The 72089-nt window shown below is 47.3% G+C and overlaps 2 protein-coding genes across 2 annotated transcripts in view; both read right to left on the bottom strand.

The window, feature by feature from the left end:
- LOC144889863 (uncharacterized) overlaps positions 1-9706 on the bottom strand; it is a 21003-nt gene extending 11297 nt beyond the window's left edge. The window contains exon 1 of the mRNA XM_078771069.1: positions 9597-9706. The gene's annotated coding sequence lies outside the window, so the exon portion shown is untranslated. The remainder of the gene's footprint in view (positions 1-9596) is intronic.
- Positions 9707-18282: 8576 nt separating this feature from the next.
- On the bottom strand, positions 18283-60379 carry LOC137414377 (uncharacterized). The gene is made up of 4 exons (XM_078771068.1): positions 60314-60379; positions 44351-44783; positions 19993-20133; positions 18283-19861 (listed from the first exon to the last, which is right to left on the bottom strand). Exons 2-4 carry the CDS (start codon positions 44769-44771, stop codon positions 18801-18803), a joined length of 1623 nt encoding a protein of 540 aa, XP_078627194.1. The 5' UTR covers positions 44772-44783; positions 60314-60379; the 3' UTR covers positions 18283-18800.
- Between the last annotated feature and the right edge of the window lie 11710 nt (positions 60380-72089).

Raw genomic sequence — 72089 nt, 5'->3', positions numbered from 1 at the left:
TCGAGGCCGCCCACCAGCGGTCGGACCCCCGGCACCCCCAGCAGCAGCTCTGCCTCCGCGTTGAGGCCGCCCCCCGGGCGCCGGTCAGCCGGCGCCCCTCAGCCCCGCCGGCCCGCTGCCCCCCAGCCCTGCACCCATCGCCAGGGGGCATTTCGGCCGGGTCATCCGGCTTCCCCGCAAACTCACCCTTCAGGTGCGCAGGAATTCTGGGGGGGCGCGTGTGGCGGACACAAGCAAGGTACACAAATTCAGCGCACCAGCATGTGGCATGAACGTCCAGGCGGGGAACTGGAAGGCATGCCCCGCCTATCGACCGATCGGCCACGCCCGGGGACGAGGCGTGGCCTCGGCACATATATGCGGGCTCTAAGCTCGGCCCGCTCAGTGCTACAGTTTGAGCTTTCCTAATAAAGACTCTTTTGGTATTCCAACGCGTTGTGGCCTACCTTTTCGGAAAGCAAGTTGTGTGCGTAGCACCCCACTTCAATGCACTTATTTTGTCTATACCCTTCATTTATCTCAAACATCTGTCATATTCCATCACAACTGCCTCCTTTCTCATGTATAAATCCGTCTCCTTCAGGCGTTCCTTGTAGTTGAGTCCAGCTCGGCCCGGAATCAATCTAGTAGGCCTGTGCTTAACCCTCACCATAGTAGCTATGTCTTTCCAGACTTTTGTGGTGACCAAAACGGCAAACAATATTCTAGATGAGGCCTCACTAAGTGTTCAAGTACATACTTAAATTTTCATAAAATAATGACATGAAAGATCATGAAAAAATGCAGAAGTTTGACGCGAATGAAGCAGTCTTATCCATCACCAGTAGGCCTTGTATATTGTAACAAGCCGACGTTGAGCCACAGTTTAGAAGATGGATGTTTTGTTGATCAACATCAAACACAGTGTTAATCGACCTTGTTCTTTATATTGCCATATTATCAGTCTTCTTCACCCCAATCCTGTCGCTCTTACATGCCAGGTCCTCTAATGGTAACTATCGATATAAATCATGGTTCTTGAAAGTATTATGAAGGCAATTTGTGACATGCAATATTCAAGTATATAATTCAATTTAAATGAAGGTTTAAATAGGTTTAAATGTGTAAAGTAAAAAAAGTTCCAGGTTTTACCACCATTTTATCCAGTGGCCATTGCACCACCTTATCATTCTAACATGTTACAAGAGGGGAATTATTCAGAAAAAACGCCAGGGGTATGGAATAGACCCCCATTATGTAGTATGTACCATGTGGCAAAGTATAGAAAGAAGGGGCATTCCATAGCTTGTAGAAAATGCCAAACAATAGAAAAGAAGGGACATTCAAAAAAATATTGTGTGCATGTTGGACTACCCTTGTGTTCTTAGGAAGAACCAAGTTATGCTCCAGAAAAGTTCATAAAAAGCGGCGCCCTGCATCTGGCAAATAAAATACATTTACTTCTTCATGCATCTGTGTGAATTAAATTGGCATTTTCCCCAAGAATGTCCCTTCTTTTCTATAGTTTGCCACGTGGCGTTCCCAAGTACCGCAAAAACGGCTGAAACGATGCAACGATATTTTGGGTGGGTAATCCTGGGACCCCCTGGAGTAAAATAGGCTATATTGTTTTTCCAATTTCAGCTTTGGTCTTCAGCAATTTCAGGTTTGGACACCCACTTAACGTTATTTTCCCACACCTCTGGATATGCTTCCTTTTCTTTCGACCTTACTGGTTGACTTGAAACGCAAATCGGTGGATAACTCATGTCACCCAGGAACATATCGTGCTTGCAGACTTCGTACACATCACTTCAGGGTACACTTGACATTTTACCTCTCGGTACACTGACACTATATCGTAAGCCTTATTCATATCCACGAAAGGCCTTCACATTACCTCAGCGTAATTCAAACCGTGAACACAGCGAATAAAAGGGGAATCCATTGATGGTGTTCAAGGAATGACACGATATCGTAAGCCTTATTCATATCATATCATATATTCATTATAATAGAGCAAACGTATATGGTTATATAGATATGTCATTATGAATGTTTGTTTCCATGCGCCGCAACTGTCTTCTTCTTCTTCAAATAAAATTAACACTCTCTTAATTAACCAGATTAATTACGTTTAGACTGCTGAAACCACTCAGACCTTTGATGACCCTTTAATTACCCCAAGACCCTGAAGACCATCAAGACCCCTGATGACCCAAAATACTCTTGAAGGCCCAGACTCTCAAAAAGACCCTCAAAACCCAAATGGCCCCAAATACCCAAAAGACCCAAAAGACCCGGAAGACCCAAAAAACCCAGGAGACCCAAAAAACCCAGAAGACCCCAAAAAAAACCAGAAGACCCAAAACACCCTGAAGACTACAAAGACCCTTCAAGACCCTGAAGACCCAAAAGACCCAAAAGACCCAAAAGACTCCAAAGACTCCAAAGACCCAAAAGACCCCGAATAAACAAAACACCGCGAATACCCAAAACACCCCGAATACCCAAAACACCCCGAATACCCAAAACACCCCGAATACCCAAAACACCCCGAATACCCAAAACACCCCGAATACCCAAAACACCCCGAATACCCAAAACACCCCGAATACCCAAAACACCCCCAATACCCAAAACACCCCGAATACCCAAAACACCCCGAATACCCAAAACACCCCGAATACCCAAAACACCCCGAATACCCAAAACACCCCGAATACCCAAAACACCCCGAATACCCAAAACACCCCGAATACCCAAAACACCCCGAATACCCAAAACACCCCGAATACCCAAAACACCCCGAATACCCAAAACACCCCGAATACCCAAAACACCCCGAATACCCAAAACACCCCGAATACCCAAAACACCCCGAATACCCAAAACACCCCGAATACCCAAAACACCCCGAATACCCAAAACACCCCGAATACCCAAAACACCCCGAATACCCAAAACACCCCGAATACCCAAAACACCCCGAATACCCAAAACACCCCGAATACCCAAAACACCCCGAATACCCAAAACACCCCGAATACCCAAAACACCCCGAATACCCAAAACACCCCGAATACCCAAAACACCCCGAATACCCAAAACACCCCGAATACCCAAAACACCCCGAATACCCAAAACACCCCGAATACCCAAAACACCCCGAATACCCAAAACACCCTGAATACCCAAAACACCCCAAAGACCCAAAACACCCCAAAGACCCAAAACATCTCAAAAACCCAAAACACCCCAAAGACCCAAAATACCCTGAAAGGCCCAGAGGATCCAAAAGACTCTGAAGACCCAAATGGCCCTGAAGACCCAAAACACCATGAAGACCCAAAAGACACCGGAATGGTCAAATATGCCTATTCCTCTGAAAGGACGTGTGGTAAGGCATGCGGAGCACGCCGTCACACTAGTGCCATATAAAAGGGGCCTTTTCTATAGTTTGCCACAAAAAAATAAATAATAATAATCGCTGGATAGTGCCGAAGCCTTTTTAAATTAAAGACAGTTATATACAAGTACACATTCACATAAATAAATACAAAACAATTATCAGACATTTGAATACAAATAAATCAAACAATTTCGGAAGTGTACAAATTTGGTGGTACGGCTTCTTCTTCTTCCTGATCGGCAACACACTTAACTCAGAAACATGAGCCACATTCACTCAGAAATGTGAGCCACATTCATTCTGAAATGTGAGCCGCTCCCCTTCCTTTCCTCCCTTCCTTTCCTGCCTTCCTTCCTTTCCTGCCTTCCTTTCCTGCCTTCCTTTCCTCCTCCCGTCCCCTCCCCCCCCCACTCTCCTCCCCCCTCCCCTCCCCTCCACTCCACTCCACTTCCCCCACTCCCCTCCATCCTCCTTCCTCCCCCTTTCCCCCCTTGCCCCCTCCCCGCCTGGCAACGCCGGGTACTTCTGCTAGTTTTACATATATTTGGTACATTAGTGTATAAACTGTTGTTGTGGTCATACAAGCTTGACATTTGGCACATAATTAAAGACCCCTAACTATAGGGTTATGATATATTTGTCCTGTGACAACAATGTTTTTAAAATGGCCGCCATTTATATGGTATATTATGGTATATGGTATATGGTATTGTGGCGGACACAAAAGCCCACTGGCGTGGTGACATCATTCCGTGCACCAAGTGGGCGGTGGCCACGCCCGAGGGGTAGGCGTGGCCTCATGATATACACCGGGCGCCCAGCCCGGAGTGGTACAGTGTTACAGTGAGCTCTTACAATAAAGACGTTTATATGTTACCGCTTGTCCGCTTCCTCCTTGCTCACAATCAGCGCGCGTAACGCCGCGCTTTACTGGTGACCCTCGACGTTGGATCTGCCGGAGCGATCCTTCCACACGCGACGCCATCGCCATGGCCGACTTTGTCAAACTTCCGGAATTTTGGGAGGCTCAGGCCGAAGTCTGGTTCGTCCAGGCCGAAGCCCAATTTCAGCTTCGGCGCCTCACCGGCGATGACACGCGCTATTGCCACGTCGTCGCCTCCCTCGGGCCCGGCACGGCCGCTCGAGTTGTGTCCATCCTTCGCCACCCACCGAAAGGCCACAAGTACGAGGCACTCAAGCGGCTACTCCTAGACACGTTCGGCCTCACGGACGACGCACGGGCCGACCGCCTCCTGGATCTCCCCGAGCTCGGTGAGACGCGCCCGTCGGTCCGAATGGACCATATGCTGTCACTGTTGGGCGACGAAGCCCCCGGTTCGCTATTCCGGGCGCTTTTCCGGCACCAACTTCCAGCGCAGGTTCGCCTCGCGTTGGCCGGGACCGAGCTAACGGAACCCCGAGCATTGGCAGCCAGGGCAGACAGGTACTTCGCCGCTTCGGACACGTGGGCGAGCGTCGGCGTGGCCATCACGGCCCTCGAGGCTGATGTTCAGCAGCATGTTCCACAGCATCAGCTTCTACAGCATACGCAGCATGCTGATACGCACCTCGTGAACGCCGCCACGCCCCGCCCACCGCCGTGGCGAAAACCACCACCGCGGGGAAACCCGCCAACTCCACCGGCCTGGCGGAGCCAGCCGCGCTCCTCCAGCTCCACCACCTGGTGCTGGTTCCACACCAAGTTCGGCCACGAAGCTCGGCGGTGTCATCCGCCGTGCTCCTTCAACGGGTCGGGAAACGCCCGGGCCGGTGCTCAATAGTGGCGATGAGCGCCGGCCGTTCGAGCAGCCTGCTGTTCATAACGGACACCTTCTCCGGGCGCCGTTACCTGTGCGACACGGGAGCGCAGGTGAGTGTCATTCCCGCCGGCACGTCAGACAAACACGCCGCGGGTGGGGGCCCTGCGCTGCTTGCCGCGAACGGGACGCCCATCCATACGTATGGAAAACGCTGCCTCTCTCTGCGGTTTGGAGGGCAGGTTTTCCGATGGACGTTCGTCACCGCCGACGTGCCCATGGCACTGCTTGGCGCGGACTTCCTGTGTGCTAATGGGCTACTGGTCGACGTCAAGCGCAGACGTCTTGTCCAGGCCGAGACGTTCAGCTCGCTCGCTTGTGCGTTGCCCAGCTCAACGAGCGGCTTGCCAAGCGGCTTGCCGAACGATTCGGTTCCGGCCACGTTGGTCTGTACGCTTCCGGCAGCGGACGCATTCACCCGCCTCCTCGCCGGCTTCCCGGCCCTCACGCGGCCCACCTTCTCGGCGGGGGCCATCAAGCATGGGGTGGCCCATCACATCCCCACCGTCGGGCCACCGGTCTACGCCCGGGCACGCCGCCTCGAGCCGACGAAGCTGGCGGTGGCAAAAGTGGAGTTCGCTACCCTGGAGCGACTGGGCATCGTTCGGCGCTCAGAGAGTGCTTGGGCGTCGCCGCTGCACATCGTGCCGAAGCCTGGCGGGGGATGGCGACCGTGCGGGGACTATCGCCATCTCAATGACGCCACTACTCCCGACCGCTACCCCGTCCCCCACATTCAGGACTTTTCCGCCCGTTTGGCGGGCAGGTCCTTCTTCTCGAAGGTGGACCTCATACGCGGCTACCATCAGGTCCCCGTCAGGCCGGAGGACGTCCCGAAGACGGCGGTCATCACGCCATTCGGACTCTTTGAGTTCCTGCGCATGCCCTTCGGTCTGAAGAATGCGGCTCAGGCGTTCCAACGACTGATGGACAGCGTCCTGCGCGACTTGGATTTTGTCTACGTCTACCTGGACGATATCCTCGTCGCCAGCGCGTCCCGCGAAGAGCACCTACGCCACCTCCGCACGCTCTTCGAACGCCTGGGCCAGCATGGCCTGATTGTGTACCCCGCAAAGTGCCGGTTCGGCACCGCCACAATCGATTTTCTGGGGCACCGTGTCACCAGGCACGGAGCCGTCCCCCTGCCGGCCAAGGTGGAGGCGGTGAAGGGGTTTCCGCGCCCCCGCACGATCAGAGGGCTGCAGGAGTTCCTGGGCATGGTGAACTTTTACCATCGGTTCCTGCCCCATATCGCCCAGCTCCTGCGCCCCCTGCACGAAGCTCTCCGAGGTAAGCCGGGCAAAGGCGACGTTACCTGGACCGAGCAGATGGACACGGCGTTCACGGGCGCGAAGCTCGCCTTGGCTAACGCCACCATGCTCGCGCACCCGGCGCCCGATGCACCGATCGCCCTCACCACCGATGCCTCGGACTACGCGGTGGGCGCGGTGCACGAGCAATGGGTGCGTGGAGCTTGGCAACCGCTGGCGTTCTTTAGCCGGCAGCTTTGCCCGCCCGAACGCCGTTACAGTACCTTCGACCGCGAGTTGCTCGGACTTCACTTGGCGGTCAGGCACTTCCGCCATCTGCTCGAGGGCCGTGCGTTCACTGCCTTCGTCGACCACAAGCCGCTGATCTTCGCGATGGGCAAGGTCACCGAGCCATGGTCGGCCCGGCAGCAGCGTCACCTCTCGGCCGTGTCCGAGTACACGACGGACATCCAGCACGTCGCGGGGAAGGACAACCCGGTGGCGGATTGCCTTTCCCGGGCCGTCGCCCACGCAGTCCACCTCGGCATCGACTATGCCCGGATGGCAGCGGACCAGGCCGCGGACCCCGACGTCCAGGCCTTGCGGACCGCCGTCACGGGCCTCCGCGTCACCGAGGTGCCGTTCGACGGCGCGGGCGCGGCCCTCTTGTGTGACGTCTCCCTCGGGCGTCCTCGCCCCATCGTGCCCGCGGGCTGGCAGCGCCAGGTGTTTGACGCCATCCACGGCCTGGCCCACCCGGGCGCGAGGGCCTCCCAAAGGCTGATCGCCGACAAGTTCGTCTGGCATGGCCTCTGGAAGGCCGTCCGCGGCTGGGCCAGGACGTGCCTCGCGTGCCAGCGCGCCAAGGTGCACCGGCACACCCAGGCCCCGTTGGCCCCGTTCACCGTGCCGGAACGCCGGTTTGACCACGTCCACGTGGACCTGGTGGGACCTCTGCCCCCCTCGCGGGGTTTCACCTACGTCCTCACCATGGTGGACCGCACCACCCGGTGGCCGGAGGCCGTGCCCTTGGCGTCAACAACGGCGGCCGATGTCGCGCAGGCTTTCATCGCCACCTGGGTCGCCCGGTTCGGCGCCCCCTCAGACATCTCATCCGACCGCGGCCACCAGTTCACCTCGGAGCTCTGGGGGGCGGTTGCGCAGGGGCTCGGGGTCCGGCTGCACCGAACCACGGCCTACCACCCCCAGGCTAACGGCCTGTGTGAGCGATTTCACCGCTCATTGAAGGCCGCGCTCCGGGCCACCCTCCGCGATGGTGGCTGGGTCGACAGGCTCCCCTGGGTCCTGCTGGGCCTCCGGACGGCGCCCAAGGAGGACCTGCGCGCATCCGCGGCGGAGTTGGTCTTCGGGCAACCGCTGCGGGTGCCGGGCGAGTTCCTCCCCGACTCCACGGCACCATGGTCCGCGGCACAGCAGCGCTCCGCTCTGCAAGAGACCGCCCAGAGGTTCGCCCCGGTGCCAATGGCATGCCACGGGGACCCACCGACACACGTCGCCCCGGAGCTTCGCACGGCGGAGTACGTCTTCGTCCGCCACGATGCCCATCGGACACCACTGCGCCCCCCGTACGACGGGCCTTTCCGCGTGCTGGAGACCGGGGCGAAGCACTTCACCCTGGACATCGGCGGTACTCCTGACCGCGTGTCGGTAGACCGCCTCAAGCCGGCCCACCTCGATGTGGACCATCCACCGCCAGTGGCCCGACCCCCACGTCGGGGCCGCCCTCCTGCGGGCGGACCCCCGGCACCGCCCCGCCCCGCCGCCACGCCGCCCCCCGGTCCTGCACCCATCCCAGGGGCAGCCAGGGGCATCCCACCTGGCATCCCTGCACCCCGGACGCCGCCGATCGCCAGGGGGCGCTTCGGCCGGGTCATTCGTCTGCCCCGCAAACTGGCCCTCCAGGTGCGCGGGAATTCTGGGGGGGCGCGTGTGGCGGACACAAAAGCCCACTGGCGTGGTGACATCATTCCGCGCACCAAGTGGGCGGTGGCCACGCCCGAGGGGTAGGCGTGGCCTCATGATATACACCGGGCGCCCAGCCCGGAGCGGTAGTGTTACAGTGAGCTCTTACAATAAAGACGTTTATATGTTACCGCTTGTCCGCTTCCTCCTTGCTCACAAGCAGCGCGCGTATCGTCACGCTTTAGTATATTAATTTGTATAAACTGTTGTTTGAATCATTCAAGCATAGTATTTGGTACACAGTTAAATATTCTGACTATTAGAGTCATCACAGATGTGTCCAATAAAAATGGCGCCCAATTTTTAGTACGGCAGATATGTGAAATATTTGGGAGAAATGTGCCTTTGCTGATACAAGCACGAGAGTTGGCACACAGTTAGAGTATGCCCTAAGGAAGATATTTGGTTCTCGGGCCATCGCAGATTTGGCCTGTGACAACAATGGCGGCCTTTTTTCAAAAAAGTACAAATCTGCGATGGGCCCATAGCCAAATATCTTTCTTAGGATATACTCTGTTTGCCAAATGCCATGCTTGTATCATCAAAGGCACAATTCCTGCACCTATCTGCCATACTATGTTGAAAATTGATGATTTATGTCACCAAGACCCAAGACCTATTCCCCTCAAAAAAAAAAAACACTTCCAGTTTCGCGCACCGCTAATGCAGTGCCCCCTGTTTCCGGGAGGCTGGTACTCATTTTGCCGATTTCAAAAGGACGACGCGCCGAGTCAAACCACCTGGTGTTATTTTAACGGCGCGACCCTAACATCTTAAACTAAAGCAGCCACATTAAACATGAAGCCAACACCAGGATTAGTTTCACAAGTAAGGAAGTATAACGTCACTCGGTATCGCACAAACCTCCACCAGGATAAACAGGAAACGTTTTGTATCCACTGATAGATCGGATCTGGATTCGGACCTGAACCGACATCGAATCAGCTTCTTTTTCTTCTTCTTCTTCTCTCACCGCCCCATCTCATCCCCAAAGCTTCGTCATAATCCATCCACATCTCTTTGTCTTATCGTGCAGTGTATATTCATAATGTTCGCCCGATCTCGCTATTAATATTGTGAAGAATCACTTCAAATTATCGTGTTACAGAATATCTTTCTCAGTATTAATAATAAAATGAGAAACTCTGAACAAACCTTTTCCTCAGAACACGTGACACGATCACTGATTCAGCCGCTTGTGGAAAAGGACACGGAGCCGATGTCAGTTCAAGCAAGACATGGTCCACGTGCAGCCCGGAAGTGACGCCGGAAGTACAACCCACCGTATTACCATGCATGCCAAAATTACCGACTAGGCGGTGTATGTGTAATGTAACACGTTAACATCCGTAACAACGTCCGTGACGTGTGTACTTGCATTGTACATTTGTATAATACATTGTATATTTGCATTTTAACACAAATTTCATCGAATCCAATAATCTAGTGATTCACTGTGAAATGATCAATGTAAAATCATATCCAACATTATGTGACGTCGCACTCAATTTGACGTGGCCGAGACATGCTGAGATAATGAATTGATATTTCCCCCTTTTATAAATAAAATAATTAATTGATATTCCCTGTTTTTTTATAATTTATTGATATAAAATAATATGTCACTCCCCAGGATGCCCACTTGTACCTGCATTCGTGTGATGTTAAAAAGGATTCCTAAAACTTCTTACTTTTTACCAGGTAACAAGCTCGTTTTTAGCTCACCTGGACCTTATTCCGGTAAATTTATCGATCGAGCAGTGTCTATTCGTCGGTGAGTGAAGGTGTGTGTGTGTGTGTGTGTGTGTGTGTGTGTGTGTGTGTGTGTGTGTGTGTGTGTGTGTGTGTGTGTGTGTGTGTGTGTGTGTGTGTGTGTGTGTGTGTGTGTGTGAGAGTGAGTCAGTCAGTGTGAATTGAGTGAGTCAGTGAGTGAGTGGGTGTGAGACAGTCAGAGTGAGTCAGTCAGTCATTGAGGGAGTCAGTCAGTGAGTGAGTGTGTCAGTGAGTGAGCGAGTCAGTGAGGCAGACAGTGAGTGCATTGTGTGAGTCAGTCATTGAGTTGAGTGAGTCAGTGTGAGCCAATGAGTATTATGTGAGCGAGTGAGTGGGTGTAAGTGAGACAGTCAGAGAGTATGTGATTGTCAGTCAGTGAGTATGAGTCGTTGTGTGAGTGAGTGTGTCACTTAGTCAGTAAGTGAGTGAGTGATTCAGAGTGAGTGAGTGAGTGTATATGTGAGTGAGTGATTCACAGTGAGTGAGTGAGTGAGTGAGTGATTCACAGTGAGTGAGTGAGTGTTTATATGTGAGTGAGTCAGTCAGTCAGGCAGAGGTGGATTAACATTTTTTGGGGCCTTGGGCACAATTCACCGATCTTTACGAAACCTCACCAAATCATAGAGTTGGCCATAAGGAAAAACAAACCTATTAATTTTGATGTCAAAACGTCAGGATAGGCCAAAAGTCAACAATTTTGGCAGATTTATAAAAATCCTCAATTTTCATCCGATTCACTTGAAGTTTAAAGAAGATTTGCATATCAGGACAATGAATTCAGCCACCTATTATTTTTGACGTCAACATAAGCCAAAAGGTCAACATTGGCCAAAGGACAAAAACCTATTTTAGGGATTTCGCATGTATCACTCTATGCACGACAGATTACATCTTTGTCTGTTTTTATATCAATTGCCCACAAGTTACAATTCCAACCTTATCGTCATGAAACTTTACCAGGTTGTAGGTGCAGTCACAACTGAGAAGCCCATTGATTTTTTTTTAGGTCAAAGGTCATCTTGAGGTCAACTTTCTAAAATAGTCAATTTTCATCCGATTGCCATGAACGTTGAACAGCATTTGCATGTTGAATCAACGAATTGGGGAATGAACTATTTTTTAAGATTAAACGGTCAAATGTCAACTGTAGGTCCAACTTCTAAAATCATCAATTTGTCTAAAAAAGCATCAATTTTCATCTGATTAACCTGAACATTAAAGAGCAAATGCAAAGTGCCTCACTGAATTGGGAAACCAACTATTTTAACGTCAAAAGGTTAAAGGTCAAACTTTCAAAATCATCAATTTTCATCTGAAATTCAATCAGCTATGATTAAGATTGTCAACTTTAATCTCAATGAAATGGACAATTTGATGTCTCAATGGAAACTTTTTTGGGGAGGGTTTGGGGGTGGATTTTATCAAGTATTGTGCTCTGCACGACGTCTTTCTTGTTTATTATTTGTTTTTGGATACAAAGACGAGGCTTGTGGAAGAACAAAAAGTTTATTGGAACCATGAAATGGAACTGCTGGAATGAGCTGCTGGAACTGTGAAATGCTCTTCTCATGGGAAGAACTCCAGATTCTAAAATGTTCTTGAAAAACATTAGAAAGTACAACAGCTGTTTTCAGATGACATCTTTTGGAACAAATCAAATCAGAGAGGATGGTTACATGCCCACTTTTAGAATTCAAGGCCAGATTAATCATAAAATTGGTTCTCTTTTACCATTATGAGATGAACCGACTAAATTTATTTCATGGGTAATGAAGAAGAAGAGGCCAAACAAAGAACACATTTACAAATTCCTAACTTGATTCAAACATTTTTCATGCTCTTCAAGATATGCTTCACCAATATAATCCTTATGTATCCAATATAAAGTCTGCAATGGAAAAGATGAATTCAAATCACTAAAATAATGATCCATGCTGATAAAACCCCAGCTGGACAACAGGAAAGGAGATATAATGCTCCTATTACAGATGAAGTAGCGATATTATTGGTTCGTCAGGAGCATCGCACAAGAGATATAGTCATCGAGCAAAGAGACAGCCGACTGAAAAGAATCAACGAAACACATAGAGCCTTTGACTCACTTCAATATACTTTGCTGTTTTGGAATGGGGAAGATGGCTAACACTTTCAGTATTTCCAGATAAATCCACAAACTGGAACTCAAACTTCATGGAAGGTTTTGGCTATGAATTTTTATTCATATAGATTAATGGAAAGAGAACATGAATTCAACACAATACGAAGATCCACGTCTCTTTTCTACCAATTTGCAGTTGATATTTGGGTTAAAATTAAATCGGAAAGATTATTATTTGTTCGGACCCATCAAGCTCAGTTACGAGCAACTGATTACCAAAATCTAAGTGATACATTTAGAAATGCCAGAAATCCGACAACAGGAAAATTAGTAATTCTTCCCTCTAACTGTATTGGTGGACCAAGGTACTTGAGTGAAAAAATACAAGATGCAATGTGTTATGTGAGGAATTATGGAAAACCTGATTTATTCATGACATACACTTGCAATTCTCAGTGGCCAGAGATTAAAAGAGCACTCATGGTAAATCCAAAGCCAGATGAGCGTCATGATGTAATAGCAAGAGTTTAGACCAAAAATCATTGCTTTTTATAGATTTGCTCAAGAAAAAACACGTATTTGGAAAAGTAAAATACCACATGACATTTGAATGGCAAAAGAGAGGATTGCCACATGCCCATATATTGATTTGGCTACAGGAGAAGATAAGGCCCAATGAAATTGATGCTGTAATTTGTGCAGACTTCCCCAATAAAGATGAAGATCCATTACTCCATAAAATTATATTGACCAAAATGGTTCATGGACCATGTGGACATTTTAAAAGAAAGTCCCCTTGCATGAGAGCTGGAAAATGCACCAAGAACTACCCTAAAGATTTTCGATTGGAAACCCAATCGGATAGAGATGGATATCCTTTGTACCGGAGGAGAAAGGTTGCTGATGGTGGCATTGAGGTGCTAATGGCTAAACATGTTGTAGACAATCGGTGGATTATACCATACAATCCATATCTCTCCAGAATGTGCAATGCCGACATCAATGCAGAATTTTACAACTCTGTTAAATCGATTAAGTATGTTTGTAAAAATGTAATAAAGGTCAAGATATGGCTGTATTTTCATTGGGCAGAGATGGACAAGACCACTATGATGAGACCTATGCATATCAGAATGCTCGATATGGAAGCACCAATGAAGCACTCTGGAGAATCTTTGGCTTTCCCATCCATGAGCATCATCCAACCATTCAGAAAGTTCAAGTTCATCGAGAAAATGGTCAGAGGATTTATTATATCTACATCATTGCAGCACAAAAAGCGCAAGAGGCCCACATTATAACTCTTACAGCTTATTTCCTGCTTTGGAGAGAAGATAATTTTGCTCAGACACTCATTTACAATGAGGTTCCAAAATATTTTACCTGGGCTGCTGGTGGCAGAATGTGGAAAAGGAGAGTTCAACGCAATCCTGCAGAAGGTTATCCAGGGGTAAAGACTAAAGATGCCCTTGGAAGGGTGCACACAATACATCCAAATATGAGTGAAGTCTTCTATGTGAGGCTGCTACTTCATACTGTTCATGGTCCAAAGTCTTTGAGGATTTGAAGACACACGAGGATAGGATTTGTGGAACCTTCAAGGAGGCCTGTTCATTCCAAGGCTTACTGGAAGATGTACACTGGAAACAAACTCCAGAAAAAGCTGCGATTAGTCGCTCTCCGCGACGACTGCTACATTTATTTGCCATTCTCATAACGCAGTGTGCCCTAACTGAACCCCAACAACTACGGAATTTTCATGAAGAGAACCTGTCAGAGGATATCTTACACAGAATTCAAGGAGAATCTCATGATTTAGAAACGACTTACCGTAATGAAATTTTCAATGAAGCTCTCATGATTGAAGACAAAGTTATGGATTTCTGAGGACATGATCTGAATCATTATGGATTTCAAAGACCACATAGAACAACATGTGAATTAACGAGAGAAATGTTAAAGGAGATACATTATGACAAAGAAGAACTTGCACAGTTTGTTCAGGAGAATGAAAGAAAGCATTTGCATAGCCAAGCAGCCATGAATAGGAAAATCATGGAGGTTATTGATGGTAATGAAAGATGACTGTTTTTCATAGATGCACCTGGTAGTACAGATAAAACTTTCATTTTAACGTTAATCCTAGTAAAGGTAAGGTCACAGGCACATATTGCACTGGCAGTTGCATCTTCAGGAATTGCATCTCCTCTTTCCTGGTGGTAGGACAGCTCATTCCACATTCAAACTATCACTCAACACTCAAAATGAGGAGACACCAACGTGCAATATTGACGAAGGCTCTGCAAAGGGCAATGTCTTGAGAGATCCAATGTTATCATCTTGGACGAGTGCACTATGTCACACACACAAAAAAAGTCTTGAGGCATTAGATAATACACTCCAATACTTAAAGGAAAGTAGTCATGTTATGGGAGGAACTTCACTGATTATTTCTGGGGATTTCTGACAAATTCGCCCCGTTATACCAAAATGAAGCAGATGAAAATCAAGCAAGTCGGTAAAAATCAAGGGGTAAAGTTGTGTCATTTACATTGACAATGAATATGAGAGTTCATCTTTAAGAGAATGAGGGAGTTGGCAATTTTGCCAAATTACTCCTTGATATTGGAGCTGGCAATATTCCATTAGCTCCCAATTCCAACCAAATTACAATCCCAAATGGATGTGGAATTATTGTAAAAGATGAAGAAGAACCTAACAGTAATGTCTTCCCAACTACGAAGCAATATTACAAGATATTGATTGGCTTTGTGGAAGGGTAATCTTAGGTCCTAATAATTCTGATGTAGAAAAGATAAATATACAATTGATAAAATAAATTCCATGAAAAGAGGTGTCACATAAATCAATTGACACTGTACCAAATGATGATGATGCCACACAATATCCTGTGGAGTTTATCAAGTCTTTGACACCACCAGGAATACAACAACAACAACAACAACAACATGCATTTTAAGGCCATTTTCCCTGCAAGAGCAGGGGTTAGCCTTGCGGTCCCCATCACAATCTTCTCCATTTTGCCCTATTTTCTGCATCTCCCCTTGTTAACCCCCTTGCCCGCATTTCTTCTTCCACCATTTTTAGCCAAGGCTTTCTCGGTCTTCCCCATCCTCTACTTCCTTCAACATTCACTTCCATCACTCTTCTCAACCAGTCACTTTCATCCTTCCTCAACACATGACCAAACCTTCTCAACCTGTTCCTCTTCACAGCATCAATCACAGGCTCTATTCCCATCATCTTTCACAATTCATCATTTGTCTTCCTCTCTCTCAACGATACTCTGCACATCCACCGAACCATTCGCATTTCCACCCTTTCCAGCCTTCGTTGTGCTCTACGTTCATTACCAATGTCTCGTTCCCATAAATCATAACACTTCTCACACATGCAGCATACACCTTTCCCTTCAGCTTCAACGACACTCCCCTCCTCATCAGCACGCCAATCAGTTCCCGAAACTTCTTCCATGCACATCTCACTCTCGCAACCATTGCCGAGTCTGATCCACTTCTCCATCCAGCATGTCTCCGAGGTAACAAAATGTTTTCACACCTTCCAGCTTCATGCCATCTCCAAGATCCAACTCAACATTTCCTCCATCTGCAGCTCCCTCTGTGCACACCTTACATTTGAATATGGCTGCCACACTGGTTAATGACCCTCTCAGACCACTGCATTTTTGATGGACCCACTCAGCGCACATTGTACATTGAATGGAATTCACTCCGACACCCTTCCTGCACACAGCACATGGCCACTTCCCAGTTCTTTCCACCTCACCACATGGTTTACCACTTGCCATCACCTTCGTCTTTCCGATATTCATGTCCAGACCTTTTGTCTCCATACATTCCTTCCACTTGTTCATCTTTTCCTTTAGTCCATCCATACTTTCCGCAATCAACACCAGATCATCTGCATACAACAACTCCCATGGTAAACCCTCCTTTACGTTCTGAGCTAGCACCTCCATCACAGCTACAAATAGTAGTGGACTTAGTACCGACCCCTGATGCACTCCCACCTTCACCTCAAACTCACCACTGTTCCCGTCCTTCGTCCTTACAGCTGTGCATGCTCTTTTGTACATTGCCATCACTACTCTGATCAACCATTCCTCCACTCCTAACTTCGTCAATGCCCATGTCAATACTTCGTGTGGAACCCAATGGAATGCTTTCACCAGATCAACAAACCCAAGAAAACAACTTCTTCCTCTTCTCCATGTACTTCTCCTGCAACTGCCTCACAATAAAGAGCATGTCTGTCGTTCCTCTTCCTGGCAAAAATCCAAACTGCATTTCGTTGATCTTCACCTTCTTCGTTGTCCTCCTCTGCGTATCCTCCTCCACTGTATCCTCCTCCTTACCACCAGGAATGCCACACCATATTTTATTCTTGAAAGTTGGTATTCCAATCATTCCATTGAAAAATCTCGATGCACCAAGATGATGCAATGGGAAAAGATTGGTAATAAAGAAGATGCTGCCACATGTCTTAAAGGTCACAATAACAACAGGGAAATAAAAGGGTGAAGAAGTATTCATACCAATAATTCCAATGATCCCTTCAGATTATCGATTTCTGTTTAAGAGATTGCAATTTCCAATAACAGTTTGTTTTTCAATCTCTATAAATAAAGCACAAGGACAGACCCTTACAGTTGCAGGCCTCCATCTGAAGTTATCCTGCTTTTCACATGGTCAGGTGCATGTTGCATGTTCGAGAGTGAGATCGCCAAGAGATTTCTATATTTTGCCCCAAGAAGGTTGAACAACTACCAACATAGTCTACAAAAAAACAATCTCAACACCAACAAAAAAAATGCTTGAGCTTATGTAAAATTATTGTAGCTACCAGTAACGTGGATGAAATAAAGTTATTTTAAGATAATTTACATGGCAGATATTGTGATGTTGACAACATGAGTTTTACTTCAATTATGGTGTCGAATAAAGTCACTTGAAAACAATGTGCATGTCAGATATTGTTTTAAATAAGCTGGTGATGTGCAGATAGATATATGTCATCTTGATTTAATTCTAATCTCTCATCCGCTAGACACAGGACTGGTAACTCAGATGTGAAAAAGAACTCTTCATTTAACCCCTTAACATAATTGCTAAAGGAGTCACGTGACCTCTCAATTGCGCTGATCATTCAAAAACCAAAATAGTACAAACACAACCAATACATCGATTTAAAAGTAATTTTGGTGCTCATCTAACAACATCACTCTCAAGGGTAAAAAAAAGTTGTTTGTAGAAAAAAGTTGACCACTTAGCTAACTTTACAAAACATTCACCTTCAAATATACACACAAAATACATCATCATGAACGAGGGTAGATCCTCATATACAATGCCCGCCACAAACCCACGTGCCACCGTCTACAAGCCACCACATGCCAATGGGTAAACCTCCAACATCTACCTCACTCACAATCAGGTGAGTTTTTCTGTTTGTTTGTGACCTTACTGCTTTGAGCTCCCAAGGTTAATCACAACGAAACCTTCCACAATGAGACTTTTTACAACAATGCACCTGAATAGGGGTTTTAAACAGTCATGAGGACGTCATTTCGCCCATTATTTCCATGGTGCACTCCCGAGTTAATCTATTTACGAACCCGACGTAATTTCTTGACTTCACCTTCACTCTTTTAAACCCTTTCCACCCCTTAGACCCCCTACACCCCTCAAGCAGTACTTCGGAGGTACAACAAGCACGGATTGGAAATCTTCACTGATGGAATGGAATGAGGTTGTCGAGGTTACCAGCTCCACCAATTGCGACATATGCTCACGGAATATTTACATTGAATTCTTGTTTCTACCAATACACACTCCAAAGTTAATTTCTCACTTCAGGTCAGGCATCTACGAAGCCCCTTCATTGATGGGTATCTTCCCTAGAATTCCCAATAACACAGACAGTGCATTTGTGCTTTTGGGGCATCTCTTTATTGCGAAACCCTTCACAAATTTAAACTTCATGAAAAACATAGGCAGGAGACTTCTTCTGATTAACAATTTTACAACAAGGGTGTTCTCCCCACATCACACATGTCAATCAAACATGGACTACAGCAAAGATAGAGCAACAATTGATGTCCAAACTGCCATGGAAAGATGCCATCTGGCCATAACCAAAAAGGGACAAGAAAAACAACCAAATCAGACAGAAAACAAAATTCCTAAACACTCGTCACAATCAAAAACCTCAAATGGAACTTGGCTGGATACATGGCAAGTACAGAAACAAGAATTACAAACTGGCAACCTGAGGAAAACCCTGAAAGAAGCACAATGAGATCCAATATCAGATTGAGAGATTAAGTTCTGTTACCATTTGGGGTTATGGCATCATTTTTTCAATAATTCTCTATTATGGGAATATGGAGAACCAGATTAATCAATTTAATATTTTTTTAAGCTGTCATTTTTAAAAGCCTCTTTACCTCATTTTCCATATCCTGGTATTTCAGATTTCAGCTTTCCTGTATGGATCTTCACATGTGATCTCAAAATGCCTTTTTGAGAGAAACCTTTATCACATATCGAGCATTTGTGCGGTCGCTCTCCTGTATGGATCCTCATATGTGATTTCAAATTGCTGCTTTGAGAAAAACCATTATCACATATCGAGCATTTGTGAGGTCGCTCTCCTGTATGGACCCTCATATGTAATTTCAAATTGCTGCTTTGAGAAAAACCATTATCACATATCGAGCATTTGTGAGGACGCTCTCCTGTATGGACCATCATATGTAATTTCAAACTGTTGCTAAAAGAGAAACCATTATCACATATCGAGCATTTATGAGGTCGCTCTCCTGTATGAACCCTCATATGTAATTTCAAACTGTGGCTGCGAGAGAAACCTTTATCACATATCGAGCATTTGTGAGGTTGCTCTCCTGTATGGATCCTCATATGTTCTTTCAAATTACCTTTTCGAGAGAAACCTTTATCACATATCGAGCATTTCTGAGGGCGCTCTCCTTTATGGATCCTCAAATGTAATTTCAAATTGCTGTTATGAGAGAAACCTTGATCACATATCGAGCATTTGTGGGGATGCTCTCCTGTATGGATCCTCATATGTGATTTCAAATTGCTGTTATGAGAGAAACCTTTATCACATGTCAAGCATTTGTGGGGTCGCTCTCCTGTATGGATCCTCATATGTTCTTTCAAATTATCTTTTCGAGAGAAACCTTTATCACAGGCAGAGCACTTGTGGGGGCGTTTTCCAGTGTGGATCCTCATGTGCATTTTGATGTTACTCGTTGAAGCAAAATCCATTCTGCACACATTACACTTGTAACGTTTTCGCCTTTCCAGAGCCTTTTTGTGTTTGTTTAATTTAATGTTAATCTTGTTGTTGCGAGGACCAGACATGCACTTGCATTTTATACGAAGTGAGTCTTTATCTCGTGATTGCTTCTTCAGAAAAGGCTTCTTCTTTACTGTCAAGCTGCGACTGGATCTTATTGGTCCCACATTCCTTCTGGATTGTTCTGCAGAAACAAAGAACACATTTTCCTTTTTTTTGGTCAAAAACAAAATATTTAACTCTTTTCCAAAAATTATATATTTTGTATATGTTAATTATAAAATATATATGTTAATGTTTTACATTTTCACTCACCAGTTGCAAAACACGAAGCACTTCCGTTTGTCATGTGAATATCATCTGAACCTTCCTTTGCAGAAGAACATTTTGAATTTTCTGTTACAGATGAATCGTTGTCGGGTTGTCTGCCTTCCATATTTACAGCATAGACATCACCTGTGTACAAATCAGCGTCAGGCTTTTGCAGAGAAGTGATTGAGGACTTCTGGTGAGCTCACAGAACATGTTACGTCATGGAATGTCCACTTCAATTTGAATATAATAATGAAATTAAAGATTGTTAAGAAGAAAAATTCAGGATATTAAGCGGCATTGAAGCCACTTGATACATCACCCTTGTTCACCCCCTATTTAACATGTCCAAGTATCACTAAATTGGAGCATCGCGGAAGTAACAAGAAGACGATTTGTGTTCGACAGTGTTCAAGTACAGGGTCCGTCAGGGAGGTGTGACGATTTTCAGAAAACTCGTACACAGTTATTTTTAGTCGAATTTCAATTTTTTTTTTTTTTAAAGACTACATATATAATGCCATGTAATACACTGTAACAAAGACATTTAAAAAATGTAATTCATGTTTGAAAAATGACATCTAAATGGCGGCCGTTCTTGTCCAAGCATTCTTGCAGACGCGTGGAAAAGTTGTCCATAGACCTTTCAACCATGGCAAGTGGAATAGCTCGAATTTCTCTGGTGATGGCATCTGAAAGGGTCTCAAGAGTGCATGGTTTTTCAATGTAAACCTTAGCTTTCAGGTAACCCCATAAAAAATAGTCACAGGGTGAAAGATCGGGCGATCGAGGGGGCCACTCCACATCCCCACGGATTGAAATGAGGTGACCTGGAAAATGTTCTCTTAATAAGGCCATTGATTCTCTTGAGGTATGGCAAGTGGCCCCATCATGCTGAAACCAAACTGTAGGGAGGTCAATGCAACGTCGTCTCAACGAAATCATTCTGCTGCAGTTCTTGAACCACCATGATTTTGTACGCGTGATAATGAAGGTCCAAGTGCAAAATTCGACGAACTGATCTGTCTGACATCCATAGAGCGTGAGCGTGCCGTACCGCTGACCGACGAGGGCTGGCCTCCACAGCTTGTCGAACCCTTTCGATGTTTTCCGGGGTCCTAATGGTTCGATCACCTCCCCGAGCTGCTCCCGGCCTCACAGATCCTGTTGTCCTGAAGTTTTTTACCCACTTCAATATTGTGTTTCGAGACGAAACGGCGCCACGTCGACCAACATTGAAGTGAGTACGAAATCTGCGCTGTGTAAGCACCACCGAACTACCCATTTGAATAAACGTCTCAACAACAAAGACGCGATGTTCAATCGTCCACAGCCCCATGGCTACTGAAATGGCGCTGAACAACGAGTAACCAACAGCCATCACGCATGCGCTAGACCCCCCACTTGCATTGTTATACCCAATTCAAACATGAATTACATTTTTTTAGTCTTTGTTACAGTGTATTACATGGCATTACATATGTAGTCTTTAAAAAAAAAAATATTGAAATTCGACTAAAAATAACTGTGTAGGAGTTTTCTGAAAATCGTCACACCTCCCAGCCGGACCCTGTATTTAATGCAATATAAATAAAATGACGATTGTAAAATTCATTGAAAAAAATATTCTGGAATTTACTTGCGTTGCACAGTCTATTGCATCACTCTATCTAACACATTACATTGGTTATTTGTGCCTGTTCTTTGTATCCTTTATGATGTCATTATAAACAGTACTTTTCCGGTTTGGAATGATTTTCAATTTTGTTTGACTGCCAAGTAGGCAGACAAAGTGAAAATATTGTAACGAATTTGAGAATTATGGTTGGTTGTGTGTACATGTCACCCTCCGTAATGTAAAGAAAGGTCGAAGGTCGTCCTCTTAGTTAATTCCATAAACATACACGCAGGGCACCATATATCCTTTTAAATAGTTATTCCCTTAATCTATGTAGTTTAAGGCTGTGTTTCCCAATAGTCGACTCTCCATTGCACCGATTTAAACAAGATTAGGTCCCATCTTCAAAGTGCCAGGTTTGGATGGTTTTCGCCGCAAATGGACTCCATTGAGCACGAGGTCGGTTCGGAGAAGAAAGGCGTGTCTCCGCACCTCGTCATAGGAAGGAGGAGTGAGTCGGCCCTGCTCAACCAATCCAGCACGAAGGGGTTTGGCTTGAGAGGGCGGAGAGAGAACGATCTGGGAGGTTCGCAAAGGTTCAAGGGTGGGGCTTATATAACCCGTGGGAGACGCCCCCACCTGAGATGAGATACGGCAGTTGAGTCCTGGGAAAGCACGCAACGTCCCCACAGCGGCCGAGAGAGAGAAGACCGAGGCAACGCGAGGAGCGCGCGACACAGCAGTGCGCAAAAGGAACTTCGCCTGTGCAGTTTGGAACCGCGGGAGTTCGCACGACTGCAGCTCGGCTTTTTGACGGCGGTGCCTTCCGACCCGACCGTGCCCAATCCCCGCTGGATCTTCCTTTCCTCTCCAAGCCATCCACCTCCAGCCATTCATTCCTGCCTGCATTCCCCGTGTAAGTGTGATCGTTCATCTGTCTTTCACGTTGTCCTGGGGTATTAATTAAGAGTGTAATAGGTAAGCTCGTGTTGCGCTGTGTCTTCTTCTCCTGTAAATTACTTTCGTTATTCTTCCTTCTCCTTGGTTTCTTTTGTTGTGTAAACAGTAATTAATAGTAATAAATCCTGTTCTTCCTACTTTGTCCTCTTTCCTTCACATTCGGTCGCTTTAGAGGTTTCCCCATTGAGGGCCCATGGTGCGATGCGGCCGACGAAGATCAATTGGGTCAGTCTTGGTAACCGGCTCACGGTGCAGTTCGCTTTGCTCGGCGCAACTAGTCCATTATGCTGCGACCGTGGGCGGGTGAGTATTTCCTTGTGTACCGGTAGGTGCTGGTATTTAGGTCATATGACAGTTGGGCCTAATACCTTACCCAGCGCTGACCGGGTGTGACGTCATACCCCCAGAACCACGTCGGCCAGTCATAGATGAGGGGACTAATCCCCCCTCGATAACGGGAACCGAGGCCAACGTTGGGTTCCGCAACAATATTGTTGCAGACGTGGGGTTTGGCGTGCTTCACGAGTGGGACTTCTCAGACTCTCTAAGACCTCTGGACCTGGAAAGCCGCCATACTGTGGATAGCTGCGTGGCCTCATGGGATGTTAAGCAACTACTGACACAGATTGAGGCCGCCAAACCTGGCAACACAATTGATCTCGGCAGGCGATCCTTTCATGGCATGAACAGGCAGGCAGCTTCTCCTTGGGTGCCCAGCATGTTCAAACAGCAGCGATTTCTCTGGCATCCCAGCTTTTCAGCCACTTCCACACTCAATATTATATCCCTTGTGAGCCTCCCTCTGTGGGAAAGTTTGGCGGCACATCCATAGCCTGCCAATTAATTTAATTTTTGGCATTGACATTCGGCTGGTATCCTAAGTGTTCTTCACATCCACTGCTCATGCTACAGAACCTCCACAGACTTCACACGCATACACGCAGCCCACAATCTCCCACAATCCCGTATCTTTCCCCACACCCACTCTTGCACCGTCGTACATCCCCAAACCATGCACCCTTACAAGCTGCATCGGAAAGAAGCGCACACAATTTACACACACTGGCCATCTCACGCACACCATTCATTCACACGATCCACACCACAGTCAATCTCACTCCATTCACACACATGGGTCATGCTGTGTCACTCAATAAATGCTAAACATTGGCACTGATCATTATGAACAAGAGCATTTATTCGAGGCACGGATCCACCAGCATATCTCCGACACAGTCAAGATGGCGGCCCGGCCATCTCTCCCACAATCCCGTTTCACTTAAATCATCATCCCTTCCCAGCAATCCCTAAACATCTGGAAATTCACCAACAACAACAACAACAACAACAACAACCGCAAACGCAGAAATAATCAAGCACGAAAGAAAGAACACAACATTTTCTCCCCTCTCCAACCAAGTGCAGGTATGGAATGAGGTCACAAAATCCTGAAAACCACTGGGGTGCTGGCGGGATTTCTGAGGTCATTGCAGTGCCCCCACAGGTTCAAGCCCTTCTTCTGTGTCAGTCGTATCACCTGTATTGGTGGGGCACATACCAACTCCCACCTGGCTGGAAGGCTGGGTCACAGGGGCAGCCACTTTCCCTCATCTGCTGGCGTGCCACCGAGACCTATCCTGAAGCTGGAAATTCACTGGTCCAAGCTGTCGGCTCACAAGAGGTGTGGAGGACCAAAATGATTACATGTTGTTTTTCCGATGAGGATATTCATCCGATGAGTTTTTCCGATGTGGAGAAGTTTTGGCCAATCCTCGAATCTGATTCTGCAACTGGACCAGACGGCATCAGCCCCCGGGTGCTAAAATCCTGCTCTGCCACTCTTTCACACCCTCTGTATGTTCTCTTCAACCTCTCTTTTGCTCAAGGTCATCTGCCATCAGCTGGGAAATCAGCCAACATCACCGCTTTTCACAAAAAAGGTGCAAAAACAGATCCTTGCAACTACAGACCAATCAGCCTGCTCCAAATTATCAGCAAAGTCATGGAATCCATAATTGCTTCAGATATCAAATCCTTCCTCTTCTCCATTGGCTCAATCTCTGATCATCAATTTGGATTCAGACCAGGTCACTCTACTCTCTACATGCTGCTTGTGCTGTCTCATCAATGGATGGAGGTCCTCAATGTCAAACAGAAAATTAGAGCAGTCTTCCTTGACATATCTCGTCGCTTCGATACGGTCTGCCACCCTGCTCTGCTCACCAAACTCTCCTCCTATGGTATTGTGGAAGTGTAAAATTTATCTGTGAACAGAGTAATTTTTTCCAGGCACCACCTGGTCAAAATCGTGTGTTTAGGTCCTACTCACCTCGTGAACAAGTTTTTTTGTTTATGATTTCCATCAAGTTGTTAAAATTCGTCTTCAGTAGGCGAGTTATCTCTGGCATTGGGTAGAATGGGTTTTTATGTCGCCATCAAAACAGCGAGATATTTAAACTATTTACCATGATACATATAAGTTTATACATTTTTTATACGACACTTTTTTTTTTTACTACATCTTTAGTGGTAAAATAGAGAGTGTTTGCATATAAATGCCATTCAGAACTGTCGGGAAATTAAAAAGCAAAATAATTATTCGACGGTGTTTGCTGAAAAAGGAGGGAGCGTCGGCGAATTATCGCTGGCACCCTGACCAAATTTATTTGACAGGGAAAGTGTAAAACCTCAGAATGGTAAATCATTTTGGTATAGTTTTAATAAAGGTACTGTAATTATTTATTTATGGCCAAGGGTGATATAGTTAGATATGGTGCTTTGAAATATGGTGTTGGATTAGGTCTTCCCAAATGATAAATTTATTCTGTACAATGTCGAATTATGATTCAGTAAATCTCATGACGTTATGTCTTTAAAATATACGCAAATAGATATCGAAAATGTTTTTTACTGAGTTCAATAAGTAAGTTATAGAAAAATATTGTTTTCAAGGTAAAATAGTTTACTGGTTTACAACTTCCATTGTGTTTGATAAAAACGAATCTCCACCTTCACAATGCTCTGCATTTTAAATGTTTGCTTACAATTAAGGTGAAATAATGTGTGTGTGACCTGTGGGGATGGGATCCACATGTACCTTTCTTTTTAACCACTTGCTTCGCATGCAAGTTAAACTTATGACTGGTTTTTAAAGTCTTGAAAATTGTGTATGGAACTATCAAAAGATTGTATGCAGTCTTGTTTTTTTTAAAAGAGCCATATAGAAAAACATTCGGGGATAGGTGCCTGTGGATTGATGCATTGGTAAATTGGATAGGGACTTCCTTATTGCATACAAGTTTGCTTCAGTAGGGGAGCTATCTCTGGCATTTTGAGTTTAAAAAAAACTGTCAGGACTTCCGCGGAATTCTTTTTCAAAGGCAATAATTAAAATTATAGACATCTACTGAATTATCAGGATAGTTATGCTAAAATCCTGTGAAACAATAATGTTAAAGATGAATGATTTACGGAGAGCATGCAGGTTTGAAATTATAACCTCATGTGCTTGCAAAACTCATTCAAGTATTTCCAAATTTATATATAGAAATATGATGAGTAAAAGATATATCCACTTATTTCTTCCAAGGTTTGAAAAAGCTTTACATTGAGATAGTCAGTGAATGAATTTCATATGTCCTTAAAGTCTCCAAGCATAATTGGGGGAGTTTTGGCTCCGCAGAGTCTGGTGCGAACAAAGGAAGAACAGATGTTCCTCATCAAGGATATTTTAATATGCAGACCTAATCTAACTCACTCAGCCGGAAGTCTGCCCAACCCAACATTTCACTCGACCTATCAAATTGCATTTCCCCATTTCTCTATTCCTCCCACCCATATTTCATTCGACCAATCCCCACTGCTCTATCCCTCCCACCCATATTTCATTCGACCAATCCCCACTGCTCTATCCCTCCCACCCATATTTGGTTCAAACCAATCCTACTACTCTCTTCCCCTTTTTCTTCATGCGACCAATCCCATATTCGCTCCTCCCTTTACTTGCCCCTCCCAATTTATTTCTTTTGTTTCCAGCTGGTATAAAAAGACATGTTGTGAGTTTCAGCTGCAAGATTCCACTTGGTTGTAAATACTGTATGTTGATATTGTATCCTGTGTATGTTGGTGTATTTGGTGTGTCTTTATGACGTTTTCTTTGATGTACATCTCTACTGTACCAGGATTTTCACTTTACGACTTTGACTTTGGATTTTGTTGTGTATCTTGCAATGTGCTCTTCTTGATTTGCAGTGTGTTCTTCTTGATTTGCAGTGTGTTCTTCTTGATTTGCAATGTGCTCTTCTTGATTTGCAGTGTGTTCTTCTTGATTTGCAGTCTGTTCTTTTTGATTTACAGTATGTTCTTCTTGGTTAAGAATGTGTTTATTGTTTCTTACTGTGTATCTTCTTGTAAACAAAAGTGAGATCCTCCTCGGGAATTAAAAATCTGTCAATCCTTCTTCTGACAAAAGGTTTGGACATTGAATTCTTGATTCATCAATTACTTCAGGTCTAAATTCCTCAACAAAGATGGCGACCGTGACTTTGTTCTAACTCTGAGATGATCTGGATAGAGGAGAGCAGAGCATGAACTGTGCTCTCTCTCCCCTCACTCCCGTCACCTCGTAACGTATCCAATGAACTGATTGCTCATTTTGCTACCTGAGTGTTATGTTCATTGGGGTTGTTGTTACTTGTATTTGCATTTGTGTTGATTGTGTTTAATGTAACTTGCGGCTATATTTATAGATTGAAATTGTGGCTGTATGTTTAATGTGTGGCAGTTGAATGTCATGGCCGATTCAGTTAAAAGAGGGAGCCGGGCCTTGATCAGGCGAAATCCCAGTTAGTGTCCACAGTTAGTCGCGATGTTGTTGACCTGTGCTACGAACTCCCTCTTTCTGCAGAAGAGTTGGGGTTGTGGTCCGTGTCCTTGCTGTAGCCCTAGCCTGAGTATGTCGGGTGCAGTGGGGTTTGACATTTGGTCAAGTGCATTGTACATTGAACGGGAAGACTGTGTATTTTTATTTGTGTTTTCCCTGTATTTTGTATCTGTAAAAATTAATTGGGAGATGTATTTGTAAATGTGTATGGAGTTGTATCTGTCGTTTTTTCGTGAGTTGTATCAAGTGCAAGAGTGTGGTTTTGGTGTGTGTGTGGCTGTGTGCGTGTCTTGAATGGTGTGGTAGAGATATGGGTGAATGAGAATGTGTAGTGTGATAGATAGATTTAAATATTTGTTTTGTTTGAAAAGGTTGCATGCCTGTTTAAATTCAGCCAGGCATGAGTTGGTTCAAGAGAAACTGTTTAACGAATGGCCAGTGAGCTGGCTGGAAAAAGAAAAAAAAATCAAAAGTGAAATCACATGCAAATTAGTGAATGGGGAAAAGGAAACGGAAATTGAGAATTAATAAGAATGAGTGATGTGAATTTGGTTGTTCCATAGGTTAAATCATATTTAATTAGCTCTTCACGAATTGGATGATAATTAGGTGCAACAACATGGTACGATGTGCTTGGTGTTTTACAGACAGGCTGAAGCTGTAATCCACTTGGATTGTGGTTGAAGTTGGCCTTTGTATGAATGGATGTATTAATGGAAAATATATACAGTGCATTCAGAAAGTATTCAGACCCTTTCACTTTTTTCACATATTGTTATGTTACAGCCTTCTGGTGAAATCGTTTAAATTCATTTTTTCCCTCATCAATCTTCACTCAATACCCCATAATGACAAAGAGAAAACAGGATTTCAGAAAGATTTGCAAATTTATTAAAAAGAAAAAACTGAAATGTCACATTGGCATAAGTATTCATACCCTTTGCTATGACACTTGAAATTTAGCTCAGTAGCCTCCCATTTCCCACATCTTTGAGATGTTTCTACACCTTGACGGGAGTCCATCTGTGGTAAATTCAATTGATTGGACATGATTTGGAAAGGCACACACCTGTCTTTCTGGACAGCAAAGGTTTCCTCCTGGCACACCTCCCATGTAGATCAAATTTGTGCAGCCTCTTTATAATGGTAGACTCGTGCACTTTGACATCAACAGTGGCAAGAGCTAGCTGTAGGTCCCGTGATGACATTCTGGGGTTCTTAGAGACTTCTTTCAGCATCTTGCGGTCTGCTCTCGGGCTGAACTTGCTGGGGCGGCCTGGCCTGACCAAGTTGGCTGTTGTTTGGAATCTCACAGCTGACAATACATATCGGAGCAAAAACCAAGCCATGAGGTCGAAGGAACTGCCTGCATAGCTCAGAGACAGGATTGTGTCGAGGACCAGATTTGGGGAAGCCCACAAAAAAATTTCTGCTGCATTGAAGGTTCCCAAGAGCACAGTGGCCTCCATAATTCTTAAATGGAAGAAGTTTGGAACAACCAGGACTCTTCCTTCAGCTGTCCGCCCGGCCAAACTGAGCAATCGGGGGAGAAGGGCCTTGGTAATAGAGGTGACCAAGAACCCGATGGTCACTCTGGCTGAGCTCTGTGATGATGGGACCATTGTCCCTTGTGGCAACAATCAATCTCAGGTCCTCAGTGATAATGGTGGATGCTCACATCCGGTTGTAACGACCAAAGGTGATGGTCTAAGCAGACCTATAATAGGCAACAGCGGTGGCACAGATGTGTCCCTGGTAATGCAACAAGAAGACTGCAGATAATGGTGGTTGCTCACATCCGGTTGTAATGACCAAAGGCGATGGTCAAAGCAGACCTATAATAGGCAACAGTGGTGGCATAGATGTGTCCCTGGTAATGCAACAAGAAGACTGCAGTGTTGATGACACAGAAGGTGTGCCAGCACCTGACACACAACAAAGGACTTTCAACATTGATGTGGTTAGGGAGCTGGATAAGGAAGCTCAAAGCCTTGTTTCTGTGAACGATCATCAGGAAGAAGATCAAATGGAAGTAACAAAGGAAACCGTCATCAGTTTCTTAAACGAGACGTTTAGGCAACGCTATGTTGTAATTAAAGATCATTTTCCCGATGTGAAAACTTTCATCAGGGCTGCAAGACCCCTCCTGCAAAGAAGTGACCCAATGGAAATCTCGGAGAACCAATTTCAGCGTCTTCGAAAAGCGGTTACGAAGGCGAATAAGGAATTGCAGGTGGAGGGTGAGTTTCCTTTGTGAAATGGCAATGCGAGAGATATGTATTGCATCCCTGAATATCAATGGGGGTTGTACCCCCTTCCGAAAAATTCAGACAATTCAGGCAATGGAGAGGGTGAAAGCCCACATCATCTTGATACAAGAGATAGTCCGTGGGCCAGAGGGGCCTACCGTGCACCCCCCACCTATGATCCTACCTCTTGGGTGTCATTTTGTTTATTGGTATCTCCCCTAATGGAAAAAAGATGTTAACAAGAAAAAAACTCATTTGGTCTATGTTTTTTAACTCCCTACTTCGATCTTTGTCAAAATGACGTTTTTTCACAGATTGCCCTATTTCTTGGGGTCTGTGAATTTTGTACTTGCAACTGAGGCTTCTTCTCCGTAAAGATATGTCCAAATTGGACTAAATTTGGACCATGTTAGCATTAACTTTATCACAATCAACAGACAAAATGTTATGGATATAGTTGTTTGTCTTCATTTATTAATGACGTCACATAATTTGCATATCATGGCACATGCGATTTTCTATACACATCACAACAGAATGAGATAATGATTATTGCACCAGATTAATGTACTGATGAAGAAATATTAAGGTGATTCCCATGATATGGCTGTGTCATGTTTTAAGAGTCATGATGGCATCTGGGCAAAATGGTTAAAATTGTAATTATGTCATGAAATAGAAATTGTGCAAACTAAATGATTAATGATACTAAATGATTAATGATATGCAGTTAATGTGTCTGTGTTACGTTAACTGGGGATATTTTATTAACATTTGAATATACACATTTATAAACTGGTCACCTGGATCCTAATCAAATGATTGGCTGAGAGTGGACAAGTGACTATGCATTGTTTTTTATTACCTTCGCAAAAGCGGAAGGTTATGTTTTGATCGCTGTGTATTTATTTGTATGTCTGTGTGTGTGTGTGTGTGTGTATGTTATTCGCATAACTCAAAAAGTATTCAACCGAATTGCATGAAATTTGGTGGGATGATTGGTTATTATACGGGACACATTTGATTAGATTTTGGGAGCAATCGGGTCAAAGGTCAAGGTCAAGGTCACGAAAAGGTCAAAATCGTATTTTTGCCATAGCGCGGTCAATTTTTATCCAATTGGCATGCAACTAATGCCAAAATGTTCAGAATTCAATGCCCGATCTTGTTTGTCATAACTCGGTCAATTCTTATCCGATTTGCATGAAATCAGCACCAAACTGTTCACTGTTCTGTTCCCTACACTCCCATGCCAAGTACAGAACAGTAGCTGCGGCGTAGGTATGCGCTCTACCGAGTGCCCGTTCTAGTTATATAATGGGGTGATAAATTCTAGTTTACTGATTGGTTAAGATACAGTCATGTGATCGAGTATATTTTTGCTATTATTTTGATCGATGCCAACTGCGACGTCAGAGGGATATATTTTTACTATATCCCTCTGACGTCACCGTGGTATAGTACTTTTCTCCAGGTCGCTCGCGACATTCGCGCTGACTGTGTGTATTAGCTATGCGCGCTCCGCGAGTACGAATACAGTGCTGTTCGGCGAGCTTCGAGCTCGAGCTAGCTTGAGATGTCTAGATGTAATTTATCACCTCATTATATAAAACAAATATATGATGCCCCATTTTCAGGTGTCTTGTTAAAACCATGTTACCCTCGGTGGCATAGTACAATTTTCCCTCGGGGCTGCGCCCCTCGTGAAAGTAGTACTATGGATCACCTCCGGTAAACATAGTTTTAACCAGACACCTTCAAGGCATCATATATTTGTATACTAACACGCAGTTTTTGCTAATGTGCGGGCATTATTTTTTTTACTAATGCCCGGTCATGTCACGCCTTCCGCGTCTGAAATACAAAAGCGTACGGAGCACTCGGCCACCCCGGTGAGCAGAGACACGTTTTTTTTACCATAATAACGTTGATATTTATGACAAAGTATTAGAGAGTGCATTATCAAATGGCAAGGACCCACGAGACCATTTTATAAAACAAATAATGCACATCATACGTTCGGGCGTTAGTAAGAATTATGCACACTCAGTAACTTTGAAACAGTCCAAAACACACTCGGCTATCGACTCGTGTGTTTCAGACTGTTCCAAAGTTACCTCGTGTGGATAATTCTTACTATCACCCTCACAGATGTGCATTATTTGTATAATATGCATCATTTTTTGCTTTGAGATGGGGATGGATATGAAAACCCTGAAATGCTGGTGATAAAATAGGCAATTTCCTAAAATTGCCTATTGTCACCTTTCACTGGACTTGTCAGATCTATTGGACAAGATATTTGTAGAGCGGCCACGAATGGAGAGTGGAAAATGCCCAAGCACATTCTCGTATGCATGACTCTCAGACAACTCTTTCGCAGTGCACAATTAATCACACTCATGAACCACCTCGGTCATTCAGAAAGCTATTCATTTTCACTTGAGCTTGAAACTGCTATTGCACAAGCTCTACAGCAAACATCGAGCATTCTTTCTAGATAAATAATACGTCATCCAGTGGAGCCATCAGTTTTCCATTCAGACTTTGATAATTTTGACCAATTTGTGTCAAGCCTGACAGGTTCTGGTTCTATCCACACAGCCCATGGGATTATGATGCAGGAAATCGCAGACACTGAATCACCTGAAGGTTCAAAGGGTCCGGTACCAGCAGTAGCTCGTACCAAAGAGCGTTCCATGGATATCCAATATGAAGGTACTCTTCCACCATGCTATGTCAACAGGAAAGCAAATCCAGATTTTCGTGTGCAGCACTGGAAACATGATGACGGGGATGAAACATTCAAATTGTCTACCAGAAGAGATCTGCCATGGATGCTTTCCCGGCAAGTAAGTAGTGAGAAAGGTCAAGAGCTCCCAGCTTGGGCAGGATTTGTCTCAGTAACTGGTGAGGTGCCTTCAAATTTGACCACAATTGACTACTATCCTGTGATCAATCATCCCATCACAGAATTTAGTACAGTTCAGGAGTGTCTAAGAGCTGCCGAAGAAGCAAGTCATGAGGTTGGCCAAGAGTATGTCATTACAACATTTGACTTGGGTGTCTGCATGAAAGCATATCCTCTCTTGTGGGGTCATCCTGTGAAATACAAGAATCATATTGTGTCGATTGGCACATTTCATGTCATTTGCGCATATTTCAAAATGCTGGGAAAGAAAATGGAAGGATCCGGACTTCAGGATATTCTCATAGAATCAGGACTCATGTCTACAGGTTCTCTGAAAGGTGTTATGACAGGAAAGAATTACGACAGAAGTCTGCACTGCCACAAGACAATGGTGGAATGCTTAAGCCTAGGTCACACATAGGCGGATTTGTCGGCGAAAAATCGCCACCACCCGCCGACAATCGTAATGAAACCGTAATGGACGGTCTTCTGTAGTCAAGGTTATCCTCCCCAGGTCGGCTGCAGTCGGCAAGAGCCGCAAAGGGGCCAAATATTTTTTTAAATGTTTGAAAACGGTGCGCAGAGTCGTCCTCGAAAAAAATCTGCCATGCTGTCGTGATGGAACCGCCATGCTGTCGTCGGTATCTGTAATAAGACCATAAAGCGGCCGCAACCCAGTCACTCATAGTCTTCCGCAATCGCCCCAGCATCGCCCCACCAGCGAGCACGGCAGAGATGCGAATGCCATACGGCCTTCCTGCGGCATCTTCCCGACTACGGGCCGACACTGTTGCGGCTGCATATCGACTACAGAAGAACTGCCACGTCTCCCCTGTGGCTATGGAGACTGACGACGACAGCAGTAGGACTAGTGGCGGCCGAGTTACGGCCATTGGCGACAGAGATATGACTGCCTGGCGACTGCATTACGACATACCACGATTCCATGGCAAGACAGGATGGTGTGAGGGTCTCCGTGGAGTGAGGTCCTGTGGTGCCGACAGGGATATGGCTTTATTGTTTGGACTTGGGACTTTTGGGAACTTTATTTTTTGGACTTTGGTCCTTTGGAAACTTTATTTATGGGACTTGGGACCAGTGGAAATAATTTGTTGGACTTTATTTCCATTCTCTCTCCCTGCAGAAAAGTTTGATTATTACATTACAATGATACATCTTTAATAACTTTCTTATTGTACATCAAACATCTTTATGCTTCATGTCATACATTATTGAAATGAATAAAGTGAAATGTAAAATAGAGAAATAAAGATTAAAAAAGTTGTGTGAATCGTCTCCAATCACCGGCGGTCTTATTGCAGTCTTGCGGACGTCGGAGTAAACCGCCACCCGGCCCCAATGCAGTCGCCGCGATCCGCCATTGGTCATAATCTAGCCATCAGACTGTCGCCATGCTGCCGCCGTGCATCCGCAATGCAGTCGTCGTCGATCTTCAACAGTCGCCATCCCACTCGGGGCGTCGTCGCAATGCAGTCGCAATGTGGCTGCCTGCAGTCGCCATACTGCCGCCTGACCATATTTGACCGCCCGAAATCGCCAGTAGTCGCCGAAAAATCTTGATCGCCGGCAGTCGCCAGTAGTCGCCAAAATATCCGCCTATGTGTGACTTAGGCCTTAGAGAGGCTCCTTCTGGATGAATTCCTGTCAATGGGTGGTAGAGACGCCGTACTCTCCGGTATACCAGAGGAATCCAAAGAGATCTTTCAAGAGCTAATCCGATCTCCAACAAAGCTGACACTTGATGCAGTCATGGGCGATGCAGATTTCAATAAACTAATGGAGTCGAATGAAAGCTTCAAAGCTGATGTTCGTAAAGGATCTCTCGGGAAGACTGCACAATTCTGGTTGTCAAACATGGATTGTGTATGGATTGCTCTCTCATTGATTAGGTCTGTGAAAGAGAACAACTTTCCATTGTACTTGCACTGCCTGTTTCTAATGCCTGATCTCTTCTTCACCTTTGGCGGTCACAATTACTCCTGTTATCTGACCTACCTTGCTGTATTCTTAGCAAACATTGAAGAATCACATCCCGGTGCCATGGCTTTGCTCAAAGGAGGTGCCGTCAGTGTTGCTAGGTCTTTCATACCAGGAAACCACTGCGCGGTTGACAAGACAATTGAGGAGACTATCATGAAACACGGCAAATCTCGATGTGGAGGTGGTAGCGGTGTTGGGCTGTCTGGAATTTTGGAGAATTACAGTGCGTACCAAAGATGGGCTCGAACCTCAAATGAGAGGGCAAACTTTCTCTCTGCAACTCTCAGCCTCGCAGATATGAATTGTGATACCAATCGGGGAAGCAAACACTGAGATCAACAACCAACTGAGATAAGGAAGAGTGAGTCATGTGTGAAGAGAGCCATTGATGCTGTAAAGAGCTTCCTGAATCCTTTTGTCATAGATGACAAGACTGGGTTGTATGTACTCTCTTCCGGTGCACGTGTACCAACTGAAGTTGAGACAGATGTCACGCACTCACGAACCACAGCGAAAGAGGAGAAAGAGAAGTTCATCAGAGAGCGACTTGAGAAAAAGACAGCTTTCTTTGAACCCATCAAGAACCTGAGCTCAAAACCATGGCAGAAACAAAGAAGAAAGTTAAGATGAAAACATCTCAATGAAAGGTCATTGAGTACAAGCAACAAGGTGACATTGCTTTCCAACTTATGGTCAAAGCACAAGCTTCTGGTGTTCAACTCAATCTAAGGGAAATCATGAAGTATTCTTTGACCCCTGTTCCCTACTCCATTGGTACATCAGACAACTTCTTGGCGAAGACTGATAAATCTAAAGGCATACACTACCTTTTGAAAGATGTGGACAACTCGCAACCTCCTCCAAGTGACAAGACATTGGTAGTGGAAGATGGCAATGCTGTATTCTACTACCTCAAAGAGATTCCTACAAACTTCAAAGAGATTGGCATTAAAATCTTCAACACAATGTCATCCAAGTCAGATGTAGTCTTCAGCACTGATATGTACAAGCCCGACTCAGTAAAGTCAAGTGAACGGACACGACGTGGCTGTGCGGAAAAGAGAATGATCAAAGGAGGAAAAACCAAAAGGCCGGCTGATTAGAAGCAGTTCTTGACTAATGATGAGAACAAGAAACAGCTCATTGAACTTCTTCTTGATGTATGGAGTGAGCATGACATGGCAAAGAAGCTGCATGGAAGAAAAGTGACCTTGATTCGTGAAGGAGAAGCCCACCTTCTTACTTCTCAGAATGGGAAACAAACATTGCGGTCTGAGATCCAATCCCTGAAGTCAAACCAGGAAGAAACTGACTCGCGCATGATCCTGTACTGCAACTATGGCAAAGAGCAGGGGTATGATCATGTACAAGTCAAAAGCCCGGACAATATATTTTTCATATTCCTTCATTATGCCTACCATATTCCAGACATCAGAGTGCTTTTTGACACAAGAAGAGGCAACAAGCAAAGTCTAATAGATGTCAGCCATTTTGCAAAGCAGTCCTCCTCTGAAAACTGCTCAGCTTTACTTGGACTACATGCTTTCTCAGGCTGTGATTCAACAAGTGCCTTCAAAGGAATTGGCAAAGTCAAGCCAATCAAACTGTTGCAGCAGTCTACCAAATTTGTTAAACCTCTGTCAGACCTTGGGGAATCCTGGACTGTCTCAAGTGAATTAATTTCGAAACTTGAGGAATTCACTTGTGCACTATATAGCAAATCACGGTTCACAGACATTGATGAAGTTCGCTTCATCATGATGAAGGAGAAGTGCAAAGGAGATGCAGAGGAACTCAGTAGTTCTGCTCATGTTGATCTATCCTCATTCCCACCATGTAAGAACAGTCTTGAACAACATATCCGCAGGGTGAATTACCAGGTAGCAATATGGAAGAGGGCTCATGAATTGAACCCTGCCATTGCAGCACCAACAGATGGTCATGGCTGGACAAAGAATGGAGAAAGGTTGGAACCACTGTGGACAACTAATGATATCCTACCACCTAGGCTTGTTGATGTTCTTGTATCAGTGGAAGAGGAACCAAGTGATGACGAGTACTATTCAGAAGATGATGATGATCAGTGCGATGGATCAGATCATGACACAGATAGTGAAGATGAAATTTAAAGAAACTTTAATCATGGTTTTTGTTCTTTCTGTTTATTTCTGTTTCAACTTTTAAAATTGGTAATCAAGTGAACAAACATTTTTTTGCATCCAATTTTAATAGTCGATTTAAGTGACAGTGTGATCCTGCTGTCAGAAACTAGTTGTGATACCTCTTCTTTTGTAGGTGGCAGGTTAGGGTTAGGGTTAGGGTTAACCCTAAATGCATGTAACTATTACAAGTATGGTTAAAGTATCACAAGTATTACAATTTCTTCATCAGTACATTCATCTGGTGCAATAATCAATATCTCATTCTGTTGTGATGTGTATAGAAAATCGCATGTGCCATGATATGCAAATTATGTGACGTCATTATAAAATGAAGCCAAACAACTATATCCATTTTTTTTTTTTTTGGGATACCGAATCGAGGCTCATGAAAGAGCTAACATTTATTTTACAAACAAATCAACCAGACAAACAAAACATACAAAAAGAGGGAGCGGAAGTGGGGAGAGGAGGGGAAGCACACAAACACAACACCTGAGAGCAGGGAGAAGCACGGGAGGGAGAGGGCCTGGGGGGAGGAGGCGTGGGAAGGGGGGGGGGGAGAGGTATAAAACACAAGGAGACAAAGGACTTCCAGGACAGAAGTTGGTATTTCATAAAAGTGGAATTGGGGTGAAATTAGCGGGGGTAGAAAAGATCAAGGTTTTGGATGGGGGAAGATAAGAGATGGTGGTGAACAGCTGTTTTAAAACCCTTGAGGGTGGAGTTGGATTGAAGAGAGTGAGGGAGTTTGTTCCAGAGGCGGGAGAAAAGAGGAATGAAGGAGTGAAGGTGAGCAGAGAGTCTTGATTTTGGCAGTTTAACCATAAGAGGGTTGCAGGCAGATCTTGTGCGACCTGAAGGAATATTTGCGGGTCAGAGCCCAGAGAGAGCTGGGGGGGGGGGCAATGCCAGAGAGGAGTCGGTAGAAGACGGAAAGACCACCAACCTGCCTGTGGTGAGTGAGTGAGAGGCCCTTGGAGTTAGCTTCATCGCGGGAGATTCCAATGATCCTGAATGCTTTGGTTTCAACAGCGTGAAGACGAGCTAGGTGTGAGGCAGGAGCACCAGCCCAGAGGGGAGAGCAGTATTCCATTGAGCTGTGGATGAAAGCCTTGTATGTGGTGAGGAGCTCAGGTGTGCCAAGGAAGGACTTCGCACGACGGAGGATGCCCAGTCAGCGACTGGATTTGGAGGCCAGATTTGAAATGTGGTTTTCCCAGGAAAGATCATGGCAGATAGTGAGACCCAAAAGCTTGAGTGACAGAACTTCTTGGAGAGGATTATTCAGAAAGTGGATGGGAGGGTTGTCCAGTCGGTCTTTTCGGAGAGACATCGTAAGAGTGTGAGATTTGTCAGGATTGAAAGACATGTTCCACTTGTTTGCCCAGTCTGTGATTTTGACCAGGTCTGCAGAGAGTGAGGAGGCTGCAGACTGCCGATCTGAGGGATGAGGAATGGAGCGACAGAGAGTAGAGTCGTCAGCAAAGAGATAGAGAGGATTTTCAAGAGAGTCAGAGAGATCATAGATGAAGACCAGAAAAAGCACAGGGCCCAGGACACTGCCTTGGGGAACTCCAGCCTGAACGGGAAGAGGAGATGAGAGAAACCCATTCAGGGCCACACGTTGACTATGACTAGAGAGAAAGTCTGCCAGCCATGCGTGGAGATTTCCATGGATACCAAAGGAGGAGAGTTTGGTGAGCAGAGCGGGAGCGGAGTGCCAGACCGTATCGAAGGCATGTGATATGTCAAGGGAGACAGCTCTAATTTCCTGTTTGGCATTGAGGACCTCCATCCATTGTTGAGAAAGCAGAAGCAGCATGTCCAGAGTAGAGTGACCAGGTCTGAACCCAAATTGATGGTGAGAGATCAAGCCATTGGAGAAGAGGAAAGATTTCATATCTGAAGCAATGATGGATTCCATGACTTTGCTGATAATTGGGAGAAGGCTGATTGGTCTGTAGTTGCTAGGATCTGTTTTTGCACCTTTTTTGTGCAAAGCGGATGTTGGCTGATTTCTAAGCAGATGGAAGATGGCCTTGAGCAGAAGAGAGGGTGAAGAGAACAGAGAGAGGGAGTGAAACAGCGGAAGAACATGATTTTAGGACCCGTGGGCTGATGCCGTCAGGACCAGTTGCAGAATCAGAGTCGAGTGTTGACAGAAACTTTTCCACCTTGTCATAACATTTCCATAACATTTTCCATAAACTCCCATTATTGGTTTATTTCATTTCATTATTGGTTTCATTTCATTATTGGTTTATATGGTTTATTTCCATAAACTTTTCCATCACATTTTGTCTGTTGATTGTGATAAAGTTAATGCTAACATGATCGAAATTTAGTCCAATTTGGACATATCTTTACAGAGAGATAGCCTCAGTTGCAAGTACAAAATTCGCGGACCCCAAGAAATAGGGCAATCTGTGAAAAAACATCATTTTGACATAGATCGAAATAGATTGTTAGAAAACATAGACCAAATGAGTTTTTTCCTTGTTAACATCTTTTTTCCATTAGGGGAGATACCAATAAACAAAATGACACCAAAGAAATAGGATCATAGGGGGGGTGCACGGTAGGCCCCTCTGGCCCACAGACTATAGATATTAGACATTAGACAAAGGAGGAGTCTATTGACATTCATCTTGAATCATGGCAGGTTGAGACAGAGGGGAAGCAGGATGCAGGTAAGGTGTTCCAGAGTAATGCCTTGTGCGGAAAATTAAACGGAAGAATACATTATAGTCTTACTCCTTGGGACAGATATAATGTATGGATGGGAAGAAACTACCAGATGTGTTGAGCGACTGAAAGAATGCTCAGGTGGAACAACCTGATCGACCCTCAGAGCACATTCCATGGAAATGTCTGTAAAAAAGGCTAAAGGAAGCAACAGAGCAGCAGACAGAGAAGTTCCATGGATGATGCCAACTCCTGTCCCACCAGAATGGCAGCACGGAGCTGGATTTTGTCAAGAAGAGAAAGGTGACAGGTTGGCACACCAGCCCAAATATGGCAATGATTCTCAATGACAGGATGTTCAGTGGCCTTGTATATATGGAGCATAGCAGCTTGAGAAAGATATCACTGAGCACGGAATAACCTGCCAAGTTGCTGTGACGCGCTTTTAGCTCTACCAGAGATGTACTTTTTCCAGCTGAGGGTTGAGCCGATATCCAATCCAAGCAGACAGATTACAGGTGGTTCCGGCAAAGGTGAAGAAACCATAGGCAGGGTCGGAAAACAAGGTGATCTTAAACTACAAACAGATAACATGTGGATCTTTTTTGGTTGTGAGTAACAAACCAGTCTTTTCCCCATTTCATCACACTCTCCAAGTCCTGATTGAGAATGGTACTCGCATGGTCACAGGTAGGGGTGTCAAGAAGGGGGTTTCAGGCGGGTGGGGGGCGGTGGGAAGAGAGGTCACTGCCTCGGGGACCGAGCTTCTCTTGTAATTTTTTAAAAACAGTACAGTGAAACCCCTCATTGGGTCATCATCATTTCCTCATCATTACATTTAAACCCAGAAGGTGATTTTCCTTTTTCTTGCCGGAAACAAAACATTTGCCGGTGTTACTGGTACAGTTTCAAACCTTTCAGAAAATGGTAATTAACCAGAAATGGGTTTTATCCTCTTTGTACAAAAATTATGAACCATCTTCTCACATATGTTTTTGCCAATCTAAGGGAGAAATAGTGTTCACCAGTGAGGGTGCGAATTAACTCGTTCGGTCCAAACGTCTCACTATCTCCTATATTTTCGATCAAACGGCCAAATAAAAGTGACCATTTGTTCAAAAAGTTTTTTGTCTTTCATTAAAGAAAGTTCCTTAAAAAGTTATAAAAGAGAGAAATGGTGGCGGTCGGGGTGGGAGCCCCGAGGTTATTTGCCTTGGGCCCGTGCTGGCTCTCCATTCCACTAGTCACGGGGAGGAGGAGACGAGGTTCCTGAGTAGGTAGTATACAGTGTTGAGTGATCTGCATAAATGCTTAATTGAGAAAGAATACAATCAGTCAGATCATTGATATATAACATTAACAATATTGTACCCAACACAGACAGACCCCAGAGGAACTCACATTCGTATTATGAACAGGGGATTACTGTCCGTCATGTACCACAGAGATTTGACGATTTGCAAGGAAGTCAGAGATTGTATCAAGCAATTTTCTAGAAATGCCATGTGATTTTAGCCTTGGAGATGTCGAGAGCAACAAACCTGGCTTCTCCACGATGATCCAAAGTCCCATTCACATGTTCAGTGATTCTGGAAAGAACATCACCAGTAGACCTTGACCGTTTAATGCCACAATGAACATCAGTTAGGAGGTTGTGGGTTTCGAGGTGAGTCATGAATTGTTGTTTCATCAAGGATTCAAACACTTTGCTGACAATGGGTAGAAGGCTAACATGCCGATAGTCAGAAGGATCTCATTCCTCACTGGAGCCTTTAAAGACAGGGACGACAGATGCCTGCTTCCAGCTAAGTGGAAACACAGACTTTGACATGCACAAACAATATAGTTTTGAGAGAACAGAAAACAGTTCAAGTGAACACATCTTCAAAGCAATTGTGGGGATTCTATCTGGTGCAGTAGATTTTGAAATATCAGGCCTTTGAATAATCTTAGCAACCTTTCTGTGTGTGCTGATTATAGTGGAAAGCCTCATATAAATATGGGAAAGTATTCCTCGTATATGATCCGTGGTCTTCAATTGATAATTCCAGTGTGAAGAACACACACTTGAACACACTCTAAGTGTGGAGTTTGCAGCAAAAAGCTCAACGAAGAGTTTGACTTTATCAATAAGAGAAGTGAAGTCAGTGCAATTGAAGAGGACAGGTATCGATGATCGAATGCTGTTGAGAACGCCATCAGCAATTCTCCAAAAATCTTGAGAACCGAGATGTTTATTTGAGATATAATTACAAACAGATTCTGCATATCATCGATTAGATTCTTCAACATTCGTCTGCAGTGGTTGTTCACAAGGCGAAACAAACGATGTGCCTCACTCAAGCCAACACAGTGATACTGCTGGAAAAAGTGATTGCGATGGGCGATTGCAGCAAAACAAGCTGGAGTGAACCATGGCCGAGACTGTTGTTTTACTTGGAAGGTCCAAGAAGGTAGAAAGAGGTCCATACCAACAGGGATACACTCAGTAACTTCCTTAGCAGCTTTAGATGGGTTGTGACAAAGGATTGATTTCCAGTGAACATTGGCAAGAAAAGAACGCAAGCCATCCTAGTCAGTCTTGCTATATTGAAAGACAGTCCAATGGACATGATGAACAACAGTTGATGGTGAAAAATAAGAAACCTAAACTTCGATGGCGACATGATCAGAATTTCCAAGAGGGTGGACAATATTTTGTATTTTTTTTTGGAATACAAAGTCGAGGCTGGTGTAAGAGCTAACACATAAGACACAAAAACAGAAACAGAAACAAATAAAACATACAACAGATGGAGCAGGAGACAAGAGCGGGAGAGAGAAGAAAGCACAACAGAAGAGCAGGGACATTGGGAGATCTGTGGAAGGGAGAGAGGGGTGGGAAACGGTATTTAAAAAAAGCACACTATTTGGACTTCAGCAAAGAACATAATTTGAAAAAGGTGGATTTGGGTTGTTTAACAGGTAGAAAAGATCATGGTTTTGGATGGGGAAGATAAGAGATGTTGAATAAGAGAAGATAAGAGATGGTGGATAAGAGAAGATAAGACATGGTGGATAAGAGAGATAAGACATGGTGTATAAGAGAAGATAAGAGATGCTGGATAAGAGAAAATAAGAGATGGTGGATAAGAGAAGATAAGAGATGGTGGATAAGAGAAGATAAGAGAGGCTGGATAAGAGAAGATAAGAGATGGTGGATAAGAGAAGATAAGAGATGGTGGATAAGAAAAGACAAGAGATGGTGGATAAGAAAAGACAAGAGATGGTGGATAAGAGAAGATAAGAGATGGTGGATAAGAGAAGATAAGAGATGGTGGATAAGAGAAGATAAGAGATGGTGGATCAGAGAAGATAAGAGATGGTGGATAAGAGAAGATAAGATGGTGGATAAGAGAAGATAAGATGGGAGATAAGAGAAGATAAGATGGTGGATAAGAGAAGATAAGAGATGGTGGATAAGAGAAGATAAGATGGTGGATAAGAGAAGATAAGATGGTGGATAAGAGAAGATAAGATGGTGGATAAGAGAAGATAAGATGGTGGATAAGAGAAGATAAGATAAGAGAAGATAAGAGATGGTGGACAAGAGAAGATAACAGATGGTGGATAAGAGAAGATAAGAGATGGTGGACAAGAGAAGATAAGAGATGGTGGACAAGAGAAGACAACAGATGGTGGATAAGAGAAGATAAGAGATGGTGGATAAGAGAAGATAAGAGATGGTGGATAAGAGAAGATAAGAGATGGTGGACAAGAGAAGATAACAGATGGTGGATAAGAGAAGATAAGAGATTTTACCCAATACTGCACATAGATGGTCGATGTCCAAACTACAGTTACTGAAAATTAGTTAATCACAACAATCCAAACCTTGATTTAGGTTTAAGTAAACATTTCAGAATTCAATAATTATTTTCTTTCGAAGAAAAACCAAATTGTTGTAAAAAAAAAAACCCACCTAAAATTCCACATTTTGTTTGTTTTATCGACCAGTGGGATGGAGTTTGTTTTCAAACGATTTTTTTTTTTTACGTTCACATTGTTCAAACAAATATTTCAAAAATATAAAGAATTATATGATGAATTTCACTGTTTAAACAAGGATAAGAGAAGGTGGGGGTACATCGTATTGGATGTTGTGGATCTGTGGGTCACTCCTGGGAAATTGATAGGCGGTCTCCGTGCAGCGGTCCTGTTCAAGAGAACTAACCAGGGCTATACAACAACAACAATAACAATGTCCAGCCCATCCATGGCTAAAGAGAGGAACTAAAACCACAAGAGCAAAGCATGGCACGCCATCGCAAATCCCCACGCTTGACACCCAAAGAAAAGTTGAAAGATGGCAACACGTTCCACCAGGAATAACGCAATATCAGATTTTGAGGGTTTCTTTTCCATTTTGACCTGTGCCGCGACATCCTGGGGCATGAACCAGAAGGCAACGAAAAAGTTAACATATTTCATGTATCCCCCAATGCTGATTGCATTTAAAAGGTTACAAAAAAAAAATGTTTCACATGTACCTCTTTTACATTTTTTTCTCCTCACTGAAAGCACGATTTTTTTTTAATGCCGTGAACAAACAAGTTTGAACACACAAAATATCATTTTCGCCAAGTTTGGTCACAATCCCATCAGCAGTTTCAGAGAAGAAGTTGAAAGTGCTTACAGACAGACTGACGACGCGCCATCCCATAATCTCCCCGGAAATATGTTCCAGGTGAGCTAAAATTTACCTTTTACACTACATTAAAAATCAATTCATATTCGACTATAGAAAAGTGCACCAAAAGAAATTATACAAGTTAAAAGATTTCAAAAAACAAAAACAATGGTGAACATCAAGATATTTTATGACATGCAAAGTTGTATTAAAAAGTCACATACCAGACATGGGTCTTAATCCATGATGCTTTGAGCGGAGGCTGCAGACATCACTGAACCCGATTCCAGAGAAACCAGAAACATTGTCCTGGTGCACATTTTGGGATCTGAACATCTTTTCACAGAAACTGGAAAGTTCCCGAATAACATTCTCCAAGTTGACGAAAATACTTCCCAAAAGAGAAGAACCTGCAAACTGGAAATCTTGCGGCTTTGAAAATGAATTCATAAATTTACAGAAGTCAGCATACATTGCAAATTGTAATTTCTCTTTGGCGAGAGAGAGGAGCTCGGTCCGCAATGGATCCGACTCAGTACAAGCTCGAATAACCTTCTGATTCTCAATTCCGAGCTTATCGATCACTGCTTGGGCTGTTTCTGCTCTCAAGCCTTGGGACTTGAGCCATTCCAAGAAGCTCTCCATTTCACCGATGACCTGCCAAGGATACAATGCTTATGTTAATCACAGAAAAGTAATACATATTGTTACTGATCGCGGTTTAGATGTTACTTTGCCGAGCGAAGGCTCCACGACCGAACAGTTATTCCCCGATTAGAACCCGATTCCACCCAAACGTTGGCCGGATCGCACCGCGGCTGCTCAATGAGGGAGAAGACTAAAACGACGAATGCAAAGAGGAAGACGAAGGCAAAGAAAGGTTTGGAAATACTACTGAATTTATTTACTATTTACACACATAAGCAAAAAGCAAGCAGTCACGTTTATTTACAACACATAAGACGCAGGTGACACAGTGCAAATACTAGCTTATCCAGACTTAATTAAATACCCAGGGACAAGACACACAGAACAAACTCACGTACACAAGAAGGGTGGAGGAAAGGAATGAATGCTGGAAGGAGGAATGGGAAGGTTCAGCTGGGGCAGATGGTTCGGGCTTGATCCTGCACGGGACGTCAGCTGGACCTCGACGGCCACCGATGCCACCGCTATCTGGTCCCCGCGGGGTAACGGGTTGGAGCTGCCTGGTGGAGTCAACGCTGCTTGTGGAGCCAAAGCTGCCTCTCTGGCTCACCTCAGGGCGCGTCTGCCGTCTCTGGCGCAACTGCTGGTAATTGACCTTGAACCTTCTCTCTCTTGGCCCTGGTGTCTCCTCACCACCGACAACTCAACGCAACCAACGTAACCACTGACCACTCGACGCCACCACTTCTCACCACTGACTTCTTACCGCAATCAACGCAACCACTGACCCTCCACTGACGACCAACTGACGACTCCCCCTCTTGCTTCTTGCATGCGCGCCTTTTATAGCACCTCCAGCGATCAAGCCGCCGGCCTTCAGGACACGCCCATCGGTGTGCTCACCTCGGCCCTGGTTGGTCACGCGACCCTCTCGCTCCGCCCTTGATGACGACGGGCGGGCACGCCCCTCTTCCCCTCTATGACGAGGTGGAGACACGCCTTTCTTCTCTGACCCTGCCTCGTGGTCAATGGCAGTTATTGGAGGGGAGGTAATTGGCAATCGAGGGTTGGCAATCACGAGAGGGGATGTAAAAGGAAATGGAGATTTTGGGGATGGGAATGAAAGGGGATCTATTCTTTTTCACTGGTGCAATGGAGTACTTCAATTAATGGGAGACACAGCCTTACCCTAAAACACAGAATAAGAGATAACTATCAAACAGGGGTATTCTATTATTTGGCTGACGTGTATGCTTGTGGACTAATTATGGGATGCCCTTTCACCTTTACACAGCTCCGGAGGCAGGGGGGCGCAGAATAAACAATAATAACAATTCACACAATAAAAAAAATATACAGTTCTCATATCCGCAACACTGCACCCTCCTCCTCTTAGGCACGTCCCGGGCCTACAACTTTTATTTAGTGTGACACGTAGGTGTAGTTCCCTCTACTTTTAACCTGACCCTGAGTGCGACAGTTTTAAAACATAAATAAATGTGTCCCGCTGCTCCAATGCACCCTGCCTAACAGACTTACGCCCACAGTTAACCGAATTGCGGAATGGTCTTCAAACTACACACTGACGGTGGGAAGCATTATTTACAATGACGCTATTTTGATTTACAAAACTAACCCAGGACCTGTGATTGTTCTTTCTGGGGGGGAGACAGTCTGCTCTGCATCAATGCACCATGAAAGCACCTAAAAACGCACCAATACACACCCTCAAGCACCAATCGGTGCAGTCACCATAGTTCATCAGTGTTCAACAATAAAAAATAAATCAACAACCCCTAACCCTGCAGGTGATGTCTTGCTCTTCGGCTCCCTCTGCTGGTTATTATTATTTGGTCTTCCAGATGTTGTCATTCTTTTGCTTTGCTTACTGTCGGCCTATTCGTATTAAAACTTGCACCCAATGTGTCCATTTTTATTTATTTTATTTATGGCCCACAGGGCCGACTACGTGTGGTTCACCTGTGGGGCATCGGTGCCCTGTGGCCAAGGTCCGCCAGCAAGATGTCGGGCCCTCATGGCCGGTTCCAGCAGAGGGGCCATGCCACAACCCATGGGGTCCATAAGTGGTGCTTGGCCACAGACATGTGGTCCATAATGTGGTGCATCGATGCAGACAGCTGGTTCTGGGAATTTTGGGCGCACAATGGCCGACCCACGCACGCTCCTCTCGGCGCCCAATGGCGCACAGGTCATGTGGGAGACAAAAGGGGAAAGACAAATGAGCGAGGGGTAAGGTCACAAGGGTACACATCAATAAGGCAATGCAAGGCGAAATGCGTACGGAGAGCGAAATGAGAAAGCTCGTCCATACCGTACGTCACCCCCCCGTCACCTACACTACCCTTGCCCTTACCCCATATGTACGAAATCTACACATTACCAATCCGTCGCTACTGTCACGTCTCCCCATATTTCCTCTATACCAAATTCATCGCCACAATCCCTCTACTTCAAAATTTGCCATCACCAAATTCATCATCAATCCTCATAAAGAGGCAGAGATGGAACATCAAAGCACAATGTCACACCCACGTCATGATGCGTCTCACAATCCAAACATTTGCATCATAAAAAATAATCAAAACATGGCATGGTGTGGAGTACCTGTCACCTCAGGTGAGTGGATGCAGATGGTGCGAGGAGACTTCATCCTAACTACTTTCTAAATGACATTAACACACTTTACACTACCCGGGGTCTTTCCCTGCCAATCCATTGGCCAACTTACACTATGGGTTCTAAAAACCAATTCCCATTGACCAAACTGTGGTGCTTCTCAATTTGGGGTCTCACTCCCCCGATTCATCTCCCGGTGCCCTCGCACAATTTCTGGGCCGCGACGTGTAGCTCTCCCAGCAGGTCTACCCACCTGCACACCTCCACCACTGTAGTTGCCACCCGAGCTTGCCTAGCTCCTCACCCTAACCTAACTAACTGGGGAAAGCCCCTCCTGGCTCTGTCACCCCACTCGGTGCCCTCTGGCACTGGGCTACCCGGGTCCGTCCTCCGGATCCTCGGGCCCCATCCACAACAACTACTACCGGCTCCCAGAGCCCACCTGCGGCCTCACCTGGCCGACATCCTCACAGTGGTGGAGCGCCCAACCAACTACACACACTAACAGGCTACACGCCCAGCCATTTCCACAACACTAATGCACCCATCCAAAGACCATTCTTTCACCCGCACCACAGATGCCAATATCCAACCACAATTTACCTATACCCTCTACCTAACACTTACCCTACCCGCCCTGGGTACTCGTGCAAGGGGTCCACTCTTCCCCCGTCCACACCTTCGCACCATGCACACCACTCCGTAATTTCCACCATACTCACTCCACGACCATCCATTCCAATACTCCATTTATTCCACACTACCATTTATTCCACACAGCCACATACACCTGTTGTCGCACACCTGTCCAATCACCTGGTGCCACCTGCACCCTCCTCCTCTTCCTGGACAATTTGGTCAACACAACACGCAATCACCACTACTCCCTCATACACTGCTCCACACACCTGTTCAGTTGCACACCTGTGCAATCACACCTGTTCAATCCTCAAACACACGGCATCATCTCAGCTAACTACTCCCCTCTGAAACTTGCGCTTCCCAGTCGTCCCTTTAAACTATTGCGCTCCCACGTCATTATCATCCACTCTACTCTACCTGCGTCCCCACTACAGGTGTCATTGTCACTAACTAACCTTAACGTCACCTAATGTCATCTTCGCTAGATCCCTACACACAATATCCTAACCCACCCGGGCTAGTTTTCACTGCCATCAACCCCATAAGCTAGTGCTCCTTTGCCCCCCTTGTGAGGGATGGTGGATTGGCCATCCCATCACATGGGGCATCTCTTACTATAAATTTTGCTTACCAAATTCCAACAAATCAAAAATTTGTCATTTACTGCTAATCACCGTACCATCATCAAATTTTGCTTTTTTTTCTAATTTTGGGGCCAAAACACTATCCTCATCACCCGTCTACTTATTAGATCCTCTCGGTGCGCCAATTCCCTTCTAAAGCTCGGCTTCGTACAGCCGAGCAATGAACACGGGTTCTTTGGTGCCGGCGGCTGGATGCGTCCGGCACTCGGTGCAGGGACGGGGGCTTACCCGGGCCGAGATCCCACACACCACCTCGGCGTGGAGCCATCCAATGTCCCGATCTCGACCTGCCGGCACGTCTCAACAAAAAGTGGTCGCCATGACGACCCTTCCTATCGAGCTGCCCGCTCCGCCTAGTGGAGCCCGGACGCGGCCGTTCCAAGCGAGGCCCAGCGTGGATCGCGTACGGCGGTCCTTTCGAACCCGCCGTGGCTCGGATCCCCGCTGGTTCTCGCGGCACGCGAAGCCCGGCACGCACCGAGGGCCCGATTCGGCTAAAAGTCGCTCTAACCGCTAACCTGGTTACCGTCGATGCCTCACCTGCATGGTTACAAGCATACGCTACCCCTTTCTTGCTCATACTTCCAGCTGTTCCCATGCTCCTCGTACCTTTCCTTACACACCTCGGTAAACTCATTCTGCTCCCAGACTTGGTCACACACCTGACCACCGAACACCTTGGCACACATTCGTCGCTCGCACACCTCACCAACACACCTCTTCGCGCCCCTTCCTCGGTCACCTCTTCTGTGACAATCACAGGTGTGTTCTCACTCGCACACCCAACCACGTGCCACACGACCAACTCAAGTGTGCATTCCCACACACGCTCTACCATTCCAGGTTGCATCCTTCCATTCCAGGTGTACATCCTCGCTCACCTGTCACAACCAACTCACGCTCCGTGTCACTCTCACTACTTTCACCTCCATTCTTGACAGCGCACTCACCCTTACTCTCGACAGCGCACTCTTTCCTCATGCCCCTGTCCGTTACACACCTTTCTCGCGCACACCCTTGTGCACACTCTCCCGTTACACCCTCTGTAACACTCACCACCGGCGTACACTTTCTCGTTACTTCCTCTGTAACACTCACCACAGGTGTACACTCTCTTGTTACTTCCTCTGTAACACTCACCACAGGTGTACACTCTCTCGTTACTTCCTCCGTAACATTCACCACACCGCGCTTCCATGTACCCCCTCGCACACGCGCTTCGACCAACTCACTCTTGACGGCACACTCACTCCTCGGCGTGCACTTTTTCCTCACACACCCCATGGTCGGACATTCTCGCACACCTCGTTTTTCGCACACCAGACCTGTCGCACACTTCACCAACGGCCTTTCACGAACACCCGGATCCAAACCAATCCCCAAGCCGACTGAAGCTTTCCTCACATCATGTACATTTCCACTCACCTCCGTACCTCGTCGTCGCACCTCCTCTGCCACCTGCAAACTTTTTATTTGGTTAGTGAGCAGCACATCACGATTCGAGCACAGACCTTGTACCAATTCCATTACTTCCTCCTTTATCTCCCTCTTAGTTTCTGTCCGTCCCTTCTTAATTTCACTCACCTCTTCTTCCACTTCCTCTAATTTTTGCTTCACCTCTTTTATTTCCCGGTGCGTCTCCTCAAGTTCGTCCTCTAAGGCTACCGTGACCGTCTCTATGTGCATCCTCACCTCTCGGTCCTTCGTCTCCATTATCTCTGTCACCTCGTCCAACCTCATTGTCAGTCCCTCACGTACCATCTGACATTGCCTCTGTGTCGCTATTAATTCGTTTTTAATTTCTTTTTGTGTCGCCTTTAACCCTCCGAGTACTGCAGTGTTCCTTTGAACCTGCTCCACTAACTCCGTTTGTCCCTCCGTCAGCTGTTCCACCTCCTCTGTCAGACCCTCTATTCCCCCCTGTAACCTAGCCGTATTATTTCTCACCTCTTTCTCCATACGCTTCTCACCTCGCTTTACCTCCTCGCGTAGCCCCGAAACCTCACTCACACCTCGTCGTATCTCCTCCTTCATCTCCTCCACCTCCTTTGTAGATGCCACCCTCATCTGTCCCAATTCATCCCTCTGAGCATCCAATTTGGTTTCTACCCCGATTTTTACCTCCTCTATCTGCTCTCCCATTTGTTTAATTTCTCGGGCGGATTGCTCCCCTATTTCCCGCAATTTGTCTTCCATCCTATTTTCTAACCCCATTAACCCATTTTTCACCTCTTTTATCCCATTGTCTAACCCCTCAAATTTCTTGTCTAATCCCTCACAGGTACCCCTCGCTTCGTCCCTCATTACCCCCCATTTGGCCCTCCAATCGCTCACTCTGAGCATCCATCCGGTTCCCCATTTTGGCTTCCAATTGCTCACTATTCTTGTCCATAAGGGCCTTCATTTGGATCATAAAGAGATTCCAATCCACCACTGATGCTGCTACGGTCGCGGGTGCGGCAAAATTTAGTGCCGCTACACCCACATGCGCGAGGACGCCATTTTGTGTGTCTGATACTCCCTCAACCGCCTCCTCATTGCTCCCCTCCATTTGATCTTGGGTTACTCCTAACCCCTCCTCTAGCTCACCCACCGGCATTCGATCGCCTTGACCAGCCATGGCGCGATTTCAAAATTCGGGTTTTATTTCTTTAAAACACAATTTTGGCAGCTTGTAATTTTGAGCGCGTTAAGCGCGCTTCGGGTCCAATCCCACTTCCCGACACCAATTGTTACTGATCGCGGTTTAGATGTTACTTTGCCGAGCGAAGGCTCCGCGACCGAACAGTTATTCCCCGATTAGAACCCGATTCCACCCAAACGTTGGCCGGATCGCACCGCGGCTGCTCAATGAGGGAAAAGACTAAAACGACGAATGCAAAGAGGAAGACGAAGGCAAAGAAAGGTTTGGAAATACTACTGAATTTATTTACTATTTACACACATAAGCAAAAAGCAAGCAGTCACGTTTATTTACAACACATAAGACGCAGGTGACACTGCAAATACTAGCTTATCCAGACTTAATTAAATACCCAGGGACAAGACACACAGAACAAACTCACGTACACAAGAAGGGTGGAGGAAAGGAATGAATGCTGGAAGGAGGAATGGGAAGGTTCAGCTGGGGCAGATGGTTTGGGCTTGATCCCGCACGGGACGTCGGCTGGACCCCGATGGCCACCGGTGCCACCGCTATCTGGTCCCCGCGGGGTAACGGGTTGGAGCTGCCTGGTGGAGTCAACGCTGCTTGTGGAGCCAAAGCTGCCTCTCTGGCTCACCTCAGGGCGCGTCTGCCGTCTCTGGCGCAACTGCTGGTAACTGACCTTGAACCTTCTCTCTCTTGGCCCTGGTGTCTCCTCACCACCGACAACTCAATGCAACCAACGTAACCACTGACCACTCGACGCCACCACTTCTCACCACCGACTTCTTACCGCAACCAACGCAACCACTGACCCTCCACTGACGACCAACTGACGACTCCCCCTCTTGCTTCTTGCGTGCACGCCTTTTATAGCGCCTCCAGCGATCAAGCCGCCGGCCTTCAGGATACGCCCATCGGTGTGCTCACCTCGGCCCTGGTTGGTCATGCGACCCTCTCGCTCCGCCCTTGATGACGACGGGTGGGCACGCCCCTCTTCCCCTCTATGACGAGGTGGAGACACGCCTTTCTTCTCCGACCCTGCCTCGTGGTCAATGGCGGTTATTGGAGGGGAGGTAATTGGCAATCGAGGGTTGGCAATCACGAGAGGGGATGTAAAAGGAAATGGAGATTTTGGGGATGGGAATGAAAGGGGATCTATTCTTTTTCACTGGTGCAATGGAGTACTTCAATTAATGGGAGACACAGCCTTACCCTAAAACACAGAATAAGAGATAACTATCAAACAGGGGTATTCTATTATTTGGCTGACATGTATGCTTGTGGACTAATTATGGGATGCCCTTTCACCTTTACACAGCTCCGGAGGCAGGGGGGCGCAGAATAAACAATAATAACAATTCACACAATAAAAAATATATACAGTTCTCATATCCGCAACAATATTATTTTCTTTACTCTGTTTGGAATTTGTGAGTTATTACCTTATCCGATTTGATCCGTATCCAGCGAAACGGTAAACGTATCCAGCTTGATTTCTACATGAAGACTAACAGTATATGTAAGAGACTGCCACACTCACCTTTGAGCTGTGAAGCGTGGTCACAAATAAATGATGCACCAGCACGTTATTCTCATGAGCCCATAATAAGGGCTTATGCTGCATCGGCCACTCTAAATCCATGTGTTTGTGACCAAAAATCTCTGTCTTCAAAGACCTGAGCAGCACGTGCATGCTTTCCTAGTTTGAAGGTGATGTGTTGGTATAATTTACGCATACCGCATCACACATCAGCATCATGTCGCGTTCAGGGTCAGAGTTGATGCACTAGTTTCATACACACGTACATATAAAACCTGTTTTTATTTCCCTCTCACTTGAATTGTCTCACACACCTGCACCAAGGAGTCTCCACTTTGCTGGATGTTAAACTTTTCAGGTTCAACACACATAATCCTGTCATCTCAGAAACTTGCAGTTATATGTAGCTGTCTGCAACAGTGAATTAAATAAAATATAATAATAATTATAATAACTTTATTTGTTTCCTTTTTAAAGACATTAAACCCTTAAATATGGAGTGCTGCTTACGTCAGTGGGAAGCTTTGGGTTGCTTCTGAGCACCAATCAGATCAATCCGAGGTGGGATGGGTGAGAGGCTGATTCGCAGGGTACCATTCAAAGTTGCTTTCAGTTTATTCCTGGTCTTTGATTTTGTGCCAGTCACAACTCACAAGTGAAAACCCTGACTCACACAGGTATGTGGTGGTGAAAGGTAACAGGAACTTGATTAACCGCTTTGACTGAATCCCCTGCCAATGTAAATCCAAACTCAATATATTCGGGGTCGTATTTTCTTACGATGCGTTTCACCTCCTTTTAGCAACTCCTGAAGTTTCGCCACCATAATCGGTTTTTCTTTTTCAATTAACGGTCCATGTTTGTTAAAATAATATATAGTAAAAGTAAAATACACCAGCTTGCCTATTCGTGTGAACATGAGATGCCCGAGACGTTCGCCATACCGGAAACACCTTCAATCAACTAAATACGGCCAATGGCAAAACTGCAAATACAGAATCCACGAATGTTGGATGAAAACCCTCACGTCATTTCCTGATTCACTTTTAACCTCAATCTCTCTATATCTTCATTTTAAACAGCATCTTTCCAATCACAAATTAATCCAATAACGTTAATATAACTTTTTTTTCGAGAGGTAAATTTTACGAACACTTGTGAGGTAAACTAATCACCTGCCTTCTCGGGTGGGTACGATGTCCGCGAAACACGTGGTTGCACCTTCCGGCCCAATGATCGTCGCGACCCCCGGTTGAGAATCACTGGTCGAAATGACTTTTTGAGAAGATAGCCAGCTTTTGTTTTGGATGTTGCAGATGGGACCGACATTTTTTTTTCCATACCAATGCTACATAGATCCTTCATCCATCAATCTGAATCATATATAACTTTGATAACACCTCCTCATTTGGAGGTCACATTGGATATACAAGTTAATTATAAAAACTTCCTGCCTGGTTTGTAGTTAAAAGGAAGAATGAGGTTTAACCATCGTTGTATGAAGTTTAGTCATGATGTCATATAAAACAATGCAGTGAATAAAACAAAACGAGTGAAAAACACCTCATTAAATGAACAATCAAAATACCTCAACATACATTTAATAAAAACTCGTTTAACTTATCTTCATTCCCGTCATCAACGAACAGAAAATTATTTTGTCTTTAAATAAACGTTTTACAGATCTTTCTCAGTATTAATAATAGCCGGCAAAGCCGGTGTTGTGAATGAACGCGTACGTATTATGTTGAAAAGCCAGATTTTGCTGAATCCTTTGAGAATTTCTAAGCATTGCCGCACCAAATCGCTCCATGGAGGCCGCCATCTTGCGGATGTGGAAGTATGCATAAAAATTTGAGAAAAAGTTCAATATGAGTTGGTTTCACCCGTCTGTTTGATTCACAATCTTATGCACCTCTAATTTGTAATTAAAATACTTTAAGACCAACCTCGTTCCCGTGCGGGCCCTGGTTATCTTCAACGAAAATCGTCACCAAACACCGGAACCAATGAGATTCGAGGATTTGAAAAAGTATTTCAAAAAAGCTTTTTACCGCGTTTCGGATGCTGAAAACGGCGTCAAATATTCTAAAATTGACGAAGAATTATTTTTTAGAAATCTCGCGGCCGTAGGGAATAGTTTTTGACGGCCGGAAATGTCCGAAGTTGAGATGGAATTCACCGAATTAATCAAGAAGGAAATTTCATAAATTTTAATCTCATCCAGAATGCAAATGGTGTCATTTTGAACCAGGTACGGTACCTACTACACCTACCTACTATCAACTACCTAACCTACTGATGCCATAGTGATGGGTAAAATAGTGGCAAGAGGCTTTGGCTTCACCGGCTCATTGCAGCTTTGCAGTCGGGTACTAGTAATAAATGAGAATCTCCAAACAAACCTCTTCAGATGAGATACGATCTGATCACGTGAACCTTCGTCAGTTACAGCACGAGGTTCACAGGAAGATCACCCGGAAGTTGTTCATAGTTAGTGTGACTGTATATTTCCTGTTACGCTTTACTGTTACGTTTACGCACATCGTTCTTCTTCCTCTTTGCAAGAACATTGTTTGTGACGTCATCAATTTGTATACTGCCATTACAGTGCAAAAATAAAAGTGAAGACAAAGAAGAAGCAGGGACTGCTTCCAGGTTAGAATGAACCACGTGTGAGTGAGCGCTGCTCTGTCTGCAATGGCGGATTAACACAGGTGCATAATGGTCACGTGCCCAGGGCCCCAAAATTAAATGACGTCATGCAATCAATGCAACCCGAGATCAAGAGAGATGAGAGATAACGCGAGACCGATCATGGTCCACAATGTTTCGAGATGAGACCGAGGGTGGGTCTCACTTTACCCACAAAACACATCACCATGTGAGTGGTGATAAACACAGTGTAAAGGGAATGATCCATCTCGAGGAAAGAAAGCATTGTCACGTGATTAATCGATTTTTAAAAAACGTTTTTCCCTGATGTTTAACTGGACGGGACTATTATAAAATTAAGGGGTGAAGTTAGCATCTTACTATAAATCACCAAAATGTCCATCCGTCCATCTGTCTGTCTGTCTGTTCCAAGGTACCATAAAAACGACTGAACCGATTGCAACGATATTTTGGGTGGGTAATCCTAGGACCCCAGGGAGTAAAATAGGCTATATTGTTTTTCCAATTTTCCAGTTTTTCCAAACTCGATGGAATTATATTTATCGATATGAACAGTGATGTGGCTTTTGTTAAAATTCTACAAATACTGTTTAATTCTACATACCAGGAGAGTAGATCGACTCCTGACGAACTCTTCCAAAATAAAGGTGTGGCTCCGAAGTAACATGGCAGCATGTGCAAAGCGACTGAGAAACAGGTGTAGCAGCCGCTTCCGTTTTGCAGAATTCAATCTTTTTTCAAAATGGGCGCCATGTACTGTTTAGATTTTGATGATTTGTGTGTGATATGATTCATCGAATGTTTATATGAATCGTTTAAAATAGAAAAGCCTTCAATTATTGATATTTTTCCTTTTCATTTGGGCTCCCAAATTGAAGCCCCACCCATAGGGCGGGTACCGTTGCTAGTTGGCAAAAAAGCAGGTAGTAGAACAATGAATAACTTCGTTGTATGTATACAAATGCAACAATGATCACATTAAAATTCTACAATTGCTATTGTTAATACATATCGATATTGTTTATCAAATGCACATTATAATATATTGTACATTAACAAAGGAAGGTTCATTAGTAAATGGAATAACACGCGAATTCACCGGAACCTTGCGGTTTATAAATTCAGAACTCCTGTCCCGAGGATGATGATGCAACCAAACTACCCCAGCGAGCGGTGATGAAAAGTGAAACATTGCTCAACGAGAACAGCACTCGGTGGAGAGCACACCTGCACCAGCTGAACTCCCAGTAGATGTAATCTGTTGAACTCCCAGTAGGGGTGTTGAGAGGGTGGGGACGAGGTGTTGAGAGGGTGGGGACGAGGTGTTGAGAGGGTGGGGACGAGGTGTTGAGAGGGTGGGGACGAGGTGTTGAGAGGGTGGGGACGAGGTGTTGAGAGGGTGGGGACGAGGTGTTGAGAGGGTGGGGACGAGGTGTTGAGAGGGTGGGGACGAGGTGTTGAGAGGGTGGGGACGAGGTGTTGAGAGGGTGGGGACGAGGTGTTGAGAGGGTGGGGACGAGGTGTTGAGAGGGTGGGGACGAGGTGTTGAGAGGGTGGGGATGAGGTGTTGAGAGGGTGGGGACGAGGTGTTGAGAGGGTGGGGACGAGGTGTTGAGAGGGTGGGGACGAGGTGTTGAGAGGGTGGGGACGAGGTGTTGAGAGGGTGGGGACGAGGTGTTGAGAGGGTGGGGACGAGGTGTTGAGAGGGTGGGGACGAGGTGTTGAGAGGGTGGGGACGAGGTGTTGAGAGGGTGGGGACGAGGTGTTGAGAGGGTGGGGACGAGGTGTTGAGAGGGTGGGGACGAGGCGTTGAGAGGGTGGGGACGTGGCGTTGAGAGGCTGGGGACGAGGCGTTGAGAGGATGGGGACGAGGCGTTGAGAGGATGGGGACGAGGCGTTGAGAGGGTGGGGACGAGGCGTTGAGAGGGTGGGGACGAGGCGTTGAGAGGGTGGGGACGAGGCGTTGAGAGGGTGGGGACGAGGCGTTGAGAGGGTGGGGACGAGGCGTTGAGAGGGTGGGGACGAGGCGTTGAGAGGGTGGGGACGAGGCGTTGAGAGGGTGGGGACGAGGCGTTGAGAGGGTGGGGACGAGGCGTTGAGAGGGTGGGGACGAGGCGTTGAGAGGGTGGGGACGAGGCGTTGAGAGGGTGGGGACGAGGCGTTGAGAGGGTGGGGACGAGGCGTTGAGAGGGTGGGGACGAGGCGTTGAGAGGGTGGGGACGAGGTGTTGAGAGGGTGGGGCCGAGGTGTTGAGAGGGTGGGGACGAGGTGTTGAGAGGGTGGGGACGAGGTGTTGGGAGGGTGGGGACGAGGTGTTGGGAGGGTGGGGACGAGGTGTTGAGAGGGTGGGGACGAGGTGTTGAGAGGGTGGGGACGAGGTGTTGAGAGGGTGGGGACGAGGTGTTGAGAGGGTGGGGACGAGGTGTTGAGAGGGTGGGGACGAGGTGTTGAGAGGGTGGGGACGAGGTGTTGAGAGGGTGGGGACGAGGTGTTGAGAGGGTGGGGACGAGGTGTTGAGAGGGTGGGGACGAGGTGTTGAGAGGGTGGAGACGAGGTGTTGAGAGGGTGGGGACGAGGTGTTGAGAGGGTGGGGACGAGGTGTTGAGAGGGTGGGGACGAGGTGTTGAGAGGGTGGGGACGAGGTGTTGAGAAGGTGGGGACGAGGTGTTGAGAAGGTGGGGACGAGGTGTTGAGAGGGTGGGGACGAGGTGTTGAGAGGGTGGGGACGAGGTGTTGAGAGGGTGGGGACGAGGTGTTGAGAGGGTGGGGACGAGGTGTTGAGAGGGTGGGGACGAGGTGTTGAGAGGGTGGGGACGAGGTGTTGAGAGGGTGGGGACGAGGTGTTGAGAGGGTGGGGACGTGGTGTTGAGAGGGTGGGGACGAGGTGTTGAGAGGGTGGGGACGAGGTGTTGAGAGGGTGGGGACGAGGTGTTGAGAAGGTGGGGACGAGGTGTTGAGAGGGTGGGGACGAGGTGTTGAGAGGGTGGGGACGAGGTGTTGAGAGGGTGGGGACGAGGTGTTGAGAGGGTGGGGACGAGGTGTTGAGAGGGTGGGGACGAGGTGTTGAGAGGGTGGGGACGAGGTGTTGAGAGGGTGGGGACGAGGTGTTGAGAGGGTGGGGACGTGGTGTTGAGAGGGTGGGGACGAGGTGTTGAGAGGGTGGGGACGAGGTGTTGAGAGGGTGGGGACGAGGTGTTGAGAAGGTGGGGACGAGGTGTTGAGAGGGTGGGGACGAGGTGTTGAGAGGGTGGGGACGAGGTGTTGAGAGGGTGGGGACGAGGTGTTGAGAGGGTGGGGACGAGGTGTTGAGAGGGTGGGGACGAGGTGTTGAGAGGGTGGGGACGAGGTGTTGAGAGGGTGGGGACGTGGTGTTGAGAGGATGGGGACGAGGTGTTGAGAGGATGGGGACGAGGTGTTGAGAGGGTGGGGACGAGGTGTTGAGAGGGTGGGGACGAGGTGTTGAGAGGGTGGGGACGAGGTGTTGAGAGGGTGGGGACGAGGTGTTGAGAGGGTGGGGACGAGGTGTTGAGAGGGTGGGGACGAGGTGTTGAGAGGGTGGGGACGAGGTGTTGAGAGGGTGGGGACGAGGTGTTGAGAGGGTGGGGACGAGGTGTTGAGAGGGTGGGGACGTGGTGTTGAGAGGGTGGGGACGAGGTGTTGAGAGGATGGGGAGGTGGTTTTGAGAGGGTGGGGACGAGGTGTTGAGAGGATGGGGACGAGGTGTTGAGAGGATGGGGAGGTGGTTTTGAGAGGGTGGGGACGAGGTGTTGAGAGGGTGGGGACGAGGTGTTGAGAAGGTGGGGCCGAGGTGTTGAGAGGGTGGGGACGAGGTGTTGAGAGGGTGGGGACGAGGGGTTGAGAGGGTGGGGACGAGGTGTTGAGAGGGTGGGGACGAGGTGTTGAGAGGGTGGGGTTGAAGTGTTGAGAGGGCGGGGACATGGTTTTGAGAGGGCGGGGACATGGTGTTGAGAGGGCGGGGAAATGGTGTTGAGAGGGCGGGGAAATGGTGTTGAGAGGGCGGGGACGAGGTGTTGAGAGGGTGGGGACGAGACGTTGAGAGGGTGTGGACGAGACGTTGAGAGGGTGGGGACGAGGTATTGAGAGGGTGGGGATGATGTGCTGAGAGGGTGGGGACGAGGGGCTGAGAGGCTCGGGGTGAGGTGTTGAGAGGGCCGCACTTTAACGAGGCTCGGTTTTCATGTCAAATTCCTAGGTAGATGAAGAAGAGCTGCGGGGTAATCCATGGTGTGGATCCGTCCATGGAAATTGATGAAATGAAGTGAAACTTGGTGGACAGCGGAGTTATCGACCCTCAAATATCCTGCAGATGTCTCAGCACAATCACGAGCAACGACCTCAACACGGGTGTCTTGTGTTGAACTTTAAGTTTATTCTACTCACAATAAAACGCTCGCACACCATAAGGAAGAAACTATTATGGTGCTCGCACACCGCTCGCACACCGAAAGGAAGAAACTATTATGGTGCAAACAAAATAACAATAGTAAGAACAATGCCACATTACCTGATATACACCTCAATAGTTCAACCTTTCCAATTGATAGAGACATAGAGCATGACACATGAACTCAAAACCACGTTTTTGGGCACAGAAACATGAGGCCGAGGAGAGAACAGAAACTAAATAATCAAAAAGCTTGATATTAAAAACCCTTGAAACCAAATAAAACTTTGTTCCATGGATGCCCGTCATATTTATACAATGAATTATCATGAAGGAATACCTTGTTACCTCTTTATTCTGGGCTCCAAAGACGACTTTCGTTGCTTCGATTCGGCCTCGGCGGCTTCTCTTCCGTTCAAAGACGTTTGGCGAATGAATAAAAGTCGTCAGACCTTCTTTCGAACGTGGTCTAAAAATTCTAAATAATCACACACGTACATTACAATGTATTCCAATGCATGACTCTGGGCTTGACATACACATATTGTGGTAACAGAATGTTCAAACTAAAATATATGGATGCAAATCAGCGGTAATATACGGCACTATTTCCTGATTACGTAGGTACACAAACTTGTGAGTTGTGATGCGGTCCTCGCCAAGAACAATGTGCTGTGTGACCGGAAGTGCGTCAGAAATCAATCAAGATACCGGTTGATTAAATTTCACATTACCAGTTGCAGTTCAAATAAAATTAAAATATATCATATGATGAAGTTATATTTAACAACCAGTAACAGCAAACATAATTATTCGATGTTATTTACACCGATCCCTCTGAACCCACGTGTGGTGAGGCGCCCGCGCCACGTCAGTGTCATGAAAACTTTGATTGAGTGATCTTCAAACATTGAAGCATTTCTTATGACTGTCTCCATCCACCCTAAAACTGGTGTTGGTTTAACGGTTTTGGTGGAGATCTCGGGATCCTCGGGTCCTGAGTTTGAATCCCGATCAGCTGTTGAATGAACACCAGGTGGGTTGACTCATCTGTCACATTGCCGGATTAACCATTACATTAGGCAGACAAGGCATGTGCCTTAGGGCCAGCGAAAAATTCGGGCCACAAAAATGGACAAGCAGTTTTCGTCAATTATTATTATTTTGACGTTTTCAGTTTCACAACTTCAGTTCCGTATTTGAAGAGTTTGCAGTTGTAAACGCGCGCAAGGTTACAATCTACGGTCTGGTAAACTGTAAAGCAAAGTGCCAAATCTGTGCGTGTTTTGTCATGCATATATTCATACACTGCAAATTGTATAGACTGAACTAGTTTGAAAGTAGTTTCTTTTCACATTAAATATTTGTCATTTTTTGTATTAAATATTTTGTTCATGAATCAGGCCATCTTTTGTCTGGGGTCCATTTCCATGAGCCCGAGATCTAATTTAAATTGTTCAGGCCATTCTCAAAAATTTCAAAATGTGCCTTAGGGCCAGCCGAGGCTTAATCCGGCACTGGTCTATCATCCTTCCGAGGTCGGCAAAATGAGTACCAACTCACTGTGTCCTCTCTCAAGGAACTTAGTGGCAGGATTTGTACTCCGGCTGCTGTAAAATACCACGTTTTCATGGTGGCCGACAGCTTGGAGACTTAGAGTACTTCAAAATAATTGAATACTTAAGTTATTTGCGAAGTGGTATCTTCACCCAGGTTGAAGGAACTGCATGAAGGAACTGCGCTCCAACGCGAGTCGAAAGAATTGACGCTACCAAAGACGGAATTCGTCCGAGTTGCTTTATTGAAACAAAACAGCTCAGGTATTCTGACAAGCCCGTTTTTCGGGCAACAATATATATACACATTTATGTCGGGAAGTTTGCCCGGCAAAAGCTATACCGGGCATGCCCGGGTATCAAGGGCGAGCCTTGGAAAGGCGAGTCTGGACCTGCCCGGGCGTGTTTGGCTGCGGCCTGGCAAGTCGAGGCTGGGCGTGCCCGGGTGCTCTGGGCGAGCACTGGAAAGGCGATAGCGGGCATGCCCGGACGCTCTGGGCGAGCCCTGGAAAGGCGAGAGCGGGCATGCCCGGGAAAGACGAGACCGGGCGTGCCCGGGAGGTTCGGGCGTGCCCGGGAACAGTGAGTCCGGGCATGCCCGGGAGAGGTGCGTCTGGCCATGTTCTGGCCGGTGCAAGGCGATTATGTACATCCAGTGGTAACCGCTACACACGCCCCTCCAGAATCGACCTGCACCGGCAGGGTCAATTTAAGGGGGGTCCGGATGACCCGGCCAAAGCGACCCCTGGAGGGTCGTGGGGAGGGGTCTGACGTGGTGGTGGGTGGTCGAGCGGGGGGAACTGTGGACGGGGGGCGGCCTCACCGCGGAGGAAGGGCCAACCGTGGTGGTCGGTCGACGTCCATGTGCGCCGGTTTGAGGCGGTCCACAGAAATCCGGTCCGGCCGGCCGCCGAAGTCGACGATGAAAGACTTGTCGCCCCGTCGCAGGACCCGGAAGGGCCCATCGTACGGCGGCCGGAGTGGCCCCCGGTGCGCGTCATGACGCACAAAGACGTACTCCGCTGTGCGAAGCGCCGGGGGGATGTAGGACTGGGGGCCACGGTGGCGGGACATCGGCACGGGGGCAAATCGTCGGGCGGCCTCCTGGAGGTCCGAGCGCTGGCGAGCAGCAGACCAGGGACTGGTAGCGTCAGGCACGAATTCGCCCGGGACGCGGAGTGGCTGGCCGTAGACGAGCTCGGCGGCGGACGCCTGGAGGTCTTCCTTGGGGGCCGTGCGAAGGCCCAAAAGGACCCACGGCAGCCGGTCGGCCCAACCGTCGTCCTGAAGGCCGGCCATGAGTGCGGCCTTCATGGAGTGGTGAAACCGCTCGCACAACCCATTGGCTTGGGGGTGGTAGGCCGTGGTGCGGTGCAGCGTGACCCCCAATGAACGGGCGACCGCGCCCCAAAGCTCAGACGTGAACTGTGGGCCGCGGTCGGATGAGATGTCCGCTGGTGCGCCGAAGCGCGCGACCCAGGTGGCGATGAACGCCTGCGCCACGTCGGCGGTGGTGGTGGAGGTGAGGGGCACGGCCTCCGGCCACCTGGTGGTCCTGTCCACCATGGTGAGCAGGTGGGTGAACCCCCGCGAGGGGGGCAGGGGACCCACCAGGTCCACGTGGACGTGGTCGAAACGCCGTTCAGGCACGGCGAAAGGTGCCAGCGGGGCCTGGATGTGGCGGTGGACCTTGGCTCGCTGGCAGGCCGTGCAGGCATTGGCCCAGTCACGGATGTTTCGTCGAAGGCCGTGCCAGACGAAACGCGCCGACACCAGCTTCTGAGAAGCTTTCCGGCCCGGGTGAGAAAGGCCGTGGATGGAACGGGGACGCGGGAACGTGGTGATGGCCTCGACCTTGGTCGGCAGCGGCACGGCCCCGGTCTTGGTGATGCGGTGGCCCAAAAAGTCAACGGTCGTCGCGCCGAAGTGGCATTTGACCGGGTTGACAATTAAGCCGTGCTCGCTGAGGCGACCGAACAGTGTTCGGAGGTGGAGGAGGTGCTCGGCGCGGGACGTGCTGGTGATGAGGATGTCGTCCAGATAGACGAAAAGCAACGGCAGGTCGTGCAGCACGCCGTCCATCAAGCGCTGGAACGCCTGGGCCGCGTTCTTGAGGCAAAACGGAATCCGCAAAAATTCGAACAGGCCGAACGGCGTGATGACGGCCGTCTTCGGGACGTCGGCCGCCCGGACAGGTACCTGGTGGTAGCCCCGTATCAGGTCAATTTTCGAAAAGGTGACCCGTCCCGCCAAACGGGCGGAAAAGTCCTGAATATGCGGGATCGGGTACCTGTCGGGGGTGGTAGCGTCATTGAGACGGCGGTAGTCGCCACACGGGCGCCATCCACCCCCCGGCTTTGGCACGATGTGCAGTGGTGAGGCCCACGCGCTATCGGAGCGCCGCACGATGCCGAGGTGCTCCAACGCGTCGATTTCGGCCTTTGCCATGGCGAGCTTGGCTGGGTCGAGGCGGCGGGCCCTGGCGTAGACCGGCGGGCCCGTAGTGGGTATGTGGTGCTCGATCCCATGCCGCACCGCGACGGCCGAAAACGTCGGCCGCGTGAGGGCCGGGAATTCCACGAGCAGGCGAGCGAACTCGTTCGTTGCCGGGAGGGCGCACGCCAGTTCGGTCGGCGCGGAGCTGCTCATTGTGCACGCCAGGGAGCTGAAGGTCTCGGCGTGGACAAGGCGACGTCGTTTGACGTCGACCAGCAGCCCGTGCGCGCAGAGGAAGTCGGCGCCCAGCAAAGCCACGGGGACGCTGGCGGTAACAAAAGTCCATTGAAAGCGCTGGCTGCCGAAGCAGAGGGTGACGACGCGTGGGCCGAAAGTGCGTATGGCCGAGCCATTAGCAGCGACCAAAGAGGGGCCGCAAACTGCGTCCAGCCTGTCCTGCTCGGAGGCAGGTATGACGCTGAATTGGCCGCCGGTGTCGCACAGGAAACGCCGTCCAGACGCTTTGTCCCGAATAAACAGCAAGTTGCCCGAGTGGCCGGCGCTCATGGCTGGGAATGAACGCCGGCCCGGCCGTTTCCCGACCTGCCGAAAGTGCACGGGGGCCGGCACGTCCTAGCCTTGTGTCCGAACCTGGCGTGGTAATAACACCATGCCCGGTCAGGTGGAGGCCCCGGCCGTCGTGTCGGAAGCGGGTGGTGCGGCGTGGCGGCCACCAGTTGCACCGGCAGTTCGGCCTCCAACCGCGCAGGGCGCTCGGGCATCGTGGGCGTCGCCTCGGACGGCGGCGGGCTCCATGTAACCGCGCCGATGTGCTGGCCCACCGAGGAGATGTTATCGGCTTCCCTGGCGAGGGCGCGGGAATCCGTGATCAACGTGCCAGCCAGGTCGAGGCGTACCGGGTTAGGCAGCTGATGGAGGAACAGCTCCCGGAACAGGAATGCCGGAGAGTGCTCGCCGAGCAACGAGAGCATATAGTCCATGCGCTCGGATGGGCGCGTGTCGCCGAGCTCGGGCAGGTCAAGCAGGCGCCGTGCGTGTGCTGCCGGTGAGAGGGCGAAAGCGCCGAGGAGGAGCGTCTTCAGCGCGTCGTATTTGTCAGCAGCCGGCGGGTGCTGGAGGAGGCTCAAGGCGCGGGCCGCGGTGGTGGAACCGAGCGCCGCCACAACATGGTGGAAGCGGCTGTCGTCCGCGGTGATGCCTCGCAGGGCGAACTGGGAGTCCGCCTGGGCGAACCAAACAGCCGCGTGAGTCTCCCAGAAGGTAGGCAGTTTAAGCGTCACTGCCGTATCCATGTCGGTAGGTCACCAATGAAGGAACTGCGCTCCAACGCGAGTCAAAAGAATTGACGCGACCAAAGACGGAATTCGTCCGAGTTGCTTTATTGAAACAAAACAGCTCAGGTATTCTGACAAGCCCGTTTTTCGGGCAACAATATATATACTGTTACGTGGTCCCCTCGGTGAATACCTGGTCTCGGTGACCCCCGGACCGTGAGAGGAACTTCGCCAGAAAGCTGTATTATATATGCGCTTTCGCCACGCAATCCATATGAATTTCACCCAAGAGACAACTGACGTCAAGGATATATTTCAATGGTAATGATACCATACAATTTCAATGACACAACCACGGAGATTTTCCCCGAGCAATCAACCATACACAACCATCAACAATTCCCAATTCACAAGCACTTCCCTATGAGTAAGATGGCCATCTTATATATGTGTGTCCCGGAGAGTACTCACAACCCCCTTTTGGTCTCGGTCCCGCACAATGTCTCTGGGCCCCTCCTGACCAAGATGATGGTCGGCGTCGCCGCACTCGGGCGGTTGAACGAACCCCGGGTGGACGTGTTTCCACCGGGCAGGTATCGTACCAGGCACCCCGGCTACAGCCCCTCGTGGCCACGCGAAGCGGGTACGGGAAAGCAAGCCAAAAGCCCCACGCCGCTTGCCAGGCGTGTTAGGCCCCAACGGGCGACCCGTACGCGTCTTTTTAGACGGTGTCACGAACGGCGCCAAATGCTGGGTCGGTGCACGGCCACACGACAGTTTGACGTCCACCGGGCAGGTATCCGTCCCGGTAACTCCTCTCGCCAGACAGGCTCGGGAACGCCGCTTTTCCACACGGCTCAATCAATCCCACCTTTCGTCGGAGCGGGGCGAGGAAGAAGAATCTCATCCTTTTTTCCTCGTGTCTTTTTCCTTCCGTTTTCGGTCACTTCCGTTTCCGGCCACCTTTTCAGAAGGGCTCCTGACCCTCCAACCACAACAACTACACAACAACTTAATATACTACACACGGATAAGCAAAGACCTGAATGGTAATTCACATACATTCACATAAATATGTAACACTCCCCCCCTTCAAGAAAGAAAGTTTGAACCCAGCGAAAACTTTCTTTGCCGGCCAATTTGGAGAAACAAACCAGATAACTCAACCCCCCCACATTATCAGTTCCCCCCGGGCACAGTTATCACTTAAAAATAAAGCAACCAACATTTCACCACACCCCCTCCAGATTACTCCCTCTGGACTAAGCACCAGCAACGACATTGTCCCTGCCAAATCAAACTCCATCTCATGACCCTCTGACTTTGACCGTCAGTTTCTTGTGAATGAAGGTTAAGGGGTTGATCAAAGATCCAAAGTTAAGCCACTCGATAGCACTTTTTCCGGGAGGCCAAGCCGAGTATTCACTACATGGATGCCTTTAGGAATGCGGAGTTCACGGTTAGTCCATGCAGGAAAGTTCTCTACATGGGCGCCTTGAGGAACGTGGAGTTCACGGTTAGTCCGTGCATGAAAGTTCACTACCTGGGCGCCTTTAGGAACGGCGTTCACGGTTAATTCGTGTAGGAATCTTGGCTCGGCGGCTCCGCCGCATTCAGTGCTCCAACTTCTCAGAACTTCCCTAATAATTAGGGTGGGACCACTTGTCCCTGTAGTCCCATGAATAGCGGTCTCCTTCTCGGCCACTACTTTGCCAATCCTTCCTTCGGGAGCGGCCGTAACTCAGGGAGCCTCCATAATAATATTGATTGCGGCCACCACCAAAACTACCGCCCAGTTGTCCTCTCCTGAAGACCTCTCGACGCCTACGAAATGCCTTCCCTACTGTTATGGTCCGACCCTCCAAATCCTTGCCATTCCAATTCTTCTCTGCCTCTCTGGCGTCTTTTGTGCTGGCAAACGTGACAAAGCCGAACCCTCTTGACTGTTGCGTTTCCCAGTCTCTTACCAACCGCACTTCCACCAGCGGCCCATATCTGTTGAAGACAGAGGTCAGAACTTCTTCCTCTGTTTTGAAGTTCAGTCCCCCTACAAATAACTTGGCACTTTTGTCGCCATCCCGAGCTGGTGTGGTGTTATTTTCCCTGCTGGGCTCTTTACCAACCCTCAGGTTACCATAAACTTGACCCCCGGCCAAATCATTCCCGATAACCACAGATACACCCTCTACAGGAAGTGTGGCTTGTAAACCGACGGTGACCGGTCCTGACACCAAATCGGACTCCAAATGGATGACATGAAGGGGAGCACTAACACCGCCCCCGATCCCCTGTAAACGAACACTATCCCCCGTTGCCGTCTCCTCGGACCATGGCAAAATGCCTTCAAGCATTAAAGATTGATGTGCCCCTGTGTCCCTCAATATCCTAACCGGTTTCCGGTTAGTCGAGGCTCCATCCCGTGACACAAACCCCTCTGAAATAAATGGTTGGTAACCCTTTTGATGGCGATTTCTCACAATGGCCATTGCATTTGGAGTCGTAATAGTCGGACTCCGCTCTGGGTCTTCCCTGTTCATGCGGTAACAACTGGACATCAAGTGTCCAGGTTTCTTGCAAAAAGCGCAAGTAGGCCCGGAGGAAAAACTCGTGGTCTGCCTCGGGCCCCCCGAACTATAAGTTTGTCTTGGGCCCGCATCCCTCTGATTTCGAACAGGTGGGGTATCATAGTTGTCCCCATAATCATCTCGAGGCCGCCGCCAGGTAAGGTCGTTCTCCGCACCGGGTGTTCCATAACTCCCCTGCTGAAGTCTAGGCGAGGAGTTAGGTTTGTGGACCCCTATTCGGTGGGTTAAGGCATAATCATCCGCCATGGTGGCTGCGTCCCACAACTTTGGTACTTTCTTCTCCTGCAGGTACACTTTGATGTCCTCGTGGACACACTGCTGGAATTCCTCCACCAGGATCAAGTCACGCAATGTTTCGAAGTCTTTCCCGACTCATTTTGACTCACACCACCGATCAAACATATTTTCTTTCACTCTGGCAAACTCCACATGGGTCTCACTCTCCCTCTTCCTGGCATTCCTGAATTTTTGCCTGTAAGCTTCCGGAACCAACTCATACGCTTTGAGGATGTGCGTCTTCAGTACCTCATAATCTGCACATTGGTCCATTGGTAGCGCCGAATAAATTTCCTGAGCTTTCCCCACCAGCACACTTTGCACGAGTATGGTCCAGGCCTCCTCCGGCCAGTTTAATTGTCGAGCCACTTTCTCAAAGTGTGGAAAAAATTTCGCGACTTCTTTTTCACTGAACGGTGGAACCAGCCTCACATGTCTGCCCACATCCCAGGTTTTCTGGTTAGGTGTCGACCCCGTCAGCAAGGGTGGTGCCTCTCCCCGTTCTCTCATTAACTCCAGCTCCTTGAATTTGATTTCTTGCTGAAGCTCCATGTCACGTTCCTTTAATTCCCTTTCCGCTTTTCTCTCCTCTGCTTCGAGTTCCCTTGCAGCTCTCCTCTCCTCTGCTTCTGCTTTCCTTTCCTCTGTTTTCATCCTTTCCTGGAGTTCTCGTTCCACTCTCCTTTCCTCTGCTCTTTCCTTTTCTGCTTTCCTTTCTTCTTCTGCTCTTTCCTTTTCTGCTTTCCTTTCTTCTTCTGCTCTTTCCTTTTCTGCTTTCCTTTCTTCTTCTGCTCTTTCCTTTTCTGCTTTCCTTTCTTCTTCTTTAATCCGTTCCTGGCTCCGTAATTGCAACTCCAGTTTCCGGAGCTCAACGTCTTCTGGTTCTTCGGGTAGCCACTCCCAGGCTAACTCGTCCCATGTTCCTAATCCCACCATAGATTGTATCACCGTGGCCTGCAACTCTGCCTTCCTCAAATTAGTTCGGACCTCCAAGTTAAAATGTTTGGCCAATTTCAAGAGGTCCGACTTTAGTAACGCTCGGAACTGTGCCTCACTTGGTGTTACCGCAAAGTTCTGTGCCACAAACGCCATGGTGACTATCGTTAACACCTGTTAACCTTCACCCCAAGACTTTACCCCAATTTCCCCAAAAAATTTCCAATTAATACTTAATTAATAAATTTTATTTAATAAAAATTTTATTTTATTATTTTATACAATTTTAGATCCCGGACGTAGACCCAATTGCGAATCCGCAAATCGTAATTTGGACGAGCCCCCAATTCTGTTACGTGGTCCCCTCGGTGAATACCTGGTCTCGGTGACCCCCGGGCCGTGAGAGGAACTTCGCCAGAAAGCTGTATTATATATGCGCTTTCGCCACGCAATCCATATGAATTTCACCCAAGAGACAACTGACGTCAAGGATATATTTCAATGGTAATGATACCATACAATTTCAATGACACAACCACGGAGATTTTCCCCGAGCAATCAACCATACACAACCATCAACAATTCCCAATTCACAAGCACTTCCCTATGAGTAAGATGGCCATCTTATATATGTGTGTCCCGGTGAGTACTCACAACCCCCTTTTGGTCTCGGTCCCGCACAATGTCTCTGGGCCCCTCCTGACCAAGATGATGGTCGGCGTCGCCGCACTCGGGCGGTTGAACGAACCCCGGGTAGACGTGTTTCCACCGGGCAGGTATCGTACCAGGCACCCCGGCTACAGCCCCTCGTGGCCACGCGAAGCGGGTACGGGAAAGCAAGCCAAAAGCCCCACGCCGCTTGCCAGGCGTGTTAGGCCCCAACGGGCGACCCGTACACGTCTTTTTAGACGGTGTCACGAACGGCGCCAAACGCTGGGTCGGTGCACGGCCACACGACAGTTTGACGTCCACCGGGCAGGTATCCGTCCCGGTAACTCCTCTCGCCAGACAGGCTCGGGAACGCCGCTTTTCCACACGGCTCAATCAATCCCACCTTTCGTCGGAGCGGGGCGAGGAAGAAGAATCTCGTCCTTTTTTCCTCGTGTCTTTTTCCTTCCGTTTTCGGTCACTTCCGTTTCCGGCCACCTTTTCAGAAGGGCTCCTGACTCTCCAACCACAACAACTACACAACAACTTAATATACTACACACGGATAAGCAAAGACCTGAATGGTAATTCACATACATTCACATAAATATGTAACAATACACATTTATGTCGGGAAGTTTGCCCGGCAAAAGCTATACCGGGCATGCCCGTGTATCAAGGGCGAGCCTTGGAAAGGCGAGTCTGGACCTGCCCGGGCGTGTTTGGCTGCGGCCTGGCAAGTCGAGGCTGGGCGTGCCCGGGCGCTCTGGGCGAGCACTGGAAAGGCGATAGCGGGCATGCCCGGACGCTCTGGGCGAGCCCTGGAAAGGCGATAGCGGGCATGCCCAGACGCTCTGGGCATGCCCTGGAAAGGCGAGAGCGGGCATGCCCGGGAAAGACGAGACCGGGCGTGCCCGGGAGGTTCGGGCGTGCCCGGGAACAGTGAGTCCGGGCATGCCCGGGAGAGGCGCGTCTGGCCGTGTTCTGGCCGGTGCAAGGCGATTATGTACATCCAGCGGTAACCACTACAAGGTCATACTTTCCTCTTCAACTAAAGTATCAAACAATCCCGCATATGCCGCTGAAACACTTTCAATCTTGTTTTGTTTGTCTTTGTTTACATAGACGAGGCTCGTGAAAAACAAAAAGTTTATTGTCGAGTGATCGCCAAGTGGTTCAAGCACACAAGCAAGACCTTCAACAAAACCGTTGGTAAGGAACGTGTAAAGTATCTCGACAGACTACGATCGATTGTTGCACATTTATTGACTCTGCAGATACAGGCCCGATTCACCCCAGCGCCATCCGACCTGGGCCGTAACTTCCGGAATCGGAAATAAACCTGCGGTCAAGGTGTTGGGATAAAACGGGGAATGTTTGCACTTTCATACATGACATCTTCACCTTTAAGTCCAAAATTACCAAGAGCAATACGTGCTAGATTTCCAAAATTGACCTTCCAAAAGCAACATTTCCAAAAACATGTGAAAATATGTGTGCAAACGAAAGCAAGTGGACACAGGGATAATTCTGCCCCTGTGTGTGTCAACGTGAAAATAGAACATGTGTCAACGTGTGAATAGAACATGTGTCAACGTGTGAATAGAACATGTGTCAACGTGTAAATATAACATGTGTCAACGTGAAAATAGAACATGTGTCAACGTGAAAATAGAACATGTGTCAACGTGAAAATAGAACATGTGTCAACGTGAAAATAGAACATGTGTCAACGTGAAAATAGAACATGTGTCAACATGGACATAGAACATGTGTCAATGTGAAAATAGAACATGTGTCAACGTGAAAATAGAACATGTGTCAATGTGAAAATAAATCTTCAAAGATTCAAATGGTCAGATGCTTTTCTCTCGCACATTGAGCGTCACGGTGGACCAGTGGATACAGAGTCCGAGGTGATCACTTTGGTGTCCACGAAAGGTGTAGCGTTCGCAGATGTTTTCGGGGCATCCGAGCCGGCTCGAGCGGCCAGGACGATCTCCGGCAGTGGCGGGTCGAACTGTTGTTCTGACTGTGACGATGCTGCAGGCTCTGTCGACTGACAGTGACGGTAGGTTATGTGGTCCTGATGTCGACGAATTTCGCGGCAGTCCTGCAGGCGAATCACGCAGCACAGTGGACCTGGCTTCTCGATATTTGTAATATTTTGTAATAATATTCTTATTACAAATATAATATTTGAAAAATAAATAAGATATATATAATAAATATGATATTTGTAATAATATTCTCCATATTTTGTAATCATCCCTGGAAGCCACGTCGCACCTGCACCAAATTTCGCTCAAACACTGGATCTCCAATGTTGATACAGCAACTGTTGGACGACTTATCGTGGACCAACTTTTGATGAAGCTGGCTCTGATAAACA

The sequence above is a fragment of the Myxine glutinosa genome, chromosome 1 (assembly GCF_964187855.1).
Source record: "Myxine glutinosa chromosome 1, kmMyxGlut1.1, whole genome shotgun sequence".
NCBI lineage: Eukaryota > Metazoa > Chordata > Myxini > Myxiniformes > Myxinidae > Myxine > Myxine glutinosa.
Note: the sequence above shows the minus strand (reverse complement) of the source record. Positions and strands in the feature narration are given on the sequence as shown.

Bases quoted from the DNA above. Each gene is read 5' to 3' on its own strand.
- LOC137414377 (XM_078771068.1), bottom strand. From the start codon at position 44,771: ATGGAGAGCTTCTTGGAATGGCTCAAGTCCCAAGGCTTGAGAGCAGAA. The intron at 20,134-44,350 runs GTATGTGACTTT...ATTTGTACACAG, and splicing joins TGGATTAAGACCCATGTCTG to GTGATGTCTATGCTGTAAAT. The intron at 19,862-19,992 runs GTGAGTGAAAAT...TTGTTTCTGCAG, and splicing joins TGCTTCGTGTTTTGCAACTG to AACAATCCAGAAGGAATGTG.